The 72,089-nt window shown below is 38.2% G+C and overlaps 4 long non-coding RNA genes across 6 annotated transcripts; 1 reads left to right on the top strand and 3 right to left on the bottom strand.

Annotated features, from left to right (window-relative positions):
- Positions 1-16,630: 16,630 nt before the first annotated feature.
- On the bottom strand, positions 16,631-20,775 carry LOC120754320 (uncharacterized). Of its 3 annotated transcripts, none has more exons than XR_005701386.2 (4): positions 20,717-20,775; positions 20,206-20,326; positions 18,925-18,989; positions 16,631-18,362 (listed from the first exon to the last, which is right to left on the bottom strand). It is a non-coding gene; the product is annotated as an uncharacterized LOC120754320 (long non-coding RNA). The 3 variants fall into 3 exon arrangements; XR_005701388.2 differs by having other exon boundaries at positions 16,631-18,201; XR_005701387.2 differs by having other exon boundaries at positions 20,619-20,767.
- A 23,101-nt stretch (positions 20,776-43,876) lies between these two features.
- Positions 43,877-45,192, top strand: LOC120754451 (uncharacterized). The gene is made up of 3 exons (XR_005701443.1): positions 43,877-44,006; positions 44,477-44,517; positions 44,620-45,192. It is a non-coding gene; the product is annotated as an uncharacterized LOC120754451 (long non-coding RNA).
- Positions 45,193-50,096: 4,904 nt separating this feature from the next.
- Positions 50,097-53,250, bottom strand: LOC131378575 (uncharacterized). Its single transcript, XR_009207997.1, has 3 exons — positions 53,166-53,250; positions 52,837-52,987; positions 50,097-50,515 (listed from the first exon to the last, which is right to left on the bottom strand). It is a non-coding gene; the product is annotated as an uncharacterized LOC131378575 (long non-coding RNA).
- A 256-nt stretch (positions 53,251-53,506) lies between these two features.
- LOC120754450 (uncharacterized) lies at positions 53,507-66,671 on the bottom strand. Its single transcript, XR_005701442.2, has 3 exons — positions 66,574-66,671; positions 58,469-58,519; positions 53,507-53,617 (listed from the first exon to the last, which is right to left on the bottom strand). It is a non-coding gene; the product is annotated as an uncharacterized LOC120754450 (long non-coding RNA).
- Positions 66,672-72,089: the final 5,418 nt, after the last annotated feature.

The following is a 72,089-nucleotide window of genomic DNA, read 5'->3' as shown; positions in this document are numbered from 1 at the left end:
TTAATGTATTAAATACCGGGGAGAGGGGGAGCGATAGAGAGTATGTATAAAATTTTATTATCATCTCTGTAGCCCTTACTAAGTAATTTGGCTCAAAGCTCTAGAAAAGCCCCCTGGCCCCACCTTTTCCAGTTGAGAAGAGACAATTTCCTTTTTCCCAGCAAACTACTGACCCTCTTCACAAAAGCAACCTCTTGGATGCATGAGATTAGTAACTATATATATCCAAATACCATTAATGCTCAGTTTCAGATCAGACAACTTTGAATTTTTTTTGGTTGGATTCTAGTTGCCTACCTTGATTCTCTCAGTTCTGTCAATACTCTATTACAATCATTTGTATGCCTTTTAGAAAGCATGAATTTACAGCCAAAATATCCTAGAGGTTTACATCTCCTGGGAAATCCAAGAGTTTGTAGCTATTCATCTCTGGAAAAAAGGAAAATACCTAGGTCTTCTCGGATGAGGTGGTAAGGAGTTAATGGGCAATTTATTTCCCTAAGTGAGGATATGGAACTTCTCATATCAAAGATGGAAAGCCAAGGCCTCTTCTGTCATTTCAATGTTTTCAATATTCATGTCAGAAACTACAAATCTTTAGATGAAATCTTATTGTAGGTGTCCAAATCTCCTTGCAATAACTTGGTTTCGTATATTCAAGTGTATAAATAATGACTTTCAGGCCATTTGAAGACTGGCATTCCTTTAATAAACTCCTTCAGTTTCACAGGTTTATTAAAAACTGTTAAGTGTATATGGGACACATGAACAATATTGTTTGAAGCCTGCCTTAGTCCAGGGCTCTAGCTTCTCTTAACTATCAGATCATCTGCTCATGCAGGGTTTTCTACCATATTTTCTTCAGTTTGAAACATTGTCCATAGTGAACATTTTCTTTGCTGCCTTAGAAAAAGTTTATTCTATTATCCTAAAACAATCTAAGTGATAATGCAAAAAGTGCCCATTGTGCTTCTTATAGAGGGATGTTTAAATTTATGTGCTTTTCCCCCACTTTTTTTACATGAAAATCATTAAATTTCTGAGCTGTATTTCCACAGATATTAGGGATAGACAGGATACATACTACATGAGAGCAGTAGAAAGTACTCAAGAGCCATGTATTGTAAGAAATAAGAATACTTTCTGTCTTCAGCTGACACTGACTTCAGACTTATTGAAAGGGCAGCTTTATTGAAACTTCTGCTTCAGTTCTAGTGAAGTTTCACTTTTCCATTCCCACTTTGGGTTCTTTTGCTGTTTGGTTTTGTCTTTTTTTAAAAATTCATTTTAATCCCATTACCATTTTTTTCTTAGAAAACATTTAGGCCTAGGGTACCTTATAAAAACATGTTCTTTCAGTTTTCAGTTTCTGTGGTTGTAAGTCTGCGACACTTGTATAATCCCATGGCTGCCCCCATCCATCTCCTACCACAGCTCTCCACACTGGGGTTGTGATTCATGCTCATTTCTTTATGGTTTGTTCATTTCACTAGTAAATATGATGTTTAAGTTAAATCATCAACTATGCTAAGCTTTGAATAAGTATATATTATAGAAAATCCCTGCCTTAAAGAGCTTCAATTTAAGTAGAAAAGTTTGAAAGGATAAAGTGGAGAAAGGGGCAGAGCCTCAGAGAATTTCAGCAATTTGCAGTCACAAGCCAGAACTTGAATTTCAGGGTTCTGTAATCCTTTTATTTCAGTTTATCTCTCTACTCCTTTTATCAAGGCAAAGAATCATTCCAGCCAGAAATAGAACGAAAATAGTAGGTTTGATTCTCAGGTTCTTATTTACTTGATGCTGCCACAACTAATGTTCAACAACAGAGGGTCAAGTAAAGAAGATTTTAATGATTTAATGTTAGAGTATCCCCAAAAAGCAAGTTCATAAAATGCAGCAATTGAATTAAAAAAAAAAAAAAAATCTAAACTTTGTCTTGGAAATAAATTTAACACAAGTACAGAGTCTAGGATTCTTGTTTTTTATCCCTTCACTGTGTTCTTTGCTCCAAGTACATTTTGCTCTTTATAGTTGCCTAAATATCTGTTGTGAGGACTGTTATGCTGACATCCTAACCTGAAGAAAAAAAACTTCCCAGCAGCTAGCCTTCTCTTAGGAAAGGTGAAGTTTTTATAGATGATGAAAGCTGCTGGTTCTGAGGTTCGGCATGACAGACCATTTCAATAAATGCTGTGAGTATGTACCCAGGAACATTAGTTTTCATTTCCTCCTAACAATATTTGAATAGGCATTTGAAAGGAAATGTAGTGATTCAGAAAGTCAAATGTAACTCCCTTTACATCAGAAGAATTGTGCTGGTGAAAATAAGCATTTTAGATGGATCAGTAGATAAAGCATCAAAAAATCTGTCCCCAGTCAGTAGACAACTCATTGTGTGCATTTAAATAAGTCACTGAAAACCTCTGCCATGCTTTCCCCATACACCTATTTTTACTTAAAGAGTTTTATCAAACATAGATTTTTATGAAGCTTAAGTGATCTTTTCAAAGCTTTAAAGCTTTTTACATCTTCAGAGCAAAGATGTGTAAGTGTCAGATATTACTAGCAGCAGTAATTAGAATAATGCAGCAGAGACACAAAATAATGCCATTCACCTGTAAGGTTTCATTATCCCTTTCGTCACGTAGGCAGTAACCTATTATTTCCTCAAAGTAGACTCAAAGTACCAAGAAACTTACCAAGTTATATGTGATTTTGATTATGAAGTCTCACTGCAAGTGAAAAATGGGCCCTCATCTTTGCTATGTACAGGATTAACACTATTAATTTAATAAATAAAAAAGCCATACGGCAACAGATAGGATATAGTCTACTTCTTTTAAAAACTCCAAGAACTAAAGTATTCTTGTCCTTCTGTTACAACCAAGCCAAAAGACAACTAAGTAAGAGAAGTATTTTTGTAGTCTAAATAATATCATGTAATATTTACCCTAGAGGTATCCACAATATTATTCTACCCCACTCCTATTAATTCACAATGTTTCCTTACAGCAAAACTCAGGTTTCTACATAAAAACATTTTCAATATATGTGGATAAGGTGTATATATACACTGAGAAATCCAGATTTAATGACATATTTAGTGATAGATTTCATATTTATTACTATAACTATTCAATGGCAAACATGACAGAGTGCTGGTTTTAGGGGGCTAGCAAGATTCTAATTTCACATGAAAAAAGCTAAAGTTCTACCTCTTCCCAAGAAAATCAGGTAATTTTCCTAAAGCCCACAACAAACACACATGCCTAACTTTAAGCAAGACATATTTAGTCCGGCATAGAAATCTCAAAAGCCTGCATTTTCAAATGTGCTTGTACAGAAACAAATTCCTTATGACAGCATTAGCTGAAATGTCCCATTCTTGGGAACACATATGCAAAACACAAGTGCCTTGTGGGTGTCTTGCACTTCTGACTTTCCACTACCCTGTGCCTTCTGTGACCCACTGACACAAGTTAGGTGTATAGGTGTATAGTCATCATTTTCTAAGTGTGTGTTGTTTGCATGTATTGTGTCTGTAAAAAGAATGGATCCATGACAAATGGTCATGAGTCCATGCTTCCAAACAGGACCATTATGATCAAGTGCAGCAATAGAGACTCATAAGCCTACAGTTTCCTACAGAGGTGGAGCTACAGCTGATCTCTGCACTGGTTCAGTTGGTGCTCATACACTGTCATCACTGCTATAATCGGTGGTAGGAGTAATTTTCCATGGTATTAAAAAAAAAAAAAAAAAAAAAAAAAAAAAAAAAAAAGTTAAAGCATTTTCTAATGCTAATTTTCCTTGAGAACTAAGAAGCTTAGCAGCTAAGTCATGGCTAGTTTTATGACAAATGTAAAAGATAATGAGTTGAATAGTAGTAACACTTAGGACTTACGTAGCTATGTGTACTTTCTAAGTGCTGTACATATACTGAATAATTCATTTTAATTAAAAGAGCCTTGAAAAGATTAAAGTACCCTTGAAATAAGTGAGAAGTGTTGGTCATTACTTCAGCAAGGGAAAGATATGTCCCCAAATACCTTTATGTCTGAAAACAATTAAGAAACAGCAACATAACTTAGGAAAAAATAATGCTTTGACACATGGAATAAGCCTTCGGAAAAGTGTGAAACCACTTACACAAACAAAGCTGTAAGGTCAAGCCCTAAATTATACATCACAGCTTTTTCCTTTCTATTTCATTATTACATAGATTTCAACCTTTCAACATACCAGGCAAAAAGTCCCACTGACTTTACCCAGAGAAGTCCCTTAGCAATTTTTATGTGCTTTCTAAGTTGTTTGCCTTTCCTGAATTGTTCAGCTTCATGTCAACAGTCGTACTCATAGCTATAAAACTAAGATTTTTTTTTTTTTTTTTTTTTTTTTGTGAAATACCACACCTTGCATTTCTAAGAACAGGGCTGTTCTCAGCACTCCTGCCCTCAAGAAAAATGCTGCACTTCCCATCAGAGACCTTAATTTTGTTCCTTGTAAGAAGGAGGTGGCCAGTAAAAGGGCATTATGCTTCACCAACTGAATTTCACAGCCTCATTTTACTTGTTTGTTTACACTTTGCTAGGAGCTGCTCCTCTAGGGTGACAGTTTCATACCTGTTGCCATTCTCCCCATCATGCTAGCCAAATTGTCTGAGTTGCATGCAGCAAGCATGCAAGAGTAAACTTCAGTTTCTCACAGCTAAAGGCCATAGCATCTTGCGTAAAAATTTTTCATCCCTTTTCCCATACAACTACTCACCCTTCCCTCTTCCAACACACTTTCTGCTTAAATAACAAATACATGTAGGCTTGGGATGCATCTCTTAACTTTGCTTTTTATTTTCAAACATACTAAATTTTAATCCATAAATACTAAAGTTAAATCCATTAAACTCACAAAGGTAATTTCTCTAGTGCAAAATCCTTTTTGGATCTAACTGATCCATGCAGTGCTACAATAATCCCAGCCAGTCATTTCTGCCTCTACTAGAAGCAGGAAAAGATCCTTCTGGCTAGTGAATTCCATCAATTTTCTAACCATTTTTAGCAATCTCTTCCAAAGATATTTTGAGTAAATTAATATAAAACATTCTTTCTGTTTCTCAGAGATAGAACAGTTTCTTCTTATTCTGCTCTCAGAGGTCACTGTTAATACATGGACATCTGAATGTGTTTAGTAGACATTCTGAAAGTGCTCAGAAGCAGCAAAAACTTGAATTCTAGTCAGCAGATTTTATGAAAATGAACATGGAATTACTGCTTACATCTAAGACCCTATAAACTTGCCTATGGCAAAGGTAGGAAAGCGCACCACTAAGACATGTTATGTTTGGAAAAGTTGGTACTGAAGAATCATAGAAGAATCAGGGTTTCGTTTGGAATGGTCCTTAAAGATCATCTAGTTCCAACTCCCTGCCATGGGCAGGGACACCTTCCAGCAGACCAGGTTGCTCAGAGCCCCATCCAAGCTGTCCTGCAACACTTCCAGAGGTGGGACACCCACAACCTCTCTGAGCAGCCTCATGATGGTTCCAGTGCCTCACCACTCTCACAGTTAAAACTGCTTTCTAATATCTAATTTAAATATACCCTCTATCAGTTTGAAACCATTCTCCCTTGTCCTGTCACTACATGCCCTTGTAAAGTTTTCCTGCCCATCTTTCTGGTGGACTCCCTTCAGGTAATGAAGGCTGAAATTAGGTCACCCCAAAGCCTTCTTATTCAGGCTGAACCATCCAAATTCTCTCAGCTTCTCCTTGTAGGAGAGGTGTTCCATCCTTCTAACCATGTTGGTGTCCCTCCTCTGGACTCACTTCAACAGGTCCATGTCCTTCCTGTGCTGGGGACCCCAGAGCTGGATTCAGCACTCCCAGTAGGATTTCACCAGAGGGGAGAGAGGGGCAGCATCCCATCTCTTGCGCTGCTGGCCAAGCTGGTTTTGATCCTAGGATACAACTGGATTTCTGGGCTCTGAGCACACATTGTCAAGTCATGTCCAACCTCTCACCCACCAGCACTTATCAGTGCTGGTCCTTATCAGCAGGGCTGCTCTCAATCTTTTCATCCCCAGCCTTTTGCATCCCCAGCAATTGTTACTGGGGGTTGCCCCAACTCAGGCGCCTGTTCCTGTTAAACCTCATGAGGTTCCCAAGCCCACATTCTGAGCTTGTACAGGTTTCTCCAGATGATATCCATTATTCAGATATGTCAACCACTCCCCTCAGCTTGTTGTCATCTGCACATTTGCTGAGGGTACACTTGATCTCTTTGCCTATATTAAATAACACTGGTCCCAACAGAGATCCTTGAGGGACATCATACATCAGGACTCTGAGCTGTTGACCACAATCCTCTGAATGTGACCATCCGACCAATTCCTTGTCCACCCAATCAAATCCACCTAGCTCCAAATTAGAGAGAAGCATGTGTTGGGGCACCATATCCAAGGCTCTACAGAAGGCCAGACAAATGACAGCTGTAGCCCTTCCTTTGTACCCTGATGTAGTCACTCCATCAGAGAAGGCCCTGGGTTGGTCAGACGGGACTTGCCCTGGGTGAAAGCTGTACTGGCTGTCCTAAATCACTTCTCGGTCCTCCTTATGCCTAAGCACAGCTTCTAGGAGGATTTGTTCCATGATCTTCCCTAGCAGAGAGGTGATGCTAATAGGTCAGTTGTTCGCAGGGTCCTCCTTTCTACCCTTTTTAAGACTGGTACAATGATTTCCTTTTTCTGGTCAGCTGGGGTTTCACCTGACTGACATGACTTTTCAAGTATCATATCAAGAAGACAGCAGAGTATAAATTAGAGGTGGCAGACATGTCAACTATAAGAATAGATACTAAAAAACAGTAATTCTGGATTATTTTTGTAAACCAAGATATGCTGTTTGTGATGTTGGGCAAAATTGGGTGAAAGTGTTTGGTGGAGTGGCTTGTCTATATAGTTGGGAATAATTTTCATATGACCACAGCCTGAAGAAACTATTCAAGTTTTAAGTTCTGCTTCTTCCAGCACATGCAAAATGCCAAGGCTCCGGGTTTAAGCTTAACGCAGTCATTTTAGAGGACTAAAGCTTAACCACTAGAATACAACCCTTGAAGAAGATAAAAATTCTTAAACAGATATTGTGAATGAGAAGGGGAGGAAATGGGAGATATTCTAGTACTTTATGCTCCCAAATTGGAAACACAACCCCCTTTTGTCCAGTCCATGATCTCAAATGAACTTCCTGAGAGATTCTCAGACGCCTGTATGTCTCACTGCCCCCATCTTACAACATGGGCAATGACTGGTTCAAATCAGAGCTAAAGTAAGACACAAGTATTACAATTACTTTTTTTATCATGAAGGGGAGAAAAAAAATATATAACAGTTTTGAGACAAGACAAAATATGTTAAATGTTTTTAAATAAATTTTAGCTGATCTGCATATTCTCCCTCTTTCACAATCTCTAATGAAGGCTAGGTAAGTTGACGTTTAGCACCTCTCCTCCAGGCACCTTATGGTTAAAACCACTATACAGGGCTATAGATCCCCTCTGTCATGGATAACCTGTATGACCCTGAGTGAGTCAGAGCAGATCTCAAAGAAGTAATTCCTTGTACAAAGGATCAACTTACAGCCATCAGACTCAAGTCCACTTCTACTTTGTCTTTTTTGATTTTGTCCTTTGGGCTCTAGTAATACTTAATACATTGATAGTTCTGAGACACTTTTGTATTATAGCATTTCCAGCCGTAAAGGCAGACAGTTCTGTGGAGTCACAAGCAAATTCGAGCTGTCTCTTCAAGATGTATAAAGTTCAGCCATAGTTCACAGTCACAGCGACTGTATTTTCCAAAGCATCCTGTGCAATGCAATAACATGAGCTTCATCAGCCAGCAAAAAAGAACAACAAGATGTCACTGTAGATGTTATTTCTGAGAGACAATGATAATTCACTGCTATTTGTGCAGATTACTGAGAACAGATGTGCAGCAAAGTTGACTCCATTCATTTGAATTAATAAGTATATTAGGGTATTGTGTCTTATCACCTTAATTTATTAGAGTGGATTGAGTTAAGGAGTTGACCAGCAACTAATAAAAATTAATGAGGGACCATGCAGTAAAAGATAATCCTTTATGCTGTATTAGGTAAGCAGTAAAAGAGGTAGCAGGTAAGAAATATCTGAGTGAACTCCCACACGTTGAGAAGGCATTGTTAATCAGCCTTTTAAAAATATTTAAGGCATATTTAAAGGCACAATATCAAAATCAACAAAACCTCCAATTTCACGTCCTGCAGATGGGCAAAAGATGCAAAGAATTAATAAGCATTCCAGGAATCAGGAAAGACACAGCTAAACTAGCAAACCTGGCTTCACACATTTTGCTTTTTTATATCCCACTTGTTTACCCAGATAAATCCTTCACACAATCTAGCATATAAGAGAGTTAGCTCAAACTGGTTTGGGTAACAACAATACAAAACTAGTCACCTCCTCTTGATGATTTTTTTTTTTTTTTTCCCCTAGCACATTAAAACTTGCTTTGAGCCATTGTCATGTACAAGTACATCTACATAACCAGAATAAAATACTGTTTTAGTAATATGTGTCCCTTTGTGTTGAAATATTTGAATCACAGAAATTTACCTGCACAGGCAGAGACCTGTGCAGTCCACCCCATGCCAAAATAGGCTTGTTCTCTACAACCATTCTGGAAGGATTTTCTCAACTGGTAGAAGTTTCAAGGCATGTGACTTCTGCCCCTTCTCTTGCAGAAGATTTAACCAACCTACAATTTCTAGAGTTCAAAAGGCTTTTGACCTCTATATTTTCTTCTCAAAAGATCACTTCAGGACACCTCAGTTTTGCTGAGGAATACATATTATGGCAGCAAGTTTTCCCCACTGTTTATACAGTTCAGTTACCTACAGATAGCTACACAGATTGGTGGAGATTAAAAGGAACCCTCAAAGATCATAAAGTCCAATCTCCTTGCTCAAAGCAGGGCCAGCTAAAGCAGGTTGCTCTGAGCCTTCCCCAGTCAGGTGTTGAATCTCCATGACAGAGATCCCACAACCTCTTTTGGCAACCTGTTCTACTGTTTGACCACCTTCACAACAAAAAGGTTTTTTCTCTGTTAAGTGGACTTTCCTGTGTTTCTGTTTGTGTCTATTTCCTCTTTTCACTGAGCAACTCAGAGAAGAGTACCTTCATACTCTTTACCTCTCCCCCCGCCCATGTCAGGAACTGAACACATGAATATAGGTGACAATATCACCCACACATGCACCCTTGAGTTGTCTTCTCTGGGCTGGACAGTTCCAGCTCACTCAGATTCTCCTAGGATAAGAAATCCTCTGTTCCCTTAAAGAGCTTCATGGTCCTTGCTGGATTTGCTCCAGCATGTCCATGCCCTCTTGTACTGGGAAGCCCAGTGCTGGCCACAGCAATGCTGAGCAGAGAGGAAAATCCCCTCCTATGGGCTGCTTGCAGCACTGTCTCTCACGCAGACCAGGAGTCTTCTGTGCCGCAAAAACACCTTCTTGGCTTATATTCAGCTTGGAGTCTACCAGGTGTGTTTCTGTCTCTGCTTCCGAGACACCCAGAATTACCGGTGCATGGGGCTAGGTCCTCCAGGTGTAAAACACTGTACTTCCCATTGTCAAACTTCATGCAGACCCATTTCTTGAGGCTGATGATGTCCATCTGAATGGCATTACTAACTGATGTCATATCAGTTATTCCTACTGAATATCCCAACTGAATTTTTCTTTGGGCAAGGAGTATGCATTGGACCATGCAAGTCTATAACACAAATTCAGCTGAATTTTATCTGAGATCACACTTACCCTGGCCCAATTTTTGTTGCTCTACTGGCAGAGAAAGATGATTGCAAGGTTTTGTTGAATTATGCTTGACCTTGCAAAAGCCTGTGGTGGGGAGAAGGGCCCTGCTGACGTCAATGCATCTTACACTTACAATGGCATAAATCCCCTTCTGTTAACTTTTTCATTCAGAGCAACAAACCTCTCCTAAAATTGCACAGAAAGGGGAAAAAGCAAATTGTTTTTCAAAAGTTCAGGAAACTAGGAGAATAATGTATCCTAACCATTGTCTCACTGTGTCTGTGAGGAGGCCTTTCACCTTCACCTCTCCCATTTGATACAAATATGAAAGCTGATGAGAAGCAGCAATCTTACTAGAAAATTTACATTTAAGATCTCATTCCCTGAGCATCCCACATCCTCCACTTCTACAAGTGGTAAAGTAATTTTCCCAATAGTGAATGCCTTTTATTTTTTTTTTTAGCAGCAACATTTTCTTCAGCACGTTTGATTCATATTAAAGAAGCCTTTACTACTCAGCTCACTTAAGCAGCAAGTTAATTATACACATAATAGTCTTTTGCACCCACTGCACCCTGAAGGAAGTATAATGTGTTTGCACATTGACAGCAAGTGCAGTAGTGGTGGGCTAAGGGATTTATTACCAAATAAATCCTACATGACAAATATCCAAGAGACACTCAGGTAGGGCCACTACAGATTCATTTTGGTGCTACTAAAGGGCAACAGTAAAGCAGCACCATACAATTCATATGAGACAGAGAGGCTTCCCACACAAAGAAAAAAAAATTTCAAACCAACTATAAAACCGAAACACCCAAGGTTCATATTGAAGAGATTGATTCAACTTTTTTACCTCTTCAGCTTTTTTACCTCTTCTGTACACAAGATTTATTATTTCTAAAGTACTTCAAATTGAAGAATCATAATTTTGTTATGAATCACTAATGCTATTTCCTGTGTAACACTGATGTTTTCTTGGACGTCATTCATCCACTTACCACCCAGACTCAACTTTGTTTAGTTTTTAAGACCGAACAACATACTTACTAGGATGTCATAATGGAAAAATACATTGTAATGATAGAATGAAATGGCTCAGACAATATATACCAGATCCTGGTCAGGATGAATTTCATGGTGAATAAAAGAAATAGTTTCAACGGAAAGAACAAGTAATAAAAGGCGACAAAGAACCTTATATTCTGAGGTTCTCTTATACAATGAGTATTATGCAAACATACTCTTTGGTTTTAGAGTTTATGACCACATTATGCGACAGAGCACTTGTGGAACCTTCTGTGTTCCAGCCATAATCATATGACCCAGACAGATACAAAAAATCCTCAGTTTCAAATTACACTATAAATCCCATATGCATCTATGGTAAGCAACATCAGAATCACGATAGAAGAAACTATCAGGCTTTGCTTTCAGACCAAAGCTATCAAAAGAGGCGACTGAAAAGCTAGAGACTGCCTGAGCAAGTAGCTATATCCCTAGAGCTGATCTAAATATGATGTACATCCAGAGTTCACCGGGAATACCAGGTGGGGAGCCTACTGGCAGCCCCAGTGTCTTTCTTGCGGGAACATAACACTGAAGGGCAGTTACTTCAATCTCATTCTGCCATAGATACCTCTCAGTACAGTTTTGGTACCTTTTTACTTGGGTGGGTTGCAGTTAAAATATCCTGTTGCAAGATCTCATAAGGTCCTTGCATGTGTCGCTCTCCAGTGTTCAGCCTGCTGTCATAATTTAGCCAGCAATAACAACAATGGACAGCCACCACTTCATTTCCTAGAATAGCAGCTTCCAAGTTTGTTTGTTGGTGGTGTTTTTTTTTTGTTTGTTTTTTGTTTTTTTTCCCCCTGGAAATGTCTCTTTGGGCTTATTATATGCTTGTAGTTCTGAATTTCACTTTTGCAATGGAATTTCCAGTTGGCTCCTGACTTCTTGCATCATTGCTATGATCATAGTGTTTGGAACTGGCAAGTTCAGGAGTTCATCTTGAAATATTCAGGGTCACAAAGAGATATCTGATAAAGACTTGGCAGAAGACTGAAATTATACTGGAAAAATGAAGAAAGTAAAGATCCTGGGGTATGTTGATGAAAAGATAAAGCCATAATTGCTCAAGAAGATTCCAAATATCATCTGGAAATCCAAATTTCTAATACAATTGTACCCTCTTGTCATCATCTTGCAATCTCAGGATGGGTTAATTAATAAAAGCCAGCCTATATATTTGCTTTGTTTGTGGAGAGGTAAAGGATATTTGGAGTTCACAACTCTGATCCGGCCCCTAAAAAGAATTAATAATCTGGCTGTGTTGGAAAACAACATTCTTGAACCAACCAGGTGTCTTCTTGGCACAGAAGCCCTTTGATGATAAAAATCAAGCTGGAATATTTGGGTGGGTTGGTTTTTTTTTTTCCGTTTTGTTTTAATGAGTCAATGTGAGTGTAAGCCAAGATGAAACAGTGAGGAGACAAAATATTTTACCCAGCTTCACAGTGCCTTCAGGCTATACCAGCTACAATACCTTTCAACACCATTCTCTGTCCCATTATGAGGAATAAAAAACTAAAAAGCCTTTTTGGCAGAAGTGGCTGAGTCATTAAGGATAAATTAAATAGTTTTTAGAGAAAAAAATAAAGGAGAGCCATGGTGAAACTACCTGCAGCTGACACCATCTGCTCTAAAAGGGCAGGGTCATTGAACTCCATAAAAAATATTTGAGGCAATTATCGACCAAAGGCAATCTCTGTTTTACCGTATTGTGCAGAAACACTGGCTTGTCTTTGAGTACTCAGGATTCTTCTGCAAAAGGTAGGCAAGCCAGACATTGTTCATACAGACTAAGGGATTTCCTGCTATTTCTGAAATGTGGAAAAGCGTAGTGATCATGGTTACTGGAGGCATTTAATTTTATCTGGGAATTAAGAAAAGCAAACTTTTAGGGAAATAAAACCCTATAGACTAAGTAAATTGTTTGTCCTGACTTAAAATTATTTATGATGATGTTTTATGTCCGCAAAATTAATCAGAGAATGGATGACTAAAACACACAATGAATAATTTCATGCAGTATGATTTCCTTACTGCAAGGAATTTTAAGTCAAGTTAAAAGGTCTAATTCTAGCCTTGACAGGCATTAGTTCATGTGTCTTACTAGTTCCTTTTTGTGGCCTCTATCCATTTATCTAAGTTTTCCCAGTGTAAAAATGGAAAATTAGTTTTCATTAACTACTGGATTTTTTTAATTGGTTTTAAATCACTGTTAAGTCTTTTGCTTTAACTCTGCCTCCTATTCTTCAGCTGCCTCTGGAAGTACAGAAGTCATTTCACCGCTAACATGCAGATTCTTCTGCCTTTGTTTTAGCGATCTTATAGCCCTGTTTCTCCTCACAGCTGTGATTTCTCCTCACAATGTTTGTGCAGCACCTAATACAAAAGGAGCTTCGCCTACAGCCATCACTACCATCACAACCACAGCCACCACAACAGCAAGAACAATGTCAATCACCATGTCACTTACCAATCACTTGTAAAACATCTTCATAATATTCGCTGAATTTCTTCCTCCAGAGTCAATATAAATAAAATGCTTAAGTAACTGTTTTATTGACAGGATAATTAAAGGATAATTAAAACTGAGATTAAAGGGAGTTTTGATTTTTTGTTTTTAATCATCAGAACACCAAGTTCTGCTATCTATGTGGTTCTCATCTATGTGTCCCGTCTTACTGCTAAAATCTTTTTGATGAGGACAACAATGATTGTTTAAATGGATATCATTAATTTCTTGTGTTCAGCATAATTGCAGTTATTTTAATTAAGTCACTTACATATGCATTGGTTAATGGCATCTTTTTTTAGATTTTTTTTTTTTTGCAGTCATAGAAAGAAGAACAGTAAAACAGGAGAGGGGGTGGAGAAGAAAACACCCCAACACGCATGGGAAACAAGCTCCAGGGCACTGTCTTTTCCCTGCCTAGGCACTTCATCATGATTTCTTGAGATTGTGCAGAGATACCATCCCTCAGCCTGACAACTTTATTTTTCTTTCCATGTGTCCAAATCATGACACAGGTGTGAGGGAGAGAGACTCAGCATATGTCTGTGTACACAAAACCAGTATTAATATGATTATTCATAGTTGCATCATAGCAGTAGTGGAGTTACAGAAAAATTCAGCCATATTCACTAGGCCAAAAGTCCTAAATCCGTAACCCACTGAAAGCAGGGAGTAGAAAGTATTGGCTGAAGAAGGCTTGTGGCAAGACCAGGAACTAAGCCTGATTTTCATGAGGCTCATTCAGATGCTTTAAAGGTAACACTGTTTAAAAGAGAGAATAAAGTCAAATAGGAAAGAAGGGTTAAGTATGATGCTGTGTGAACTCAAAGAGCTTAAATGAAGGTCACAAAGCTCAATACTTGAAGAAATTTAGGAGTCCAAGGATTCAGCCTTTAGAATTAATTTTTTTCCTAGGACCTGGTTAGTCATGTATTTGTTGCTCATACATTAAAATTTAACCAGTGCTTCTAGGCTAAAGCAGAATTCTAATTCTGGATTGGAAAAAGTACCATTTCTCCCTTTCCAATGGAAGGGATCATGCCAGAACTGAGCTTGAATCCAGCACGTGCGTATTTAATGTTCATCTTCTAAAAGAGAGATTATGTCATGCTGGAAAGTTGCACGCTTTCTGCACTTAAAATGGGAATGATAGTATTTCTCTGTGTCACTAAGGTATTGGAAATGTATACATTTTTGAGACACAAAATTGCTTATATAACTGGGACAAGTTCTCCAGTGACAGTATTTTTACAAATTTGAAGTTCTATACACATAATATAAAAGAGTAGTTCAGACACTAGAGCACAAAAAATAAACAAACATGGGAATATAATGAAAAACAGCCAACACATGCATGTACCTTTCTTGTCTTCCTCACACTTCTCAAGGTCTCTGTAAGATACCATGCAAACACACTCCTCAATTGTCAGCCATTCACACAGAGAAAGCCTCCCGGAGTATTTAAATTTAGAAGAATACTATGTGGTTTCATAACATTTCAAAGTTCACAAGAACTCATTCAAAACTCATTTCTGTACCAGTATGTGAAAGAATGAACCTCTTAAAAAGTCAGTAAGATGTGATCCTGTATATCCAATATCATTTAAACATGTTATTGAACTTAACTGAATTCCTCAGGTTATTAGGAATATCTGGTATTGCAGATTACTGCCTACTGAGGGAGTCCACTGCTGAAACTTCTGAAATAAGATGAGATACAACACATTTCCTGAACATACTTGTTCCTTGTATACCTATAACTATACTCTGATGTCTTATCTCAGGGGAAGGAAACAAAATGTAAAGGTTTGAAAGGCAATGCTGCTTTTCATTTAATTAAGATATCAATTTAAATAAAATAAAACTGCTGTTACCTTCTGACAAAAGGCTTAAATAGCAAACTTGGTGGAAGAAGCTAATGAAAATGTATGTCATTATCTTTACTTCTTACTTCTGAATGTCACAGGTCAAACAGAACAAAGTTTATCTGTTGCTTAAATGCAGATCATGTCTGTGAAAGCTGGTTGTGGTCTTCACTGCCACTGACCAGAACTTGGTTTTGTTCTAGAATTTGTAACATCTGTCTAGTTTTTGTACCAGTCTCTTCCATTAATTCCCTACAAAGCATTTTCCAAAAAATCATTTGCACACCTATTTCCCTTTCAGCAAACAGCCAGACCAAAATAGAAAATTATTACACCCATTGAAACAGAATCAAAATGTCATGACTCAGCCAAAGTTGAGAAAATTTTATTGTTCTTCATTTGCAGTTAGAAACTAGCTCCACAATTAAAGGCAAATTAATTACTTTCTATAATACTGCTGTGAAGCAGTGAAGATTGAAACAGAGGAATTGAAATTCAAAGCCTTGATGTCAAGGCAGTTAAGACATTCCTAGCTACCCCTCACTTTTACCTCCTGGCCTTAAATTAGTGTCTGAAACAAGAGATGTTCTGTTTTCATCATCCACAGCAATTCTGGTTTATTTTTGCTTTTAAGAGGACTGTATCCATAATTTTTAGAGGCAAGAGACGAAGCTACGTGAATTCATGGTCCTGCCTCCTTAATTTTTTTTTGTAATTTACATTTAGTATCTAAAGAATCCACACACAAAGCCCAGACAGCTAATTACACAACAGTCAAAGGCTAAGCAATGCACTTGCCAATGTACACTTATATTATGTTCACAAATCCTCATGTATAAAGATACCTTTTACTGTATACATTAAATAAAGCCTTGTACACAGCGAAATACATGAGTCCTTTAAACAACAACAAAAAACCTAAACAAAACCACTAAGTAAGATTGTCAATACTAAATCTGGAGGAGCTGTTGATTCCCTAGAAAGTAGAGAGGCTCTGCAGAGAGACATGAATAAATTAGAGGGCTGGGCAATTACCAACTGTATGAAGTTTAACAAGGACCAATGCCAGATTCTGCATTTGGGATGGGGCAACCCTGGTTGTCTGCGTGGACTTGGGAATGAGAGGCCAAGAGAAGCCCTGCGGAAAGGGACCTGCAGGTCCAGATCAATGGCAAATCGAACATGAGCCAGCAGTGCCCTGGCAGCCAGGAAGGCCAGCCCTGTCCTGGGGTGCATCAGGCACAGCATGGCCAGCCGGGCAAGGGAGGGGATTGTCCCACTCTGCTCTGCACTGGGGTGGCCTCACCTCGAGGGCTGGGGGCAGTTTGGGGTAACACTATGTAAAAAAAAGACATAAAGGCATTTGAGAGCATCCTAGGGAGGGCAATGAAGATGGTGAAGGGCCTTGAGAGGAAGCTGTGTGAGGAGAGGAGACCGAGGGGAGACCTCACTGCATTTACAACTTCCTCTAGAGGGGAAGGGGAGGGGCAGACACAGATACATTCTCTCTGGTGAGCCGTGACAGAACTCAAGAGAATGGCATGAAACTGAGTCAGGGAAGGTTTAGTTTGGATACTAGGAAGAAGTTTTTCACCCAGGAGGTTCTTGGGCACTGGAACAGGCTCCCCAAGGAAGTGGTCACAGCACCAAGCCTGACAGGGCTCAAGAAGCATTTGAACAGTGCTCTTGGGCCATGGTGTGAGTCTTAAGGCTGCTCTGTGCAGGGCCAGGAGTTGGACTCGATGATCCTCGTGGGTTCCTTCCAACTCAGGACATTCTATAAATTTATGATTCTAAGAGTCATTATTGTAGTACTTCGGCTCATTCAGAAAGGACATCCTGCGTTTTAGCATAGAAGCAGGTGAAAAAATGGTGAAAGAAATGCTCAGACAAGAGAGGTAGAGGCAACACCACAACAATAAAATAAGGTGCAAAGAGTAGAAAATTTGCATAGATGGTCTTTGAGCTCAGTGGCTCTCTTCCTGAATAACAACTACAGCTGTCCTCTTCAGCAGATGAGTTAAAATAAGAAATGCCCTGAGGGAGAAGACAAGAATCTTGATTTCTAAGAAGCTTTAATAAAAGAAGAAAATAAGTGGTGACATGATCCAAAACCAACCAGAACTACACAAATAGCAACATTCTGACCCTTGTGCAAAGGTAGACTTGTGAGAACAGTGACAGAGAGAAGAAAGCTGGCTAGTTAATATGATCTACCTGAATGACTAGTTTTAATGCTGTAGCCAAAACCTTAAAAAACTTCTGACACAAAAATAAATAAGGATGTGCTGCACTCCAGGTACTCAAAAATTACTTTCACCATAAAGATGTCAATGTTTGGCCAAAGAAGTTATTCATTGTAATGACTGCTACCTTGGCTCAAGTAAAATGACCTCAGCAGTGTCACAGCAGCTATACACCCAGCAGAGAAGAATGATTTGCAGTGAAATACAAGCAGGATAAACTGGCAGCCCTCAAGGGGCTGATTATAATCCAGAGTGTGTAGTTCTGCAGTGTAAGCAGTACAGGACAGACCCTTTCAGTCTGTTCTTGCTGTCGTGTGCTCTCAAATCTCTTGGGGTTCCCTGGCAACACTGTCTATATTTGTTCTCAATATAGGTGGCCCTCGTACATGTAGCTCCACGGAATATTCCCAGCAGTAATGACTACTTTCCCAAGAAGGGCGTGTGGAATCTCATGTGAGCTTGACTTCAGCTGAATTATTCGTGCATCGAAAGTTAAACACATGCGGAATCGTGTTTCCAAGTACTGAGTCCAGCCGAGTATCACAGTGTAGAGAAAAAGGCTCTGTTTGCAGCTCTCCTTCTTCTGTAGAGGACAGGATACATGCTTCACAACAAGTACCAGTGTCCCCTTTTTAATTTGGTCAAAACCAAAGCTTTCTATCCGCTCTATTATGAAAGGAGGCATAGCTGTTTTAGCTGTTTTGTGGAAGCTTGTTTTTTTTTTTTTTTTTTTAATCTTATACATGCAGGAAGCAGGAAACTGAAAACATTTGAGGGGTTTTTTTTTTTCCTCAAAGATGTGATTTTCACAGAAGGTATTACTGTCTCTTTTCAAAAAAAAAAAAAAAAAAAAAAAAAAAAAGGTCAATCTAGATTTTCTTGTCTCCACAACTCTCAACATCACCCCAAAATTACTTTTTAAACACATGCTCTTTCAGGCCCATGTTTAGCAGAAAATAAATAAGTGTTTAAATATTTGCTTTAAAATCAAAATTACCAACTGATAAACGACTTTTGATTATAAAAAAAGAAGAATGTTAGAATAGTGAATGCAAGAAACAAAGCAAAAATCCCTGCATTTTCAAGTATTAAAAACCACCAGACTTGCACATACATGGGAAAAAAACTAATTACACAGCCACAGTTAATCTCACCAGAGTGCCCATCCTCTAATTAACTTGTGAGGGAATTATATTACCTGGAAACCCAGAAGTTATTTACATACTTGTGCATTGCTCTGCTTTCTTTAGAGTGCAAAGAAGGAGCAACCTTAAAGCTCAAAAGTGAAACAAGCACATAAGGAAATATTTCTGCTTTACTGTACGAGCCCTTTGAGCTTATCACCACAGGTGGATGTGGAAAAGATGGCAGAAGCAATGAATGGATAACCTTTTCTAGGAAGGATGTAACATTGCCAGATCCAAGGACAGCTCAAACTCAGGTCTATTCCTAGCCTGCAAAACAAGTCCCAGTCTCAGAGCTTGTCCTCCTGTGCCTTGTATGTTCATTTATCACACAGGAGTAATATATTCAAACTATTGCCATTCCCTATTTTTCTGTTCGCTTCCTGTCATCTCCCTGTTTTTCACACTCAGATTGACTTCCAAAGTACACTCCAATTCTGCCTAAACCATGACCTGCTTTGGCTGTAACCTTCACTCACCCAAAGAGCTGCAGTTCACCATCCTTCATCTAAGGGGATGCAATTTTGTGGACATACCTGGGAGTTTTCTCTCTCTTGCTGATTTAGTCACAGCCCTCTTCAGAATACAAAAAAATATCTGCCAAAGTTCAACTGTTTCCTATTCTTGCACTTGCTAATTCATTATTCTTTGTGCCAAAAACAACATTATGGATAGACATAAATTTTGCTTGTAATTCTGTTGGCTCTCTCCAAGTTCATAGTCACTTCTCCAGAGTTAATAATTTCCTTCAAAAAGTCATTGGATAATACTGGATTTAATTCTCACCACAGTGAAATCCTATTAAAAACCTGATTATTCTATTTTCAGTGCTGACATAACCAGAAATAGGAGTGTTTGTGTTTAAAACAGATGACTGAGGAAAAAAAAAAGAAAACGTTTTTGATTAATTTTGCTGTTCTTGGCAAAACACACAACCGTGACTTCCCAAATTCATGGCTTTAAGTTCATTTTCTTTTAAAATACTTGAAAATTCATCTTTTTCCCTTCATAATTATTTTAAACCATAACACATTTAAGTATCGCCAGTTTCTATAGAAAACACAAATCGTCAAAGGAACCTCTGATGCTTGGTCATGAGGGAATTGGGGTGAAAAGACAGTTTATAGGATGTAGGAGGTTTAACTTTAGGATTTTCATTGTAGTTAGGCAGATGGCCCTGCACACCAGGCTATACCTGTTCTGCAGCTGCATTTAATCTTCACTAGAAATTCTATTCTGAATCAACATCTTCCTAACAAAATTGTTGCAGAATGTAACTTAAGTCTGGAAAAGGTTTTGACTGCAAGAAATTAATTTGTAATTTCTTCATCAGGGAGAAAACATCTCTATTTATTACCTGTTCAAAAATAGATGTGAACTCTACATAATACATCAGAGTGAAATACATTGAAACTACCATTAATATTTCTGCTTAACTATTCCACATACAAAAGATTACAACACACAGGAGATAATCATAACTCACATCTTCATCTTTTTGCTGTGCCAATGGACTGTGCTGACAGACTTGACTTCAATCCAACTCATGTAAATCTGCTGTGCCTGTTAATTCTTATCTTATCATGAGACAAAGTTCACCATTCAGCCTTTTTTGTGAAAGTACAAGATACTTTGAGAACCAGAGGAAATTGGTGAGGTGGCAGGAAAGGTACATGGTATACAAGTACTTTAGAAAACACTCAGAAGGGGAAGAGAATTCCCTTCTGGTTTATAAGACCCAGGGTAAACACAAACCAACTAACTACTGAAGTGCTCCAGGCACTTCTGAAGCTCCACATAGCTGCAAGGTAGATAATTTACTCTGGGTTAATTTCTGCAAGCATTCCCTAGTACATAGGAAAAACTCAGCCAGCATAATGTGGAGCTTTGCATACCTACCTCAGCAGCTATGATTTGGTGGAGGCACAAAACCAACTAAATATCAGAAAGATCTATGATACCTCCTACACTATCAGTCAATATAAGACACTGCTCACCAAGTTTCTCTGATTATCTGGAAGACAAGTACAGGTTTATGCCAAAAAGACAGTTGCTGAACTGACCCTAGAGCTCTCCTCCCACCCTGACTTTGTAGGTATGCAGGTGAGCCAGGATTAAGTGGTCATGAGACCCATCACATCTTCTCAGGAATTGTTACCACCTGTTCTCATTGAATAACAATGCTTCATTTGGCAAATATAATTTCAGTAATGAAAAAAATTCTAGTCCTTCTGCTATTATTTCATAACCTTTTACTTCACTGTTTACGGAAAATCCACAATGATGACTTCTTTTTCTTCCAATCCTCCCCTCAACCCCCTTTCCTTCAATCCTTCCCTCAAGGTGATCATGGGGGTTTCTCTAACGTTCTTAAAGGCTATCCCACCTGAGGGTTGTCAACATTTTCTGGCATCCCCAAATGACTCCATACTGTGTTTTCCTAGAAGGTCTTGGAAATTTTCCATTTTCTATCCAACAGGCAAACACAAGTTCCTATCAGAATTGTCATATTATGCCTCTTTTTGTAGGACATGCTGCTATCCCTGATCTCCAGCTTGAGGTTTTTGCCTACTTTTAGCTATTAAGTTAAAGTGTGTTGTTTTGGATTTTGGACAAACTCACAGCTGATATTTAGCAAGATAGAAATAACAGTCTGCATTTTTATTGTATAATTATGGGAAGAATGCACACAAAAGGTCACAGTCTATTGCCCTGCATCTTAGCAAAAGTCTTCAACTGCCATAAGTTTGTAGAAGCCAGAATCAGCCTCACCCAAGGACAGTCTTTCTTATGAGGTCCAGTGGTTCACACTGAGTTCCAGACAGGACTCCATTCTGGAGCAGAGAAGTGCCTTTCTCTGAGCATTTCAGCACTTCCTCTTCTGTCTGGAACTTGTAAAACATCATAAAGAAGGAATGTAGCAGTGGCTGTGAAAGCCTGACTGAAGCTTTTTACCTAAAAATTACTTGCTGTGTCAATGCTAGCTGTATTTGCTGCTTTTCTCACAGCTTGGAGTATTTGAAAATGTGGCTACACGACACCTCAAGACTGGAAACAAATTTTTATTTTAAATCTTTTGGGGGAAAAAAGGGTCAAAAAAATGCCCAAACCTAAGGCTCAAAAGACAATGAAAATTTCCCTTGCTATGCTTTTATTACTGTTTTGTATAATGAAATAACATGGTCTTAAGTCATGCCAGGAGAGATTCAGATTAAATATTAGATAAAACAGGTTGCTCAGGGAAGTGATGGAGTCACCATCTCTTGAAGTTTTCAGGAGGTGCCTGGATGTGACACCTGGGGATGTGGTTTAGGGGTGATTACAGTTCAAAATTGATGGTTGGACTAGATGATCATGGGTGGCCCTTCCAGCCTTAAAGTTTCTGTGATTCTGTGTGATTCTGTGTTTTTTCAAGCGTCCATAGTGTTTGAAGACTGCAGTAGCAAGGCTGGTTACACTTGTATACCATATAAAGTGCCCCTTGCTGTGTACACATATCCCAGCAAGGGTATACTTACTAGACAATCAGTGAAAATTTTAAACACACTGATGTACAGTAGGCCTCCATATCGCCATGGCCCACATAAACCAAGGGTGCACTTTGGCATTAGAATGGAAATTATCCACATGTGTATTAAGACACTCACAACAACCAACTATGTGTGTGTGCATACATGCTTATCTGGACGTACTTATTTTCTGTAAGATGGGTGCTCACAACTAGGTAATGGGCACATAATTTATATATCTAATGGAGAAATATTATTGTTGCATTAGGAAATCCCAGAATGTCAGGAAAGCATGACGTAGAAATATCTGTACATTGGCCCTATTATTATTCTTTTTGCATCCAAATTTGGCCACTGCTAGAGGCAGGACACTAAGCTAGTTGGACCTTTGATTTTAAAAAATATTTTCATTATTTCATTGCAAAAATTATGTCATATGATGAGCACTGAAACACATCCAACCCTTATAGGAGATGCTCTTGGAATGATGAGAACAACAGTATCACTGCTTGTACATGGATACACCAGTAGAGAAAAATACCAGAAGGACTTGGATCTACTTATACCAATTTTTTTTTTCTTTTAATTGAAGAATGCTGTCTTTGAATAACTATACACTGTAATATGTACAAAAGAGAATTATTTCCTCTTTACTTCTCCAGTTGGGCAGTATAGCACAGAGTCTTTGGCCCAGATTTTGAGAATGGTTACAATGTGTTAGATTGTGATTTTCTGAGAATGTTAAAAGGAAAATAAATGAGGTTTTACATGAAGAGGACTATCAGTTATTTCCAGTTTCTCAGGGCATTCACAATTTATTTCAGAGGGCAGAGAAATAGCTTTTTGCTTAGTACCTTTGAAAATTATTATTTTGCCTATGGATTCAGCTGGACCTAATCAGAGTGAGTAGTTAATGTGGTAATTTCTGTTTGTATAGTGGGAATGATCAGACCATCTCACATGTTGGATTCTAGTGTGCAGCACTTCATAGTATATTTCAAAAACAGTATTAAGCTTAGCTCTATAGCTCCCTGACCTTTCTTTGAAGAATATTTGCAGGGATGAACAAATAACACAAAAAAAGGCTTGTGATAATGGACCTTGTGGCAAATAGTACAGGGATAAAACTGCAGGAAATACTCGTTTCACACCCCATTGCATATTCTTCTAACTGAAGCTCAAGAGATGTACAGATGCAATCTGCTGACCAGCTGACATTCCCATATCGAGTTTCTTGTAAAAGGTATCATGCAGACCCATGCCAGCTGCTGCTGTCATGACCTTTTTTATAGGAGTTCTCCTTCCAAAGCGAGATTGGATTCAAATCAAAAATCCTCGATTTTGATTAAAGCATAGATTTGTTTGACAAATATATTCATAAATTTCAAGGCAGGATTGCAGAACCTTAAACACCTAGCAATAACTAAGAACCTTTAAATACCATTACCTACACTGCTGATCCATTCTTGCTAAATTACTGGGAGACTGTTAAGGTGTCTAATATCTGTTACAGGATTATGTGAAGATTTATTTAATGCATAAATGTAAACAAATATGTTCATCTATACTGCCTCTTCATTTTAAAAAATTCATTTAAATATAACCTGTCTCTTGCAAGTATAGTTTTTCTACTTCACATATAACTTTTGTATTTTTCATTCAGAGAATTACACTAGTAGTATAAAACTGAAAATTCTTTCCACTGTACAAGGAATTTACATGCTCATCATCTCATCACTGCTTCTTTAATGTCCAGGTGACTATAAAAATACATATTTCTTTCTGTAGGCATTTAGATTTCAGGGCATTTCCCAGTGTAATTTTATGGTAGTCTGACAGTCAAGCATACATATTTTGAGGTATGTTTTTAATGACTAACAATCTCAAAGAGGAACTTTGTACTTGTTGGCTCTCATGAGGATGACCAGTCTACTTCCATAAATCACTAAATGTGACTAATCCAATATTTCTAATGAGTCTATCACTTTGATGATATACAACTGTCCTTGGAAAGCACAGAGATAAAGCAATTATTCTCATACTTATAGAGATTTAAAAATTATCTCCATGACTATTTTAATGAGTCAGCTGCCAAATAGTTCGCTGTGATGTAATAACGTTCTATTCTAGTTTAGCATTTACTTTTGTATACATTTCTATCAGGAAAGTGATTCATCAGTAACAGATTAAGTAGTGAGACAATATTTGTAAATTGTATCATACAGTAGGGACAAGATAAAAGAGAGAAAAATGCACTAAAGATGCAGAATTTAGACCTGATTAATATAAAACTTCAGACTGGAACTTAAGTTCAAATGTGTGCTGGGAGTTAAGCTCTGTCTGAACAGAAAGACAATGTCTTACTTAAGTCTATCAAAAATATCACAGGCTGTCTTAAGAAAGTTTCAGCTCACAATTACAAAACCTCACAAAATCCCAGTATTTCTACTTTCTTGATCTATCACACCTCTAATTTATATAAACCAGTATCACATTGCAGAATTAAGAATCACATCAATGTACACTACTATGGAAAACTGAATCCTTTCAAGTTTTTTACTCAATCAGAAAAAAACATGAAAGGATAGACCTGAAGTGGTTAAACAGAAATGAAATGCCATTCTGCTCTGTTTTCCTGCCTTGAAAATGCCCTCTTCCAAATGCTGCTTGAGCACCCTGCCCTTAACAATGTCCCTGAAATACAGAATGGAGGTTATAAGAATATCCTCATTTACATCCCAGAACAGGCCTTAGAAGCTGCCATCAGTCTTCCACTTTCAACTGAAAACACTGGCTTTTCCTTGTCTCTCCCTCTGGAACATTTTAATTCTACAGTTATGTTATTTAACTTGGTAAAGCATTTGTTTGGGGAAGTACGTGGAATGAAAGACTTTATAGAAGTTAACACTGTATCCTATTGCCACATGCTTCTCTGAATAGATATTATCACTGACACAAATGGCTTGACAAAAAAAAAAAAAAGTCATGAGAACTGAAGATGTGTGGGCACTGAAATATTTCAAGAATTGAATAATGCTTTCCTTTCTCTGTTTAGTCTGACAGACAACAATGTGTCTTGAGCACTTTCAGACTGAATGATGGAGAAGATGAAAAAGACATTTGAGAAATGCGTTTCTTATTTCAAATGCTTCACTTTGTCTTTTAAGAGTGTGTCCAAATTTGGCATAATGTTTCGTTTACTAAGGGCAATGTATAAGCCTCATATAGAGTCCTAGTTAAAATCTAGTTCCATCTTTCCTGCCCTGCAAATAATGACTGCAAGTTTAAACTGGTCTCTGGTTCTGCAGGAAACGTTGTTTTATTGTAACTTCTAATTGTGAATTACAATTATATTTGTAATTGGAGAAGCCTGTGGTTTTTCTTAGCATGAGGAAATCTCTAGCACTTCTAGTAGCCAAAAACCTTCAGGCTTCTAGGAAATGTCCAGATTTCTTTAACAATGCAAGCTAGGGCCAGAATATGAAACTTCTCCTCGAATGAAGACAGCAAGATCCTGCTCACAACAGAGAAGAGTTTGGCAGTGCAATTTTCTCAAAGCTGAACTCTTAATTTCATAGAAGCTCATGAAATAGGAAGATAAAAATTTTATTTATATTTGTTTGTTGCAGGCCTGGTCTTTTCCAGCACAGACCATGTTCTTACTGCAGGCAGAGGGAGAACATGGTCCCCTCAGTGCCTGGGAGCTCAGCAAGTGCCTGCAGCACCTCATGCACCAGCTTTCCTTCACAGACCACCTGCAAAGTGAGCCAAGAGCAGAAGGTGTGGGTCTTTTTCTCTCTCATTGAAGATACACAGAAAAGCAGCCAAAATGACACACAAAAATGACACTTTACCAGTTGAAAACAACAATGGCTGGAGATCAATCACTGTTGGATGTATTAGATTAGGATCTCTACCACGTGTAACCAAGCAGCAACCTACTTTATAATTTTTAGCATTACATTATGTATCTTTTAGCATGTTCTATCTAAAGATAACACACTACCGTATAACAATGATTTGTGTAATGATGTATGCAAACTCAAAAAGATTGAAGGACTTTGAATTAGTTAAAATCTCATTTTCAAATATAATATTTACCCGAGTCACACTGAAACTGATATCTTCAGTTTCTCTAAAGCTCAAGAGTACAAACAAATGTTTTTGGAATACATGTTTTCTGTGCTGCCTCTAAAAGCATCTTCCCTGAGCTTGCAGATTCTGAATTAAATTGATACTTGCAGTGCAGACAGACCCAGATGGATGTTCTGAAATCTCATAGTCCAAGGAAACCTGCAGGGATGTCCCATGAGAAGGAATCTGGAAGTCATGCGAAACATGCTAGAGACAGTAGTCTTAAGGTCCTCTGGCTATCTTAACTCAAGGACTTTCAGACATATTATAGTCAGTTTTAAGGAAAATTCCCTGTAGAAGTGGAAAATTTTTAGAAATGGGAAATGCCTGAAAAAAAGTATGTGAATTTACATCTCAGAACAAATATATTTTGTCCTTGATAGATCACTTATTATGCTGCAAAGGACGACTTGATGGTACTGGTGAATGAGAAACTGGACACAAGCAAACAGTGTTCACTTGCAGCCCAGAAAGCCAACCATATCCTGGGCTGCAACAAAAGAATCCTGAACAACAGGGCAAGGGAAGTGATTCTGTCTCTCTATTCCACTCTCATGAGACCCCACCTGGACTGCTACACCCAGCTCTGGATCCTCACGAGGCACAGGAAAGACATGGATCATGGAGCAAGCCCAGAGGAGGGACACAAAAATGAAGCACCTCTCTTGTCAGGATGGACTGGAAGAGTTTGGGGTTTGGGAAGACCTTACTTCAGTCTTTCAGTAGTTAAAGGGCATTTACAAGAAGGAAAAGGACAACTTTCTGGCAAGGCCTGTTGCACTGGAGTTTTAAACTGAAAGATAGTAAATTCAGACTAGATACAAAGAAGAATTTTTTATGAGAGTGGTGAAACCCTGGAGCAGGTTGCCCAGAGAAACTGTGGGTGCCCTGTTCCTGGAATCAAGGTCAGGCTGGATGGGGTTCGTTTCAAAGGCAGTTGGACTAGGTGACCTTTAAACATCCCCTCCAATCCCAGTTATTCTATGATTCTATACTCTTTGCAGATCTTCCACATCAGAAATGCTACAGAGGCCAAAAACACTACAAGTTATTTTAAGAGTCCACCTTCAATCTGGCTAAGACTAATTTCCTAACACCCTCAATATATCTCAAAGATGTAAGTATTTCACAATACCTTTTTTGTAAAAGTGGTAGCACTGTATTTGCAAGAGTTATGTGGAAATACACATCACCTTGCTTGAGAGATGTCTGAAAAAACAGCTGTTTTTCCTTTGCAGTGCAGCATGAAACAGGGACTGAGTCAAGTTATAGAAATTTTCCTTTCTAATAAAATTGAGGTTAGACATGGAAAATTAGCCCATGAACAAATGAGAGCTTGAAGCTTAATAGAAACATTTCAAAGAACTCAGGGAATTTGGCTATCCTATTCCTGAAGAAAAGGGACTAAAAATAAAATAATACAATGGTATTTTCTTATGACCCAATTTGTAGCTGTTTTAAATTATTTAAAAATCCAAAGGTAAATCCTATTTTTAAACAAAGATATTTTTAAAAAAAGGATAGTTACAATATTTTAGACACTATTGCTACTTGCTACATGTGATCAGTTTTAAGTAAACTATACTATGTTTTGATATGCCCATGTACATTTCTGACACCTTAAAAGCAATGATTACAATCATTGTCTTTCTCATTTCAGCAGCATTAACAGATTTTATAAGAAAAACAATGTTTTTATTTAAGAAACATTTTGTCTCCCAGAAGGAAATGGTTTGCTTTAAGGCAGGGACTTATAAAACAAGAAATCTAACACTTTTTTTTTTTTTTTTTTTGCTGTCTGGTCCCCTAACTCCACAGCAAGCCATGAAAGGATTGTGCCCTGGAACAGGGGAGACCCTACATACAGCCTTGTGCTTTAGTGGTGGCATAGGCCTGCCCAGTAGATCCAAGAAGCATTCTCCAGTCTTCCAGTGCTGGATGTCATGGCTTCACAGTAAGAGCCTGAGACCCTTTCCAGCTGGGTGGTGAAGCTGAGTCAGGCTGCAGACCTGGAGTGTGCAGCCCTACCCTGGAAATGCTCCTGCAGCTGCCTAACCCAGAGCTGCAGATGTTGCCTGGCAGTGTTAAATCTGGCCAGGTTCAGAATCCAGGTCAGGCTCAAAATCTCTCTAAGTTTGTTAAAAATGAGACATTTTGGATAACACATTCAAGACTCAACAAAAAGGCATTTTTAAAGTAGATTCTTTTACTGTGCAATTCAAAGCAAATACCAACTGTGAGTTAGCTCATTAAATAAACAGCAAGGGATTGAATTTTGGCCACCTTCAGTAACTCAGTCTATTGCTCTTTCTAAGGAGAATTTCTGTCTCTAGTGAGATGTTAATTAAGCTACTTGTTTCTCTTGATACCTATGTGAATATTACCGTATTGTCAGATTTTTTTTTTAAAGTCACCAATAGATATTCATTCTCACAAAAGCTTCTAACACGGGAAAATAATTATCCCCATTTTGAGGCCAAAGCATAAAACACTGGCTGTAATGTACATGGTTGGTAAAGGGTATTTGTGGATGCACTAGAGTATTAACCTGATCTTTGAGTTTCTACTCCAATCTGCTTTGCGGTCCTTAGAAGTTCTGTTTTCATCCTTTTTTTCCTTTACTGTAACAGTACAGTCTCAATGCCACATTTTTGTCTTTCAGCTGCATCTATTTAATTATGAGTCAGTATCCCAAAAGAAGAACAAAGTGATTATACTGCAATGTGAATTTTCAGAATGTTTATCTGGTTATAGATATATGAATGAAAATAATGTTTGAGCATATAAATAGAAAATTAGAGCTTTCTTGTGGCTTCTTTGAAAGCCTGGAATGCATCTCAGAAGACACAAACGGAAACCAAAAAAAAAGTCTTTATTCCAGCTGATAAATGTTTGTTCTCTCGGTTCTTAAATCCATGGCAGAGAACACTAATGAAACAAGCCCACCAGCAGTGGCTAAATGTATTAACTTAACTTTTATTTTGAACATAAAATATCTAAAAAAAAAAAAAAAAAAAAAGTCCAAAACAGGGGTTTTAATGTGTTTAATTAATCAGCATATAGATGAAAATAAGCAAGAATTATGTGTGTTAAATGCTGAATTATTCTGAGAATGCATATTCTATTTCTCCTTTTTTTATTTTTTTTCCAGAAACATTACATGTTTTTCTTTTGCTAGCTGAGTGTGGATTTTGAAATAGACTCAATTCCTACAGAGCTGCTTTTGAGGGTCAGAAAAATATAAACTATGGCCTCAGACCATCTTCTTGCATTACACAGTGATTCCCCAACAAGTGAAGAGCCACCTCAAGGGACTTTCCAGACCCTTTTCCTGTGTTTGTGGGTTTGATTAACCCATACACCACTAGCAGTATCTCCAAAACCTAGGAAAGTTTATACTCATTCTTAGTTTGAGACTAGAGATACATAGAGGACATCCAGAAAAGATAATGAGCCAAAGTGCTGACACGACTTCACAGGTATTTACACTTTAGTAACTTCAGTACTAGTTTAACTCCCAATTCTATTCACTCAAAGCCTTTTGGGGATACAAGAACATCGTTGCCACGTGTAGAGTGGGAGTGGTTACAGAGCTCCAACCCCATCCCTCCCCAGTGACTCTCGGTGCTCCACCTGCCTGTAATGCAGATAGGACATTTAGAAGCAGAAACATTTGCTCTAGGAGAGGAAGGGCTACAGTAAGTCCTAATCCTTTGTTTTTGGCATCACAAGAGTATCCACAGCAACTAAATGTGATGTGATACGGAAAGGAATGTGACTTCAAGTGCCAGCAGCTGGTGAATGCCTGAGGTGCAAAAATCCTCTTGTGATGTGGATACCCCCAGCAATGCTATATATATGAAGCAAATGAAATACACACATCTGAAATACTGAAAAAGGTTGGGTTTTGGCAAGTGTTATTTCTGCATCAGATTTCAGTCTTTAGTCACCAAAACAAAATACTTTGAGGGAGCCAAAGATGGCAACTAAGTCCTCGAGGCACCTCTGTCAGTCACTGGATGTCTATTTATTTAAGTGTTCAGTAGGAAATATAAGTAGCTACATCAAATGTCTGCATTTCCCATTGTGTTTTCAGAGTTCATTTATTATCTGTGTTGAATAAACAATGCAGGTGAGAAAACCAAGGACAAACCCAAAGTGTGGAGAGCAATAAACTGCTTACAAGTTGGCCCTAGAACTTAGGATTTGGAAAAGTTCTTTTCCCAGACTCACCTCCGATTTGCTTTAAGAGTATGACAAAGACCTTTTTGTTTTTGTCTTTAGAATACCTAGCACAATGGGGCCCTGATCCATGACTGCAGACTCTGGGTATTGCCACAGTACAAACAAATAACAATAGCTTGCAGCCTAAAGACATTGCTGAGAATTGCTTAGTAGGCAAGCAAGCTTCTTATAGAAGTGTGTGCTCTGAGAACTTGCTCAGTTCACAGAGCCTCGGTTTTCAGAGCACTCTTTGTTGAAAAAAGCAACTGTTGGAAATATCCTCTTGACCCTGAATCAGGGCCAAGAAGCTAGAAGATACTAGAGCCACTTTTCTGTACATATTACATCACTGAAAGAGTCTTCCAGGATGTGAGTTTGGTGTGTGTTTGACCAAGGCCTGCTCCAATGTCACAGCACTTACGTAAAACACCTATGGAGCAAACACATAGTAGGAAATAATTACACTACATGTCTACTTATTTATGTAGTGCCTAAATAGACACAGCTGGGGGGAAAAAAAAATCTGCCGTTTCAAGCATTGGGCTGGTACACTGAAAACATGTACCTGTTTCCTGTCTCTGGCACAAATATTTGCATGCCCCTTGGCAATTCACATCTTTCTTTTCCCCCTTAGAAGAAAAGGAAAACAAGAATACTTCTCCTGCCTCACAGGCATCATAAAGATTTCCAAGCACTCTTAAACATTCAGATGCTGTGTGATGAAGGCAGAGAGATATGTAGAAATTTAAACAAGTCCATCACTGAATTTGGGATGAGAACTCAAGTTGAAGTTACAGAGAAAATAATTCTTGGGTTGCATTGCTTCCACTGCATTTTTCCACCTAAATATGGGTGGGTCTGGCTTCAAAAGTATTACAGCCTTTCAGTAATTCCCCAGCTCCACTGAATTTTGCATTTCTTCAATAGTTAGAAAACAGTGCCTGTTTTAATGTGTACAGATTATGTGAAAACTGAGCAACAATCTTGACTTTTGAAAAATATGGCTGCCTTTCTGTGCCTAGGTCTGTTACGACAGATATCCAACATATGTTTATGTTTTCCAGATCAGTAGACATATTACACACCAAGTCTAACCCAAGTTTTTTTAGGTGTGGGTTTTTGTGTGGTTTGTTTTTTTTTTTTTTTTTTTTTTTTTTTTTTTTTTTTTTAGTTAAATGGTATCTGTAAAGCCCTTTTCTGGAGTGCCTTCACTACTGGGTGTGAGCCAACACAGACAGGGTAGGGCTGCACTCTGGTTCTTGCGCTTCAGTTTTTCATGTGAACAAAACTCTGTCTTGATATTAGATTTTAGACCATGACTCTTGTTTATGTCTATCCAGAACAAAGTCTATAGACAAAGGCAATATATTTTATCATATTAACTAGCAGCCACAGGCTTTCAGGCACACAGGTCATTCTTCATGCCTCTTATTCCATTCTGTGCCATTGTAGCCCTCACCTGACTTAGTCATTTCTTACAGACAAAAAAAAAGACTTCTCAGGAAAGTCATTCCCTTTGCTGCATCTGCCATCCACTGAATGAAAAACATGGCAAACATCATTTCCCTATGAAAGAACCACAGAAATGCTGAGACACAAGTAGCCCAGCCCATCCAATGGTACACACAGGCTTAGCTGTATAATGTAGTAGCTGCAACCTTGTTCTAAGCACAGTTTTTCACTTTCTTGCACAAGAAATTTCTCACATGAAAATCTATGAGCTTTGTTTATTCTGTTCCCTCCTACATCAAGAATTTCTTTAAAGCATATGCATATATACAAAAATTTTTTTCCTCTCTTACCAAAAAGACACCAAAGCTGTAGTCTTATTCCCAGCAGTTAGCTGTTTTCCCACCCATCCAGCAGTTCTTCCTGTCTCCCAATTATTTCTTTCACAATGGAGATATCTTGATTGATTTTTGGGGGGGTATCTTGCCTTCCTCTGCACTTTTCCCTGTCATTTCTGTTCTGCAGAGAACAATTCAGGTGTTTTCAGCATGTTCAGGCAGCATATGCGGACCCTGCTTATCAGCAGACTTACATCCAACCACAATGGCGATGGGTAGTAGTAGGGACCTGCCCCACTGGGCATCCGAAACTTCTGGCAGCATTTGTGCCTCTCATACTAGAGGTAGAAGATAAAAAAGTACAGGAATAAAGTAAGGATCCAACCTGTCTCTTGAATATCGAATTGAAGGGAACTATGTCTTCCATAGAGTCACAGGGGTAACAACTGGCACAAAATGCAGACATTCAGGGGGAGAATTAGAGTATAAGAGCAGCTTTAGCAGTTTAAAAGACACAGCACCATTAATGGTCTTTTTTCAGTCAGACCCAATTACAACTGTTTACAGAGTCCTTTCTCTTTCCCTCAGAGGCTTTGGCTGAATTCCCATTATCTCTGGGACCAAACCCAATTATGCCACTGACCACAGCATTCTGACTGCTTATTGCAATTCCATGGCAAGGACAGGGAACTCCCAGAAACAAGAAAGAGATTGATTTGCTCCACACTGTACCTGGAAACAGCTTCCAAAGCAACAAATAACTATGCCTCAGAGCAGCCAATTAATTTGTGCAATTCCAGATTACAACTAAACTATTCCTTATCTTTTCTTTTTGAAAAGCATTTTTTCCAGGTAAAAAATATTGGCAGAGTTTCCCCTTGGGTGAAATTTCAGAGCTCTGTATCTGCACATGAACACAGTGCTAGGAGGCAATTAAAGGGTGGTGAGTTGGGGGAAAAGGGTGTTAGGGGTGAAGTCGGATATGACAGGTTAAACTTACAAAGCACTTGTACATACCAGGGAAACCAGCAGTTCTTAGAAAAACTCATGTTACCCCAGGTCTGACCCATCCCAGCAAATGTGCTTACTCACACTGGCAGAAAATGTGTGTGAAATGCACTGCAAGATGATTTATTGACATATTTCATACCATCATTTCAGTTTATATCAGCATTCAGACAGGCTGATCTCTCCTACTGAAGATTGTTATCAGCTTTTCTGTCATTGTAGAGTACCATACGATATTAGCAACCAAGGAAAAATACACAGGACAGAATAGAAACTCTGCCTTGAAAAAAACAGTTGAGAGTCCTGTGTGAGTATAAGGCAGTTCAATAAGTACAGAGCAAGCACAGCAGCATGTGACAGCTGCAGAAAGAATGCCCTGTGGAACAGATTGCATTTCAGGAGAGCTTAGTCACAACAAAGTGAGGTGAGAGTTGTAAGAACTAGCATTTCTAAGTGAGCCCTTTGGCAAACTCTGAAAAGAAGACACTTTGAGGGACTAGGTTACAAAAAATGCAACTACTGGCTAAAATGAACCCAAGTATGTGCAAGCCAGCAGGAAAGTAATTTTAGTTTTTATGCAATGTATAAGAAATGCATAGAGGTCTTCCAGCACATAGGGCAAGCATGGGAACATTTAATAGTATTCAAGTCTTCTAATCAGATTAAAGAAAATGTCATCACATTGAACATGGGTGCTTTACAGATGGGCAAAAAAATGGGCATTTGCCAATTAACCATATCAGGGACTTTTCCTCCAAATTTTATTCAGCTGAAGTTAACTTTGTGATTTACCTTACAAGGCACAGCCCTTTTGGAAAAATACTACCATCACAAACACGGTCAAGGCATCACGGCCAACTCAAAATTTAGTGTCACCACACAATTTTAATTTTTCTCATCCTGAAAGCTGGTCTCACTAAGTTAAATGTGAAGACAGAAGCAGACAGTATCTTCTCTTCCATGACTATGTCTCGAAAAAAGTTTTAAACTGTAACTGGATGCTCTTCCACTGGGTTGTTTGGGGGTTTTTTGGGAGATGGGGTGGGGGCGTTGTTTTGTTTTTGGTTGTTTGTGGTTTTGTTTGGGGATTTTTTTGGATTTTTTTTTGTAGTTCCTAAATCTCATTTTACTCACTCAGCACTCATCTCCTACTATTTTTGTCTGCACTCAGAAGCCAGTACCCTGCACAGTTCTAGGCCTGGCCATCATAAAATGATTCAGTCAGCCCAGGCCAAGATTCAGAGCTGAATTTCTTGGAAGTCTAGACCTTGAAGGCCTAATGCTTCAACAATTAATCATTTTTTTTCCAGAGATTAGGAAATCCTCTGAAGAACCCTAATCCAACTAAACACTTAAGTAGGTGCCCTACTTTCAACATGAGTCTCCTTTGTTGAGTGGAACAAAGAAATACATAGGAGAGTATACTTGAAGGCCAGAAAGGAAACCTGAAAGATGAGGCTGGAATAAGGCACAAGATTCTGATTCCTACTTGCACATGAAAAGTATTCATTCACTACAGGTTTCTCAAATTATTTTGTTAATAAGCAGCACTGAAAAGAAAATATATAAATACAAAATAGCCTTCTACTGGCTTTTGGATTTAGCTGGACTAGATCTCACAGAAATCTGAAAAGAACAAAGCTGGTCATGCTTTGATAAATTCTCACCTTTTTCCAAAGAGAAGCCACAGTTTGTATAAATAATAGGGATTTATTTTCTCTGGCTTGATTTTGAGGATTTCTAGGAGGCACAGGAATAGTCATCACTGTAACCAACAGCGATAGTATCACATCAGTTCACTGGTAATATTGCTGAGGTAGTGAGCTGCTTAGCCTAAAGACCAGTACCGCTCACTCAGATGGGCTTGTGCATTCCACCATTACATAATACGTGGCCAAGTATTTTGTCACATGGAAACTGCTTGAGACGGAAAAATATAATTGTCCCTTCTCAAAGCTGCAGAGAACTGGATATTACTCCGCTCTACACCTGTTCCCAAGCAAAAATCAAGCTCTTCATGCTGTAACATGCTCCCAAGTAACTATATAGAAGTCTTAGCTGCTTTCTCCACATCTGCATTCCTATAATTTTCTTTTCTCTCTCTGTGACCTGCCTTCCCTTGTCTTTCTGGCTTTCTTTTTCATCCCTCCTTTTTGTTTCAGTTAAAAGCAAAGAAATATACATGTTTCCCTTCTTCAGGCTGAGTTTTTACACATTTTGTGACCAGAGACTCTATGGCTAAAGCCACATTCATGTGCCTCCATAGCTGCAAGGCCAAATACTTCAAAAGAATTAGAAAATGAATGACTGTTGTGGTTTAGGAATAGCATTTTCCAATTTAGAGTTGCCAGTGGAAGACTGCAAACCATGTGCTGCTCATTCACTCTCCACCTCCCCTTCCACCTCCCACTGTGGTTGGCTGGAGAGGAGAATTGGAAGTAGAAGGAGAAAGGTGAAGACCACAGGTTGAGTTAAGAGTAATTGACTGGAAACGTCAATGAGATACAAAACTGAACAGTCACAGCAACAGTATTAATAACACAGTGTACAAGAGAGGCAAACAATTAATGCGCGAGTGCTCACCAGATGGAAATGGCAATACCCAACTGCTCCACCACGCTTTCTGAGAGGAAGGAACCCCATCCCAACCACCCCTGCAGATGGTGTGAGGTTGTTTAGAACAACCTCAGAGTCCTAGCCACGCCCCTCCTGTGTTCTAGTGCTGCTTTACTGGTCTCCTAGAAGGAACACCTCCTAATACCACACTACTGCTTTCCTGTCTGCCCTCCTTCTTCCTGTAACATCTTTAACCTGTTTACTTTATACAGTTAAAACCAAGCACAAGCATTTCTGTGTTTTGGATGGTTATATTCCATCCTGTTTGCATTTCTGATTTTCAGAAGCTTTATGAATCCTGTTAGGGGCCAATTTTTGGGGCCGATACAAGGCAGGTTCTAGACTGATCATGGCATTTCAGGTCAGGAATATAACTATTCATTTAAACGACCAGTTCTTACATTAATTCACCTTCATTATAAAGCCCTGAGGCAATGAAACACCACAAAACCAAATACTAATTCTACATGAGACAATGGGTCACTTCAGGTTTAGTGACTACTAAAATACTATATTTATTCTTCAAACCCCCATACATACGATGGAACTTGTTTTTCATGTACGCTGTAGAATTTGTATTGTATGTGTTGAAAGACTTTTTTTTTCTTCCTGGTAGTAGGGAATCTGTGTTATTTGCACATTGCAAAACTTGTTCCGCAGGTATGTTGTGAAATTTTATTGGGTATTTCACAGTTTGTGATTGATGTCATGTAAAAGTTTTCCAGCTCAGCTTTGTGTTCTACTGATTTATGAGTACTGCATAAATGTGATTTGTTGTTTTCCTGAGATGCGAGGCTAATACTACTGTTTAAAAAGTCAACACTAACTTATACATTCCTTTATGACCCTGCAAGAACTGCTAAAGGACAAACTGTATATCTCTCTGTATTCTTTAGCATGGAATAGAGTAATATTCAACCCTGGTTGTCTTAAATAGGTGTTTATGAAATTGAATTTACTGGAAATTGAATTCCCACTTGCTTTTATAGAAATAGGTGGGGGGGGTTTTTTGATACTATCAGTGGGGTAACCCCAGTAATTGTCTGATTACCACATGTGTTGAACAGGCAGAGACCAGTGAGTTAGTGAGTTTCACACAGCAAACTGACATTTATTGTATCTAAGTGTATCCCCCAAGAATATATATGGACTAGGATTCTGGAAATGTTTCTAAAGATCCTCAGTGAAAGGGAAAGCATCTATTCCTCTTCATGAACATTTATATGTTCATCTAAATTTATTTTCCAAACACAATAAATCATGCCAACCATCTCTAAGCTTCCCCTGCTCCCTTCCTCTTTGTATGGGACAAAAATGCTCATGTTTTCTACTTATGAAAACTTAGACCATTCTGTAGTTGAAGGTGAAATATGTCTAAGAACAGTAGGATCGTTTAAAGTGTTAAGAGGAAGTCACTATATGACTTAAAGGAACCTGTCTAAATTATTTGTCTTTGGCTCTATTTTTGTGTGTAGAATACAATGAAAAAGGATAAGACGTGATGTACCCACCCATCCCTTTATTTCTGCACTTCCAATTGCCTAAGTTCTAGGCAATTAAAATATCTTAGCTTTATTTTAAAATTAGCACAAATTCTTTTTTTTTTCTTTTTTTGATGCTAAATCATTTTAGTGATTGAATTAACAACCTTTTCAGTTTCATAGCCTGCTACACCTCTAGTCAAAGCATACCTGACCTCATATAATTAATGTCTTCATTTCACCACTTCGTTTAAAGACTGTGCTTGTAACAGAGCCATTTTACCATGCTCACACTCCAGCTGCAGTCCATTATTGTTAGTATCTGGATCACTTTACAAATGCAAACTATTACAATTATTCATGTCTGAAATGGCTTCTACATTTCTCAGTGTCAGCTGGAGCCAAACAGGAGTACCAAAATACTACAGGAAATGTTTTCTTTGGAGTATATTTGGGCATACACCAAAAACTTAATTTTAGGAGCATTAGGCTGTTTATAAAGCAGGCAAGATATTGTATTTTATTTTCACCAAAAAAGAGATTGAGTTTCCTTGAGTTTTGTCTACTTCTGTGCTACTGACAAAAAGTTAATTTACATGGGGAACAAAATGAAGGTCTGTCTAAACTGGCTCCCCTTCTAGAAATTAGTAAGTATTTTATCTTACACAAATCAAATTTCTAATAATAGATCTTCCTGAATAATGTTGAGAGAAGGTTCAAAAGAGGCAGGGAAAACCAGGCATCACTTCTGTGGCATCCTGGTATCTCCACTGCACTGGCACCACAGTAGGTAAGGCTGGTGTTTGCCCAGCACTAAGAAAAGCATTGAGATTTGGACCTCAGCTTAGGAAAGTGCTCCCCACTCATCTGTGGAAGGGAGGGAAAGATGGCCACTACCTGCAAGCACTAATTTGAAATCATGAACCTACCTTGTTTCGTGATTTCAAAAAGCTAACTCTGAATGGCAAAAATACTTTCCTTTTATCACCAGCCTTCAAGTTTCCACTCCTAGGGAAGCAGTGGCGGCCAGCCACGCATCGAGAAACCTCGCGCTGTCCTAGGCTATGCCAGGTCACAGCAGGCAGGAAACCATGCTGGGCTGTCTGAACCATGACTGCTTCAGGTCAGTGGGTATTTGACTTGCACATACCTCAAGTAATGTGTGCAGCATTATAATCACCCTTCTCAAACGAGTTATGGTTTTTTCCTCCACATGCATGCATTCCCAGAGGGACAAAACCTTTTTCTCAGTATGCACATACGATCTGCTGCCAATACATGAAACACGATGAGCGAGAAGATATTATTGCTTGGTTTCAACAGAAGAAACTATTGTTTAGTCAGCAAATGGATAATTATCTTCTAATTAATCAAAGTGATGTTGAATCTGAAGAGGATTTACTTTAGAACAGAGAAGTGTTGGGAAATAAAGTCAACTTCCTCCCCACCCAAACTTTTCTGGTTTTCTCAGACTGAACCAGAAATAATTCATTTTTAAAGTTCAGAAATAGTTGATGAACTCTTCCTTCTTCCAGCTCTTCTGTGTTGTGTCTGCACTTCTGGGTTCCAGAGAAATCTGCAAGCAAATGTGAAGTAATGGTCTCATGGCATTTTGGCAGAAACCTCTGGAAGCCTCACAAAACAGCTTTTTCCAGACTCAAAGCTGATTTTAAGAGTATAACTTCAGCTATTTAAGAAATACATTCTTTCTGACAGAAAACTTACTTTTTTTATGTGCCAGTAGGCATGATTAAAAACCATCTAATTAAAAAAGCCATGTAAAAAATATACAAGAATCAAGTTAAAAAAAAAAAAAAAATTATGGAGACAGCTCTAAGGTGACAATGTTATATCTGAGCCTAGCCCAATATTGAGGACATTTAGATACAGAAATAGAACCTATGCTAGGGTCTTATTTCCAGTGTGAATTTCAACTAAACAATCTTTACAATTGTCCCTATCCCGCCAGTTAACGCATTTATCTAGCCGTGTATAACATACATATTGTTACATATATAAACTTAAGATGCTGTCACACCAGAATCTACTTCGATATGCAAACCCTGCTTGAAAAAACAAGTATGTATAAGGAGGTTGTCTCTTTGGGTAAAAGAGAGCACTTTTAGGTGGAATAAAGGGGCCACAGCTTTCGTAGTGAAAGAGACAGTTATGTAGCAATAAAAGTCTTGTAGAATGGCAAAGTAGGAGGGCTTCACATCATGCTATCTGCCTACAGACCACAGTGCCTGTTCATCATTCCCTTGGACAGGGAACAAAGACAGATTGGTGGTAGCTCATTTTACTCATTAATCTTCTAAGTGATATAGGCATTTATGTTCTCTGTGCCTCATATTACCATGTGTAAATTCAAAATAATATAAATGTACTTATTTCTAAAAATCTAAAAACCTCCACATTTATATATATGCTGGGACGACTACATATATTTTTACATTGAAAAGCCATAAGCATGTAGGTTTTTACTGATCTCCACTATTAATTTTGCTAAGTGTAAATCAAATTCTGCAAAGCGTATTTTGATATGTATACTGCCTTGACTTTCCGCTAATTTCAGTATTCATTGTCTGTTGTTACTGCTCCAGAACTAAAACAGCTCTTAAAATCATGGCTTTGTTAAAGACCAGGAGAGCTTGGTCTGGCTCAGTTCTTAATAAACATTATTTTCTGGTAAGATCTGATTTTTTCCCAAAATTTTTCCATTGCTTTATTTCTGAGTATTTAAACACGTGTGGATTGATTTGACCCTGCTTCTTACAGAGTCCCTGAATGTTATGCAACAGTAACAAAAATCAATATCAAAGCTGTGTTCAGAGCCACTGAACATTCCTTCTTTCACTATATTTGCACAAAATTCTGCCACAGAAAGTCTAAGCAAGAGGAAAGCATTTTCTGATCCCTGGCAAAGGGTCCTACACGGCACTGCTTTGGAGCAACACCACCACTCATTTTACATGGTCACCTCAAACAAATCCTTTCCAAATGAAAATCACTGCAGTGCTGCAGGACCTAACACATTGATCTCTAACCACAGGTGATGCTGAGGAACAGAATTAATTTTGTCTTCTCACAAGGGTGTGCTCCAAAGTAAGAGCCCTCCTGACCTATACATCAGAAAGACAGAAAACTTAAATCAGAATCACACTTCACTGGCAAATAAGTAGATTCAAATTTTTAAGCCATGCAAAGCAAAATTGTAAGGCATGCTTACAGGAGTTTGGAGGCCAGCTTAGATTTCCAAGTTTCATATTCAGACGTTTGATCCAATTTTCAAAAAATAGTATTAGAGAACAATGTTCACATGATGAAACGTTCAAAAGAATAAACTGTTCTGAAGGTGAAACAACACAAAGTCACCCGTACCTTCAGAGCCCTTGTCAGGGCTATACATATATGAGGAAATGCAGATGAATGACTTAAAAGCATTTTTGTTTCCATATATAACGCACAAACGGTATATTTGCAGAAGGCTGACATTAAGGATCATGAAGGACATATCCCAAAATGCACCAGGGAGAGACTGCAGAAAGATCTTAAGGACCCTTATAATAAATAAGCCATTAAGCAGATTCAGTGTCTACAGCTTGCTGATGAATGGTACTGAAATTATTATTCATGCTGAAAGTTCACCTAACAATAATCTACTATGTGCAGTGTTTGCAGAGAAGGCAGAGGTGCCTGGATAAAAATAGGTGCCCAAAAATTCTCTACAGGTGTGTAAGTCTTTAATCTCCTCAGCAAAATGTCAGCTATGCTATACAGTCACAAAAATGCATGCATACATAGATGTAAGCACACAAACAAACTCCAACTCCAAGAACCAGGTAAGCTAAATCACCCTCCTACTGGGGAAAAAAGCATACTCATGCTTTAATCTTTTCCTGTGGGGAGGTGTCCTGGTTCCAGCCAGGACAGAGTTAATTTTTTGTAGTAGTCAGAAGGGGGTATGGCCAGGACATGGAGGTTATCCTATACCACCTCACATCATTGCTGGGGTGGGGAAAAGGAGGAGAAGGAGTTCTTCCAGTGGAGTCAGCATGGCAGAGGGAGATGTGGGGTAATGCTGATTCCAAACCAGAGGGAGAAGTCGGGTAACGCTGTTCCTGAGCTGGAGGGAGCAGTGGGGCTGGCGTGGCAGAGGGAGCAGATGTATTGTCTATTGTTGGGAGTTTCCGGGATGAGCAATAATGCTTCTTTTCTTGTACCCTCTATTTTGTTTCTGTTATTGTTAATTTTCTTATCTCACTGCTGTTTCTAGTAAATTGTTCTTATCTCAACCCATGATCTTTATCTTTTGTGTCCCGAGTTCTCTCCAATTCTCTTCATTCTGCCACAGAGGAGGGTGAGGGGAAGGGCGGAAGGAGAAAACTGTGTGGCTTGGATTTCAGGGGAAATACTACATTGGAATATACCATTCCTAAACCATGATAGGAAAAAAGAGAACTGTTCATCATGAGTGCCCAGCTGGAAGGGGCAGCTTTTGTCCTAGACAGCCATAGAAGAAGGCTTTATTCTCTTCTACCTGAACCACACTGGCGAAGGGTCACTGTACCCCCCAGGCCATCACAGTCTTCTATTCCTAGCGAGGTGTAGTGACAAAGATCTGTTTCCCAATCTTCAACCCGCCCCAAAATGACAAAGGGGATATTCCTATCATTTCCCTCATCTTAAAATTACTTACTGTAATTTCCTCTTTTTTACTAATCAGTCTCTTCCTATAGATGAACCCTTAAGTGATGTAAAAAGGTTATTACATAAAGCTACAGTTACTTTTGGTAAATACTTCTATTTTGTCTTAAGCACATAAAAATATCCTAAAAGCGACAAGTCCCTAAAAAAAAAAAGAAAAGTAAGCACCTTGGATGCAGTTGCTGCAAAGCTGCTGGCTGAATTTTTTTCAGTCAATAGCCCATGCAAAGCCAATGCTCTAAAACTGGAGAGCGAAAGGACAATTCACTGCAAGTGATTTCTGCAGGCAGTGTGATTGCCAGGGCTAAGCAGGGGCAACTGCACGTGCCTGCCTGACTTACAGCGTACAAAACATGATTGGGAAGAACATTTTGTCAGGAATAAAATTTTGGCTACTTCTTGTGTCCACAGAACAGAATTTGAGGACTTTGGTCCTGACCTCTGGGTCAATAACCATAGGTGGCCTGAGCTGAAGTACCTCAGCTGTGTTATGAGATTTCTTTTTTCTTTCCTGGATGCTTGTGGGAGTGTGTTGGAGGCGGGGATAGGAGGAGGGGGTAATATGTGCTTGCAAAGCACTGTAAGGAACTTTTTGAAATGAAGAGCATTGTTGCATTGACTTAGATACCAAATTTGGAATTGGTTTTCTATTAAGATACAGTACATAATTCTCAGGCATGTTTGTGTTTTCAAAAACTACTTTCCTCAACTACACAGTAGTTGTGTTTTGAAACTCTTTTTTTCACCCAAAAACAAAAGACAGAAGCTTAAACTCTGACAAGAGAACATGACTCCAGCCATTGAGGCCCTTGGCCCTGGTGTTTGTCATTTAATCCACCTCTGTGTAGTGATTTTTATAGGAACTATCTTTATGGCTAGCACTCCATCCTTAATAAAATGGACAGAACATTTACGCATTAGAGCACATTCCTTCAGAGAAACAGTGGGAGGAAAGAGATTAACAGAAGATTATGTAACCAGAACCAATTAAAGGCAATATCCTAAATTATTTAAATCATAGGGCTCTTTGCCATTAGCATGATTGGGGCTGTGATGCCAATACAACTTTCCATTGCATTTTTCCTCTTCAATCCTCTTAAAACAAGCATCCACATCAGAATATCCCCCTAGAGGTCTACTGGACCTTTTAATATTGAAAGGGATCCAGAGAGCTATGCAGACTGAGTGAGCTGAGGGCATGATACAGCTCTGAGGCTGTTCACATCCACATTGGTTTTTTTCTTTATATCTCAACAAAGTGTATCTCCCTGCAGCTAACAAATTCAAATCACAACAGCCCTCACTTTACTAACAATGAAGCTTAAACTTTGCAGATGTTTAGTTGCACGAAGCATAAGCTATAAGGCTTTCTGATCCATGAGCATGTTGCACGGAACTAAAAGAGCACTGAGCCTTTTCAGGTCAGCAGAATGTGCTGACCCCCACTGTGCCAACACTCACACAGGTGCCATGGAAACATTGGTAACCACAAGGAAGCGAGGCTCTAGTTTTGTTTTTCAGTCCAAGCTCACCAGAAATCTCAGAGCTTCTTACATCTCAGATCTTCCTACAAAGAAATTTCATTGCTGCGGGTGGTAAAAGTAGAAATTGTGGTGTTTGCCCCACCTACCTATTGTTTATAAGGTTATAAAAAATTGACAGGTAGAAAAATGCCAGCAGGTGTGTCTGCCATTCAGCCCTCATCATCCGACTGTTTTGGTCCATTTGAGCTGATCCTCCTAGGCTGGGAGTAGTTTTGAGGTTAGGAGCACTCCTAAATGACTCCTTTTGTGTTCTACACTGGAACTGTGCTGGTCTCAGGTAATTTGTACTCTCCTGTCCAGTCATTAAAATTGTGCCATTCTTGAATTATAAACTCTGTGAATAGTTTTGATATTTTCCTCATAAAAATATTTTCTTATCATTTACATGCTTTAGCAAAGAATTACTGTTTTTCCCTTCAGGCTCTGTAATGGCATATATCATTTGCACAGCAACTTCTTACCTGCTCTGCTACTCAGTGACACTCCAGAATTTGCATTAGGTCTCTTACACTATAATTCTTTTCTGTATCATTTCATGTAATCATGTAATTTATTTTTTTTACATAAACAGATTTTTTGTAACAACAGAAATTAAACTCACAAAATCATGTTTGGAAAAATTGTTCCCTACTGAGTAGCAGAGGAGTATTTATAATTGGCATATATATCTATACATATACACGTACCAATTTTATATATATTTATAATCAGAAGAATCTGATTTTTTTCTATTGCCTGTCCTATCAGCGTGAGTTACCCAGCCTTCGGAGATGAACTGACCTGCAAACGTGAGTGTCAGTATTCGGGTGCTTTTTAAAAGGCATATTTACATTGGCTTAAGTTATAAGGGGATGGCAATTCAACTTTTCCCAAATAATGCATTCTTTCAGGAGATCTCAAGATAGAAATGCCACAGATACAATAAATAGTGATATCATTGTGGAAGCTGGTGCTTCCTTCAACATCTGAACACATGGAAGAGATCAAGGAAGTTCTGGCAAGGAAAGCTGAATCTATTTCTACTTCTACCATGCTGTAGCTTTTTAGCTGTAGAGAATTTCTGTTCAGGAGAAGTCAAACTGGGATGATGACTACCATGAAATTCACTGTGAGAAGGACTAATAGAAAAGAACACTTTTCAAGAAAACAAGATTTACCCTGGTGCCTATTAAATTATCTTCACAGTCCTGTTGTTGCTTCCCCTTATATCAGTAAAACCGCATTTCCTCCAAGTTACCTAAGAAACCCAATATATGGGGCAAAAAATACTTCAGCTACTAATATGTAACTACTCTTTCTGACATTGCAATGGAATATTTTGTATTTGATTAAACTATTAATAGTAGAACATTGCTTATAAATCAGGATGGTTTTCAGCACCAAAGCAGTAAAGGAGACCCAAAACAACATTTCTTCTCCTTTTAGGTAAGCCAAAAGCATCTATGATCTGCCTTTTAATTAAAACAAACAAACAAAAAAAAAAAAAAAACCAAAAAACCAACAAACAAACAAACACAAACTTGACTGTTACATTTTGACTATGTTTGTATTTTAGTACAAACATAAGAGACAACAGCAAAACAGAAATGAACCCTCCAACTTTCCATCTGCAATCTCAAAATGAATACAAGGAACTCAAGATACTATGTCATCTTGGCTACCATAAGATAGTAAATAATGGGTTGGTCTTGCTCCCAAACAGGGTAATGATGGCATTTCGTTCTACTCCAGTGGGAAAAGAATGAGGATAATATACTCCAGCTATTCTGAGAAATTAATTGGTACAAGTCCTCTCATTTCAGGAGCTCATTAACTGTTCTTAGCCTAAATGAGTTGGACATTTCAGAAACATCCTTTCCTTTCACCTTTGTTAAAACTGGTAGCAGTGTTGATAATATTTATTTCAGAGCTGATGAATCCCATTTTAAATGGCTTACTAAAACATGTGCCACCTTTCCTCAAAGCTTATTGCTTGCCCTAGTTGAAAAATTTGCTTTCCATCAAAGACATTTCTTAAAATTTCTGTGTGTCATTAAAACTTGTCCTTGCCCTGATGCATTTCATTAGGGAAATGTTTGACTGGCTCCAGATGCATGTGATAAAGATCTATGTAGATATAAGCATTTTTATTTAAATTCTGTGACTTTTAAAAGGTTGACTGCAGGAGAATATATCCAATGAAAGTAGCTACCTTAAATGCGCACTGCTTAAATTGTCATTCACAGGCTACAGGTGATATTGGACCCTATCACTTCACCAGGAGGATGGATTTTTTCATTTTTAAATGTTTTAGGAGAAGAATGGTCTAATGGATGCAATCACTACATCTAGGGGCCCAGTGAAGTCTTATGTCAGGTCAGCCATATGTTCTATGTACTGTATTTGCTGCCCTTTTTACATTTCTCTGTATTCCAATAGTATAAGTGTAAGGAGAGTGTTGGTGTTGCTAAAGTAAATGAAAAGACACAGGAGCTGCACAAAACAGGCACCGAACCAAGCATGTGCTCCTGTTTTTACATTCAGCAGTCTGAGACTGGAAAACAAGTCCAAGAGGGAAGGCAGAGCTCATGCTTTCCTTCTGTTTCTCTCTCTCTCTCTGTGGGTCTGACACTGTGCCAGGGAGCTTGGGTCCCCTCCAGGGGTGGGTTCCTCACCCTATTCTCTACTTGGAGGTTACTCAGAAGTTGTCCAGATTAGATGAGCAGAGCACTGCTGAGCAGAGAGTACCAAATTAATTAAAAATTTAACCTAACAGAACATGGTGACCAGAGTTGATTTCACCATGGCCACACAGAGGATGACAGCACAGAGCCGAAGTTCTTGGTCAGTGGGAGCCCCCAGTGCCCGGGCTGGACTGTGGAGCTCCTCGTCAAATGGGGCCCGGTTGTATGGCTGAGGAAGAGTGATGCAGACAAACACATTCCAGTGGCCTTCACTTTTAAACCTATTTGGGTTTGCAAGTGGATTATAAGAGGCTCAGGGTTGCTCTGTGACAATTTTCAGCTTCATTTCAGCTAGTTGCAGCTGAGAACCTTGAAGCTGGCCAAATTTCCAGTGAAAGTATTTGTTAGCTTTCAGTTTATCACACAGATGATATACATGGTTATCATGTTTCTCGTGGGTTTTTGTTTTCCTCCACAATCCATAAAAGTACTTTATATTTATTCCAAAAGATGCCTGAATGTTTGCAAGTTGAGAAGAGTAATCTTCAAAATATGACATAACAACTTATGCTTCTATTTATTTAACTAATTTAAAAAATATATATCCTGGCTTTTGCTCAAACCATAAATGTTTCTCTCAAGGAAGGATTTATAGGACTCAAACCCAACACATTTTGCAGCTGCTGACACCTACAGAAACCTACACACAGCTCTTGTAAAGTACATTATTTAGCGGTTATTGTGTTTTATGATTTCTGACTTGGCACACTGTCTTTTGTATATTTTACTGTCTAAATAAATGAAAGTGTAGGGACTATGGGAAACAGCAGTAGGGATGTGAATAGGATCCAGAACATTCAAGAACAAGGAGACAAAGATATCAGTGTCTCAGACTGGGTGGGCAGAGTGCGACAGATGAGGTTCCATCTGCCCAGAGACTGTAAGAGGTGACACAGAACTTGGGCAGAATGGCAGGAAGCAGAATGCCCGGCTGTGGTCCTGGGAGATGGAGAAATAAAATGTAAAGAAAAGGCTACACTGGAGAATGGGTTATAACAGAGACTTTGGATACTGCCCTCAATATAAACAGTCAGTTCAAGAGAGTCAAACAGAACTGGTTCAAGCAAAGATTACAGAGCACAAAGTCACAAAGGAACAGTGCTTGGTGCTCTGCAAACAGATACAACCATCCTTCCTTGGGCGCTGACAGAGAATTTAAGACAGAAAATATAGTTCCAGCCTATCCAGTAGTTGTTGATACTCTCAACTGTAAATAAATGAAGTAGAACTGTTAGAGAAAATGTTTCAGAAAGGAAGTGAAAAGAAATTTTACTGCACTTGTGTACAGTATTTATACGTATGAGATTTCTGTTCTGGGTTACCTCATTCGTAACCCATGCCAAGAGAGCATATGCCTTATATGATGGTTTGCTTTCATATTCCTAGCAAATTCCAAACTCCTCTTCAGATCAAGGACAACAGCTTGGGCATGGGTGGAACACAGGACTGGATCTTTGCTTGCAAACTGTGCAGGGCTATGTTGCTGACAAGTGCATGAATTCACAAAATGGAGGGAGAATAAATAATACAGAACACGGAGTTGAACAATTTTTCTTTGTTCCCTACAAAATCAAGTTGGTTCTAATTTGGATAATGTCCTTCAATGTGCAGTAATAAAGGAGACCTCTGAGCCATTTCACACCACTATATTTCTCCTTCTCAGCTAAATCAGCTGTGAACATTTGTCTGTAGGATAGGTAATGATGCAGAAAGAGTCAAAAATAATATCAAAGGAAGGGGAAAAACTGTCAGCTGTAGCATGGCTGATAAAGTTACTTTTCAGGTGCTTAGAAGAGCCAAGGATGTGCTCTGATGCATTTTAATACATAGCAGAGACATATTTTATAGCCTAATCAAATTTGATGGAGTTATTCATCAGCTTAGTTTGGGCCAGACACAATAGCATATCTTATGGAAAGCAGCATCTGGCTCAATATGATAGAACTTCCACCATAACAAATAATTTAATGAATGCTCACCACTCCCAGAGGTGCTTAAATTACATAAGCAGATTAAAACATATTTAAGCCTGTTAGTGTGCCAGTCCTGAAACATTATTACAAACTAGCTGAAAATTCTGAAAAAGTACAGCTTCTCAGATGCCAGGGTTCTGATTGTGCCATTTTTTTCTGATTTCAGCATCCCATTTGCTGCCTAGAGCACTGCGTGCTTCTAGCAGGGAGAGCTTGTGGTGAGGCAGAGATCTTGTGCGTTACTTTTCCACCCATTTATGAAATGGTCTTCATGAAGAGTGACCCAGACCGTCAGCTGATGCACAGATTAGGACAGATCCACTGACACAAGCTGGAGCTTTTCCAGGCTTTCCTTTCTCCATGGGAGAACAGGGTGGTCCATTTCTTCAGATACTTTGAAAATATTTTCTCCTTTACCACAGTTCAACAAATCTCTACTGAAATTATAGTGCTTTTTTTTTTTTTTTTTTTTTTTTGCCTCACTGCTGTTAGTTTCAAAGCATTTTTAAAGTGAGAAGGCCATAAGCTACCACCTCCTTCATGGAGAAGTAGCCTGGGGAAGAGGTAGATCAAGTAGTTTGATCTAAAAATCAACCTCACATCTGAGGACAGACCTCATGGTAAAATTGTAATGACACTGTAACTATACTTCTTTTATACTAGGTTTTTGTCTCTGACTAGATCTAAGGTGGATTTTGAGTGCACCCCTTGCAGAGGCTATAAGCTATATACATCCAAGCTTTCTTTGCCACAACCAGCAGATGTTGCATACTTCATTCTTACCCTACATGGTCTCCTGGACTGCCAGTTTAGATGTGTCCAACTTCCCAATCATTCTTTCTGCCTTGCTGACCTCTACCTGCTTGTTTGCATTGCATAAATACCATACTCCTTCCCAGCCCAAAATTTAGCTCTAAAAGTGCTTTACAACCCATGAAGGCTAATTTCATATCACATCTGGCTAGACACATAAAGCAGAAGCCTAGAGAGAATGTGTGATATGAACAACTTCCCTAAATGTAATTAATAAAAGAACTGAAAGAGAGAAACAAAACAAGTTTTCCTATAAAAGAAAAAATGTGATTTTATGGGATAGGACGATGTGAAGAAAGGAGCAAAAGTGTCCAAGGAAAAGATGAAGAAGATGGAGCAGTTGCATAAAACATGCTAATGCTGCTGCTTCTACACAAAACAGGTGTCACAGCTCTTTTATTACGACTCTCTCACCAGCTTTCTTTTCTCCCACAGTGCTTTCCTGTGAGCAATAGAAAATCAGGAGAGTCACAGAAAGTACTAAAAATGCTGATTCAGTTTCAGCTGCCCATGCATATTTCTAAAAGTGTATTAGCACCATTTATCTGAAATTCACCTCTTGCTGAGTCATATAGCCACATAAGAAGCCAAAAGGAAAACAGTATCATCTCCAGTCACTCATTTTATGTTGTGGCTGGATTTGGCAAACTGGCCGAGAGAGGAAATATCTGACACACAGAAATTTCCAGGAAATCTTTCCAACATGTAACTTTAGTACCATTAAGATCACCAAGGATAAGGGTAAAGGATATTGATTCTTAATCTTGCACTGCTTTAAATTTTTTAAAAATTGCATTAAGGGAACAGAATTCAAGAAATTTAACACCGTGAAGAGATACTTCCCTTCTATCCTCTTGTTCGGCATGGAGAAGACGAGACTGAGGGGAGACCTCACTGCAGTTACAGCTTCCTCCTGAGAGGAAGAGGAGGGGCAGACACTGATCTCCTCTCTGGTGACCAGGGGCAGGACCTCAGGGAGTGGCCTGAAGCTGTGTAAGGGCAGGTTTAGGCTGGATATCAGAAAAAGGTTCTTCACCCATGGGGTCGTTGGGCACTGGAACAGGCTCCCAAGGGAAACGATCACAGCACCAAACCTGACAGAGTTCAAGAAGCATTTGAACAGTGCTCTCAGGCACACAATGTGACTCTTGGAGTGTTCTGTGCAGGGCCAGATGTTGGACTCAACGATCCTTGTGGGTCCTTGCCACATCAGGATATTCTGTGGTTCTGATTTGTCAGCTTGTTCAGAAGCTAGCAATTCCATGTCTCACCGAGAGCTGCAAAGAATTTAGTGATGAGTTGTCTCAAATTAAATAGTATCTATGGGGTTTAGGGCTATAACATAGCATGAGATTTTTAGGATTTAGAACCAGATGAAGTGCACCTACGAATAATGAAGGCATTCTGATTTACATAGATTAGAAACAAAAATATTAAAGAAAGAATATAAAACTGGAATAGACTTCATGTGAAAGAGGGTCTACTAGACCTCCATAGGCAGTCTGAACGGGTCACAAAGTTGGTGCTCAGATTAGGTGCCTGATGAAGTAAGTTCTCAAAGCAAGTGTTCAGATAGAGAATTGAGGGTTATTTTGTCATGTCCCGTCTCCTGCCCACTCTTCAGCCCAGTCACTGGAACTATCAGTGTGTACAAGACCTTGTTATGGTCCATCTTTGCCTTTTCCTACCCAAAATCTGAGGCATGTGGACATGAATTGGACAGTTGTATTGTATGAGGAATATGAGTTTCCTGAGGTGTCTATTAAGAAATGCAAACAAAAATTACTCTCACCTTGCTGCATCTCTTATTCCTTTCTCTCTGTAAAACTGTTAATTTATAGATATCCTTATTGAAAAGCATGTGCGAAATACTGAGGAAATGCAAAGGAGAAACTTTTCCCAACAGATAGCACATCCAATTTTTCAATATGCGTTTTCAAACATGTATTGGAAAATATCTGAGACGGATTGCTGTGAAGTCTGGGAAGAAAACACTCATGCATTCAGCTTCTATAATTTTACCCATTACTAGAGGGTTAACAACATTTATGCATTATTATTTCAGCAGATTACCAAAGACCAGGGATGTAATCCAGTTCTGCATTCCAAAGCCACAACACTAGACTGTGGACTAAAGGCACAGAGATGTGACATGGCTGCTGCCTTTCTGTGAAGCCCCAGGCATTCAGAATGAACTTGATGGATCATTGTTTGAAATTTCACAATTGCTGTTATTGAGTAAGATGCAAAACTGTACTGAGTGGGGTGGGTGAAGAGAGAGAGCATTACTTCTTTATTCATGTGTTTGTCACAGACAAGTGGACACACGAAGATGGAAAGATGATACTGAGCTACTGAGAGAGGTAAACCGTATAAATCTCTGAACCTCTGGCGATTCTGAGGGGAGAGGATTAAGTCAGAACAGTCCATTTTTCTAAATCTGCAGTAAGAAGCTATTTAATAGCTACCAAATACAGTCATCAGCAGAAGTTTGGCGCCTTGAACTTTAGGTATTTCATCACCTTAACAACTCGTCATGAGCTCTGATATAATCTTGTAATAGACTGAAAACTGAAGATGTTTACTTCCTAATCCTTCCAGAGATTCAATTGGAATGAGGCTCTCAGGCAAGGCTTAATTTAAAGAGTTGAAAACTAATTTCAGTTTTTTTTCCAGGTCTTCCTTAGATGTGAATTTTCTCTTCATTTTGACGTACCTTTGTTTGCTTGCTAGATGGAAATCCTTTTATATATTCCCAACACCAGACCAGTTAAGCCTAACTTTTTATAGCCTTTCAGCAGACTAAGGATGGGACCTTTTGTGAATTCTTTCAAGTGTGAAATCTGCAGCATGATTGAAATCTCCTGCTGCTGTTTAAAAAAAATAAAACCACCCACATGGACTGGCTTAGATCCCCCAAAAAGCATCTGCAGCAGTTTTTAATGCAGTGTAATCTCTGCCAACAGGAGGTGCACATACATTAATAAAAGCACAGCTAAGATTGCTAGCACTGCTACTTCTACATTAAGCATTTTCATTTTACAGCTTTTTAAATAGCAAAACTCAGCATTTCTGCCTTTGTGAGAGTAAAGCTGTGTCACACAGAGGCTGCTACCTCTTTGCTCCTCACACTAGGAGTAAGAGCATCTCCTGAACAAACAGCAAAATAGCATAAGAAACATTAACACCATCGCTCATCAGAAGAGATGCAATCCTGGAAATGGGTATGAAAAAGGTCAAAATGTATTCCCTTATATAGATTTTCAATGACTGTATGTCTTAAAACTAGCGTGTGTCCTATTAAAGCTTTGTGCTCAGTTCTTCTCCACACATATTAGCATATTCCTGAGGGATAAGAAAGATGTAAAAAGGATGAAAACAATCTGTGAGATAGTTCTCTTCTGTCTACAAAGTATTGCAGAAAGAGGGGCCCCAGCCCTTCCACCCATTTGTGCTGTTAAGTGCATAGCCTTGTAAGTGACCAAATATTCTCACAGGAGAAACAGCTTTCACACCCCTACCTTTCTAAAATTAGTATAACAAATTCTTACAGCACCAGGAAGAGTCAATCTAAAGGCAACCTAGTCAATGAGCTCACCTTGCATTTTAAGGGTACTTGTTATGGCAGTTCTTCAGAGCGGTTTAGGTTTTTCCAGCTGGTACGTGCACTGAGATCTCATTTTCCTGTAAATCTCATCATGATGCATAGTACTCCCTGTGTTCTTGGCCATCAGACATTTTGAAGGACCCTAGCAAACACAAACTTCTTAACCCAAGAAATAGTGAAACCAGGTTTTTTGCTATTACCTTATCTATAATTAAAATCTCTCCATATACCTCAAAGTTTCACAGGATTCTTTTCAATCCTTAGAAAATAATTTTTCTATACACTAAACTTCAGTTCCACGTGGCTTGTTTGTGACTCACCACTCTTTCAGTCTGGTGAAATATTCCTGCCTGGACATCATGGTTCAGGGTTGAATTCAGCTTAAATCAGCAGCATCTATAAACCTGAAACTGAAGAGACCTTTTCCATTTGTTTGTCTCACTACCAAGGCTGCATCATGCTCTATGACAGATTTACTATTTACCACTCATAACCAGTGCCAAAAAGTCTCTCTTGGAACTAGGGCTTTACTGGACTGTGCACTATGCAAGCAGATGGACGGCCCTTGTCCTGGAAGGGTAATGAAGGAAGTGTGCTCTCCTGGTCTTTCTTGTGGCAATACTAGTGAAAAGCATTGTTGATTCAAGAAATCCCCCACCTTCCCAGAACTAGATTCAGAAATTTGTCATGACTAGAGGGCAGATTCTGTAACAGTTTTTGCAAAGGGAGAGGATGTGTAGACCTTCACATGATGAGCAAAAAAGGACCTGATCTGCAAGAAAAAGTATCAAAATTACAATTACTAAAAAAATCAATTGCACAGAAAGCAGTTTTGTCAGTAAAGAGGAGCCAATGTGCAGCAAAGATCCTTACATTCTTACGATCCCTTTAAGAGTGATCACAAAGGCTACCACAAAGGGTTAATTACAATTATAAGTATCAGTTTCAGTATTTCCCATAAGTTGTATCTTTTAAGACTTGTTTTCAAAAATTATATATGCTGTGCTTGTGTTCTACATATTATGTTTAACTTTGAGAATTTTATATCCTAGTCCACTATCAGAAATAATAGCTGAAATCAGAGCTCTTTACGCAAATAGAGCTTTTGCAAGCACAATGTTTTCCAAGTGAAACAGCTACTGGAAATAAGAATTATCTAAAAATCTAGATTAAGAGAGAGAATGCAGGAAAAAGATCACATTTCGGACTTGAATTTGGCATGCTACTTCATACTGAAAGTTTATTCCTTCTTAATGGACAGTTAATGTTTTCCTAGCCAACATTCTAACCAACTGCAACTAAAAAATCCTTCCCTGACCCATTCCTAGGTGGAACATATGTAAAGTTATGCTTTCTATGCCAGTTTTGAAGTTAGTTTTATTTGGAGTCGATTATAACAGTTGCAGTTTGCAAAGTTATCGCAGAGGTAATTCATTAAACTGCAAAAGATTATGAAACTGGTCCAAAACCAAAAGTGTCTTCATTTCTTTCTTGTGCCTATAGCTTTCTTCTTACTGTCACACTTCTGGCCAGTGAGAGGACAGATGAGGTATAGTTAAAAAAAAAAAAAACAACACTGAGCAAAAATGGGAGAGAGAAAGAAGAAAATTTCTTAACATGGAACACACATACAGGAAAAGCACACAGTAGAAACAGATGTTGATATATAACATCATCTCATCATGATGCAACTGACCAACCTCACTGGAGGTCATGCAGCGTAGGAAGAGTTTTCATTTTCATTTGGAGAAAGATAAAGGTCACCATTCAAACGAACTAGCTGTGAGGAGCTTTCTTGTCTGTGTTTCTTTTGCCAAATAATCTTTAAAATGAGGTCTGGCTCTTAATCTTGTTTAAGGGTGGGACCTGCTCAAACTCTTGTCTTCTGCTCTTGTGGAGACTAAAGAAAAGCAAATAGCTCTTTGGGATGTTTTGTTGTCAAGCTAAACCTTTCCCAGTGTTTTCTCCCTGAAGGTACACAGGAAACCAGGGCAGATTAAGTGCCCTAACAAGTGAGAATTTCCCCAGCTTTAACTTACTTTGAAGATTTTCACTGATTGTTTTAGGCAAACCGTCCTGACACAAAAGTATCACTGCTGCAAAATTATCCACCTCCTTAGGTGGACCCCAAAAAGATAACAGAAACTCTGTTTGCTATAGGATGCTTTCCAGCACTGATGCTCACGAGTACCATATTGCTTTTCTTTTGAAGAGGAGGATAAACAGCAGAACTATATTTGATGTTAAAAGGTTTCAGAATCAATTTATTTTAATTAAGAAAAAGTGAAATTATGCAACAATTCTGCAGTGTGACTTTGACAAATAGTGAATTTAAAAGTATCAGACTGCATTAAACAGCCACTGAGTCTGAACTCCAACACTTACGTTAGTTTGAAAAAAACCTAAGTATAAAGAACTATAAAACTACCATCTCTATTTTCACTTTTTGGTCTTCTGTAAGCACTTTAGGCCAAGTTTAACTTTCTCTGTTACACTGAAAGACATACTAGGCACAAACACAATGAGCCAGGTTGAGAGAATAAATCATGAAAGAGATATCATATTTCACCATTAAAATAATTTTCTCTTTAGTGGTACAGTTATAGAGTGGTAGATAATTGACATTATAGACCCACTCTCTAAACATTTTTAAATTATAACAACCCAGCTTTTTACTTGAGTACTTTCTTGCAAATCTAATGCAATTGCTTTCATTGTGGTTACCTAGAGTCTGTGCTGAAAATCGGAAATTGTCTTCTCATATTTAGTGCCGCAGTTCAGTTCCAGAAGCATTTCCAGTGGATTCTAGGCAGACATAAATTGAGGTATGCGTTTCTCTTTATTCCCCTCAGTATATCTGAGTGGAGCTGGAGTTCAGCAAGACAGGAACACAGCATGTGCATGCTCAGGAACATCAACAGACTGACCTACCTACTCCTGTGAACTTGTATCCATACACTGAGCACAATCCACTTGCTGGTCTGCAACTGAGGGTGCTTATACACCACTAAGAGAATCCAAAGAAGAGACCAGAAGTCTTTAGATGGTATTTCCTAAAGATTCTCCCTTCCTTGTTCAGCTTCATATATCCTCCCAGCACACTTACAGACAAAGCATTTAGATTTTGTAATGAACTATGTCTTCCATTATGAAGTACTGCAGGGAGATCAAACTAGACACAGGTGTCCCTTGCCTACCTCGAGTTGCATCACATCATTAAATGCCTTTTGCTTCAAGCAGAGGCAACCAGAATTGGAAAATGAAAGCAAAGGAGAGGAGAAAATGCTGTGCCATGGCCCTGCCGTTACCACCTGCATAATTAGGACCAGATGCAACTATTCCATCTTTCCAACTGATAGAGAAAGTGTTTATCTTCAGAGGAAGGTTGAAGCCATAAAAACATACTTAGACCATGTTATTTCCCAGGTCATTGATATCTCAGAGGCAGACTTTGCCCTCCTGTACTAGCTACCTCTGTGTTGTAAATATCCCTGCTCAGTGGGGAGTGGTCAATACAAAATAAAAACAAAAAACAAAACAAAACAAATAACAAAAACAAAAATCCCCCAACCAAACAAACCAAACAAACAAAACAACAAACAAACAAAAAAACCACCACCAAAATCCCATACCTAACAAGCAAAAAAAAAAAAAAAAAAAAAAAAAAAAAAAAAAAAAAAAAAAAAATTGGAAGACTGGTCTCAAGGAAACGCTCTTGTGTAGAAGATATGCTGTGTATTTGCTGAGGATGTGGGGAAAGAAAATTACACAAAATGGACTAAGCAAAAAGTATCAAACAGAAAAGAAAATGCTGTTTTCTTCTAAGCTGTCAAACCTTACATTCATTCTCAGTGTAAAAAAAAAAAAACAATTAAAGACTAGGTCAATGACAAAAAGAAAAGTAAATAGTTCTGTGAAAAAATACAGTGCATTTCAATTCTGCAGCCATTAGGAGAAAAATGGGAAGCAAAATGTACTTGGAATTTCCATGTATATTCTATAAAAAACTCAAGTAACACCATTCCATAAGACAATGTGAAAGACGGGGATGACAAAATGTTTACTCTAATTCTCTCTCCGACAGAGGGTCCTTGTTCAAAATTAAAATTCAGATTCTGTCCTGATAGAACAAGTGCCAACTCTATTGGTCTAAGTGACTTTTCTTCACAACTGATGGCAACAACTGAGGAAAGCAGGGAATCCTAAGGATGACTTTGATAGAGGCATTTCTTTTTTCAGTAGGTCTATCAGTCAGAAGATTTTCTGTGAAAAGGAAGAAATTACCTTACCGGAATTGAAGAAGTGTGCTACTTCCCTACATTAATTAGTTTTCTTCTTTCAAGTTTAAAATTAATAGATGACTGCACAGAAGAGAAATTCTAATGAGAATACTCGGACTGTAGTAGCTTTTTGTTGGTCAGGTATTGGCAATTAAAGCATTAATGTTAACTATAAAAACAAGGAAGAACCACATAATAGAACTAAATATTAACTGTTAATGAGCTCTAAATAGGGGCACAAGTCAGATTTCTTACTGAGCTTTCTAAAAGAAAATGTATCCAGGGCTATGTAACTATAGAAATTTGGTTTTTACTTAGCTCTGAAGTTAATTTTTACATTGCATGTAGCAATTTCAAAAAAACATTTCACAATATTATTGGCATACATGAGTTAATATCTAATAGTTCTAGTGACAAATTTCATCATTATACCAAGTATTTTTTTTCTGAATTAAATTGATGAGAATCAGAAATAAAAGCAGCAGAGGGTAACTACAGCTGAATTATAACAATAGAATACTGAAGAGAGTGTGTCCAAGAACAAAGACCAACCCCAAAAAATTGTAGAGGAAGAAGCCAGATTAAAAATCCATATAATAGTAATTGTCCATAGCATAATGAGCCAAATTAATCTCTGGAGTTTATGAGAGTTGAATTTGGCTTTAAGCAAGATTCTTGTTTATGGGAAATTCTGATGATAGGAAAGAACTATAACATAATACCATTTTCAATGAAAACTAACATTCAAAAATCAAAGTGGAATTTCAGAATGTTATCTGAATCATGCAAGATATCCTCATCTGAATGTTCATTTTTCTCAGATTAAGGCAGTGAAAAAAACCATATCTATTCATTAAGGAAGCCCATCCACAACTATTGGGGCTACTTGCATATGTAAAAGTACCAAAGGAGCAACAAGTCACCTAAAGGAGATTTCTATAGTTCAAGTATTCATGTGCTTCCTAGATATAATACTGAATGTAGAAGACATGTTTTATAGAATATTTTATGTTCTTAAATTCTCACACATTCAATACACATCCAAAGTATTTGTCAAGGTACATGGATATTCATCCCTATATGCTCACATGTGTGCACTTGTGCTTTTCTGTCTCTTACTCCTCCACCCCTCACAAAAGAAACAGGGTGATGCCTCAATTTTAATACTTTTTGATCTGAGACAGAACAAAAGCAAAGCTACAATTAATACAAAAATAATTGTAGGACTTACAAATATGTAAGCACTCAGGGTTTCTCTTTTGTCTAACAAGAAGTTCTGTCACTACTAGGCGATACTGCAACATAAATATACATGGACATACATGTCAAACACATTAATTTACCTCAAAATCTACAAGGAAAGTCTACAGCCTCAGCATATTTAACATTTTCACCTGTAGGGAAAAAAAACAGGCATTGCTGCATAATCACTGTTGATTATAGAGGACATACAGTGGATGAAGGTGAAGACCATAGGCTTATGCTTTTAATGTTGTTTTATTAAGCTTCAAGCCAGCTTTTAAGTTACTCTAGGCTTCTGTACAAAGAAAAAGATTGCAGCATGCTGGAAGAGGAAGGACACAGCACTCGCACTGCAGGGAATTTTCAGTGGGAATTCCCAGCATCAAATCCATTTCAGAAAGGATTAAATATAATTTTAATAGTTTTATAATTTAATGTAAATAGGTCCCCATTTGGCTCACTTAATCAAAGAATTGGAAGACCAGCAATGGGAAAACATAATAGGGAAAAACAAAACCCTCTCCTCTTAGAGGAGATCCCCTGTTTGGATGTGCGGAAGACAACTGTAGACAGCCCCTTTCAGCAGCAGCTTGTGTGTCCTGACCCAAGCTCCCAATAAGTTGGCTCCTCGTCTCTTGCCTGTAAGCATTCCCAGCCTAGAGACAGATATCCTTGGATCCCATAGTCCCTTTAATTCCCACTAGTAAATACATTTTGCTCTTGGTGGAGTCAGTTTTTCCTCAGAATTTCCACGCACATAAGAGGGTACTCTCAGCCACCACAATACTCACACTCTGGCCAGCTGCAGTAAATCCTCCCCAGTTCAGTCAGCTTATTACTGGAATGAACATCAGCTTCATTCTATCACCTCTTTGTTCCTCAAGTGTATAATTAAAAGTCAACTGAGGGTCACACGTTACCATAACACCAAAGAACAGAAAGCCTGATAAGAGCCAGAAGAACATCTCACACTGATTTTAAAGGGTTTTGCCTCAAACCTTTAACGACTCTCACCCTGGAGAAGTAGACACAGTCCACAAGGTTAAATCACAGGAGGAGAAAACAGGAGAGTGGCTGCAACTTGGACATCGTTTAGGAAGCAGTGCTTAGTGTTTCAATCTCCGTAAGAACCGTGAAGAAGACATAGTGGATACTTCAGTGTGTTTGTGTTGCTCAAAGTATTAAGAACAGCGAGAGCAGACCCCCTTCCTGAGGGTCCTTCCCTTACAGCTTTTGTTTCAGGTGTGACATCAACTTCTAAAACATCAATGCAGTCACACTTAGTCTTTATTAAAGCCCTCAGTACATATTTTTGGAGACCAGCTACTTAAAAAACCCCTGTAACATGGTCATAGACAACAGTGGAATTGTCAGGGAGAGGCTACCCTCTCTATCATGTAATTGAAAACATTAGAAAGGGACTCCTCAGCCATTCAAAAGTACTCAGAAAACTAGTATGTCAGCAAAAGAATGCATTACAGCACATATGATATATTTGTGGCTATCTGTAGATACAGGATTCATTTTTACTATGTGTATGAGAATTTTAAACCACAGTGGTGATTGAATTTTCCCAGCAACACCTTTTAGATTAGATAACAGCAAACTGCTTAGAGGTATATTAGGGTCTAAAAGTTACTTGTGTCACTGAAGTTCATGCTCAGTGCTAGTGTTTTTGCACGTGTTTGCAAATGAACAGCCTTTTATGTTGTACTCCCTAGTCACTCCTGAAGCCAGTATTTCATTTGCACATTGTAATCTTGGTATCCAGTACCAGGAAAGTTCTCACCATCAGTTCTCCACATTACCTCACCTTCCAAACATTAAAAAAATAATAATTTTAAAGCAGGAAGTTGAAGGGGTAATCTTTTCACTGGCCTGACCTCAAATTAAAATGAGAAAGCATTGGAAAACCATGCTTTATACCAAGCCATGGAAAACAGATGAAGGTCAAATCATATCTGGAAATTCTTTCAGACATCCTGTAAAGGCCATAAGTGACAATGTTGTTTCTGGCTGTTTTTTTCTCTCTGGAAAGAGATGTGACCAGACCGGGGTATACATGAACAGGAAAATGTAATGCAGCTCTGCACTGGCATTCAGCCATCTGTGATGCACTCATACACCCTTACTTGAAATTACACTAGTTATTTAAGCTGTACCATTGGGATATGGATGCTGAAAGAAGTAATACCACATTTTACTCCCTATTATCACATGCATGGTGCTACCCAGTCTCTTGTCTCTGGAGTGTTTCTGATGCTTTGTAGAGATGTTGTGTTCTGTTGACTTCAAAAATAAGCACATGTGTTCACTGTGCCACCTTTAGGCTTGTGGTCCTTCTCATGAAGCCTCACCCCCTTTGTGTCCTTCCTCTTTTCAATTACATCCATCACGTGACTTTCTTTAAGGCTTTCTGCTCCATCGCCCTATACTGCTCATTATTGACAGGTTACATAAAACCCCTGTGTGCCAGTTTGACAGAGGGAAAAATGTAACATAATGAAAGGCCTTGGGGCAAAACTGAGTCAATCCCATGGGTTGTTACACTGAACTTCTCTACACATACCCATATCTCTGCCGTCCTCTTTTTCCTATCTTATTTACTAAGGGCATTTTATTAGACTAGAATAGCCTTCATGACTGCAAAAGATGGAGAAATATTTGGTAATATTCATATTTAGTAAATATTCAGAACACTGTATTAATTCTTTTGTGCATCTTCTGTGGACATAAGTTTTTTGTTTTTTTTTTTTTTTTTTTTTTTCACATCTAGGAGTGGGAGAATGCAATTCTATATTATACATGCTAAAGAAAATACTACATTTGTATTACCAGACCAGCCGGCAAACTCATTCTAAAGAAAGAAACTTAAGGGATGGACACCAAATTGAACTATCATAAAAAATTGTTACTAATCCAGTAAAAATACTAATATGCTAACCTGCTATGCCTGAACAAGGTGTAATAATCAAGTAACATTTGTCAGTGCCTCTTCAGTATTGCAGAACTGGCTCAGCCAGTTCAGGAAAGCTGTGGGAAACACACTGAGGTCTGAGCAGTTGCAGTTACTGTGGACAATAAATGGTAAACAGCTGGCAGTCTCCTAAAAACAGGTGCCATGAGCCACTAAATTAGCTCTGGTGGCCAAATTCCTATTAACTTAAGAAATATTTTAAATATATATATGTAATCATAAAAGTTAAAAATACATTAAAATATATAGAAATAACACCCATATTTAGTATATACTTTCATTCGAGATACTTGACACTTGACTGAAAGAACCACACCTAAATGTACTCAGATTCCATTAGGGTATCTCTTACAAGCAGTGCCCCTGGTATACCATCAGACAGGGAAATCAAATTCATTTCATGGTGTCCAAAACATTCCAACTGCAGGACATGGTTTGTTTGTTTATTTTCACAACTCACACAAAGGAAATCCATGAAATTCTGTATTGAAGGGAAATCTTTCCCAAGATCTAGTTACAAAAAGAAATTCTCCAAACTGTGTGTGGCCGCATTCCCAGCTGTACCATTGTTCATTAGATGTAACTAAGGAGGAGGCTGAGGATGAGATCCATGAAAAACCAGTGCATTCCTCCTGTCCTGGGGGCAGTTTTTCACCAGCCCTGCCCTTCCATAGATGAAAGCAACCCAAGGGATCTTCTAATCTACACCAGCTGCTTCAACAAAGCCCCATGTTGGTCAGGACTTGCTGCAACACACCAAGGTCAGGTTGCCTTCTCCCTCTCCCCTACTGCAATCTCCACATATAAGGTTGGTATAAAGCATGAGGAAGGAAAGCATCCAACATGGGATGTGTGCACAGAAAGCATCACTATGCCAGAGAAACCTGACTGCTTCCCCAGCTCCTCTTAACAGAGCAGCAGTGAAAAGGGAATAAGAGGGAGACCAGTCTCTGTGCCTATCAGATCTGTTTATTCTTACCCATGGCCCTAGCTCACTGTGGTCTTCAACACAAATCTGCAGAAATGACCTCCACAAGACTAACAAGAACATGAGGCATGAAAATTTATCATAAGTCATAGGCCACCACTCCACCACTGTCCCCTGGAGATTTTGCTTTCTGAATATCTCAGGATTTATGAGACTCATGAGTTCATAGTATGCATTAAAAGCAAAATAAAATTTTTAAAAAGTGTGCTAACTTAGCACAATTTAGCAAATGTAAATGGTGCAATGATTGAAATGCTGGCTTCGTTCTGCAATTATGAGGTAATCCAATTCTGCAAACCAAAGTTCACCTTAGAAATAGGGGACAGGGTGGGATGGGCAAAGTCTCTTTGGTAGCCTGATGCCAAGATTTTGTAACCCCAGTGACAGCAAAGTCATTGTTGTCTGCTTAACAAATCAGAGCCTGCAAATCCACACAGCATTAAGCATTTTTAACTCTCTGTCCCTGCAATCTACATCAACTCAGCAACATATTTATTACAAGGGGGGGAATAAAACCAAGAATAAAATTAAAATGCCACCAAAGGCACTGAACTTCTAGTGAGAAAAAAAATACTTCTGTGCAGAAAGTTTCTGAAGATGAAAGAGTGGGAGCAAAGCCCAGAGAACCCTTGCATGCCAGTAAATTATTTATCATCAAATAGTCACAACTGCTTCTTCTAAGACGTGATCAAAAGTTGTGGACATTACAAAGGCTTAGAAAAAAGCTTTTTGTTCATTGTGAGATCTTTAGAGTACTCAACCATATAAACACCACCAGAAAAGTTAGCACATGTGGTAGACAAAAGAAATTTTAAAAGGTGGGGAGGGTTAAGACTGAAGTAATTTTAAAACTGTGAAGATTTACTTTTTTTTTTTTTTTTTTATTTCTGATGCTGTATTGAATGTGCTGTTGGTCTCCAGTAAAGCCTGATATTCCTATCCTGAACTATACAATAGGGAAATGCTGTTTTTTTCAAAAAGCAGGAAAATCACAAAAGCTATATGGTAAAAGAAAACAGTTCTTGTTCTTACTTGGTTGTTTATATCTGTGGGGGAACAAAACAAAACATCCAAAGTGGTGAATTTATGCTTACAGCAAATGCAGATTAAAAGAGAAATGACAACATGAAAAAAAAAAAAAAAAATTGCCAATGAAATTAAATTCCCACAAAATGTAGTCTTTTGCATCAACATTTTCTGTGTTTTGCTCAAAAAAACCCCCAAAGATGCAAAAATACACAAACATTAAAATTTTCATAAAGCTCTCTGGTAAAAAGTTGTTGAATAACAAACCTTTAGAAGTTTGACACAAAGGGCTTTTAAAAGTCAAGCTTTACATTTCTGACTTATTTTGTTTAGCTGTTAAAAATCTTTCTCATGGAAAATGAATACATTCACTACTACTTGTGTATGTAGATGTTCCTTAGAGTAAAAACAGATTCTTATCAGATTCTTAGACTGATAGAAATCCTCCAGGTGCAAGAGTCTCCAGCACTGGTCATCTCACAGCCTGCCTCAAAGGTTAGGCTCTACAGTGACATTTAGTCTAAATGGTTTTGCTTAGAGGTAGAAGAGGCAAACCCAGACTTCCATACTTAAACACTGCTCATTCCATCACAAGATCTCCTGCCAGCATCCAAAAATATGTCAAAACCAATCTTTAATGGAATGAATACAAGACACATCCCTTTGTATCTTTATGAGAGGGCAAAAATGCCAGATGGCCAAACTCAAGTACCAAGTTCTCATTATTCAGGAACAGAAAGTACAATTAAGTAGGAAGATACTGGGAGTATGGTGAAATATACTGAATTTTTCTTTTCTAAGTGGCTGTATACTAACTACCAATGCAACTATAATAAGTGAAGAATAAGTAATATATTTGAAAAAGTGCCCAAGTGGATCCCATTTTATCCAAACTATGCTGAAAAGACACAAATGCAGATTGATTCTAAAACATAAGGATCACTATTTTTTTAGAAGCTTTAAAAAAGGAGAAAAATAAACTATTTCTTATTCCTCTTGTTATCTGCAATACCCTGAAGTGAATGAACACCACAGCTCCTGCCCAGGATCCCTGTTAAAACAAATTCCATTCGTACATTTAAAAATCAGTACAAGGGACAAAGCCTGAAATGTGAAACATCAAACTTTCTGCTTTAACTATTCAGATTTGGCATGCATACATATAGCTTTTAAACCTCAGCTTGTCCCTAGAGTGCATCATAGCGGCCAAAAGATTGTTCCAATTAACACCTGCTACTATTGGTCCCAAAGGGTCATTCTGAGATCTGAAGATCTCAGAGCAAAGAACAGCTTTAGCAGCTGTAAAGAAAAGGGGGCTGGACCTTATTACACAATTCTTGCTGTGAGAGGGGAGACGTCCTCTAGTGTTTGGAAGAACTGGGTTAAAGGAAGTCTGGAGACAAGGGAAAGTCATAAAATACATTTTGCAGTACTGGAAAAGTCAGATCTGTGATATATGTTTTGCTGCACATAGTGAAAATAACTGTAAAACCTTTCAGTCTCAGCTTGTTGAGGTGATCCAGTCTTTGCAAGAGAGATTCGTTTTTGGAGACAGGAGAAACTCCTAAAATTTCTAAGCAAAAAAGATGAAAATTGATCAGCTCATTTGGGAGAAGATAGTTGAATTTTGTTGTTCTCAGAGCAAAAAGTAACCTTTCCCACAGCAATCCAGGTCTCTGAAAGTTCACTAAAATGAACTTTCCATCTTCCCATGCTATACAACCACCAACCTGTGGAGCAACATATTTCCAATTAACACTCTCAGTACCGCAAGTCCTCCTCTCTCCTCCCACAACATTCATCCTGCAGACTTTTAGTCTCCTATATCCCACTGCTCAGTGCTTGGCAAGAAATAAGCGAGGGGCAAGAGAACAGCGGTACAATCATGTACCATCTGTCCATGGTATTATTTTTGTCTACTAGTGATTAATGAGTCTCAGGGAACTCCCATCTACTGACCTCCCTCAGCCTTGGTAATCCTACTTTGAGTACTGTTATGAGAAGTTTCAAGCATTTCATTTTTTTTAAGGAAAATCTAGAAAATTAAATTAAAAAAAAAAAATAAAGTGAACGCACTGTTATGTTCTTGCAGACATTTATCTAATGACTAATGTTATCCGTGTATATACAAAGTTATACAGAGGCATAAATGTTTCAAAATCTGATCCAAGTCTGGTAAACCACTTTCAAAATCAGGAAATTCCAATGGAAAGGTTAGCTACATTTGCATGTGCATTATTTTCTGTTCTTGCTTCCATTTTTGGTGAAAATTTTAATATAATCCTAGTCCCTTAGTCTAAACTATAAAATAAACAGGTTTAAGCTGTCACAGTAGTGACATCATTAAGGCAAATGATGCCACTCAAACAAGTGAGAGACCATGGAGAGGAATTTTGTTTGTTCATACTAAGCATATTTTTGAAAAGATGAAGAGAAAAAAATGCTTTATAGTACAAGGAAATCAGACCCAAGTTTTGCAGAACAGCTGTGGTAAAGACCTCAGATCTGGGAAATTTCTGTCTAAGAACCTTTCATCTTAAAAGTCTGTTTATAACATTGGACAAGTCTGCCTCTTTGAGCCCACCTCAGCAGAGATGATCTTCAGTACAATAAAAAAAATGAACAAAAAACCCAGAGAAAAATCAGACTGTAATGAACTATTCTTCAAGAATAACTCTAGTTCTCAGAGTACATCCAGAAACCTGTCAGAACTGAACACCAAACACTGGCTTACACATTCAAGCAGGATGCCTTTACAGACATAATTCATAATTTTTAGCATATTATCAGCACTGATATACATCAGAGTACTTACTGTACTTGAAATTTGGCTCAAATATTATACTACATATGAAAAGGGAAAAGAAGAAAAGGACAAAGGTGAATGAGAAGGAACAAATACTACAGAGCAGTTTGTACTTAACTACAGCTACTCTACACTTATTGTTCAGAGCCATTTTCCAGATGCACACGTGCCTGCAAGCAAGAAGAACTTTCCTGGTACACATGAGTACACTAGCTCTTTCTGCTGCTACACATGCAGCAACAGCCAAACCATAAATGAGACCTAGGCAGATTAAAAATTTACCCCATTCAGTACTCTTAAGCCATCCATTTGAGTTAGATACTGATGCTTTTTAAAGGCCTAGTAAAAATGAAAAAAAAAAAAAAAAAAAAACCAAAAAAACTTCCCGCAAGTTACTTGCATTTCATACCTTAGGTGGTACATGAATCAGCTTCATATTTCTCACAAAGATTAATTCTCCCAAGTAAGGAAAGAAAACTGTTCTTCCACTAGTGATGTACTCAGTTGCTATTGAAGCACACACAAAGCTAACTAACAGGGGTGTTAAATTAAAGACAATTTGAAAGATTAACAGCATTCAGCCGTGCTGCTGAAGGGGGGATTATCTGCTTAGTGGCACACCGTAGCTGTGCTAATTGAAGTGAAGATCAGGAGGGAAAGACCAAGCCTCAAAAGATAAGCTCAGGTTCTGTTTCATAACACTTCCCTTCATTATCTGTTCTACAGATCTTAAAAAAACCCAAATCCAAACACTAGGACCAGTCTCAAATAAATTCACTCAATGAAAGCTGTCAGCCTAAACCAGTGAGGACTTATTTATTCATAGAACATGCACAGTGCAGGAAGCTGAACTGAAAGCTTACTCCTCAGCTTCTTGCCAAAGGGCTTGCTCCCTGCCCTGGAAAAATGCTGGATATTTTCAGAAATAAGAACAAACACAATTAGAAATACGAAGCATACATAGATTTTCAGCATATATATTCACCATCACCTCTCAAAACTTAGCAAGAGTCATCAACATACAGCCTGGATTGGTGTTCACACCATCTTTTCAGAGCACTAGTATTGTTCACTCCCTCACACATCATTGCTGGGAGCAGGGGAAGAGGAGCAGGTGGAGGGCGGGGTCAGGTAACATCCATTCCAAGCAATCACGCATGAATCCTTTGTTAGTCTTGTACACTTATTAGTATTTTTGCTGTTACTCTTCATTTTCTTATCTCATTGCTGTTTCCAGTAAATTGTCCTTATCCCAACCTGTGATCTTTACCTTTTGTGTCTCCAATCCTCCTCTCCAGCCTCTTGAAGGGGAGAGGGAGAGGGGAAAGGGGAGAGTGAACAAGTGAGCGGCAGCTTGGTCTGGAGAGTCTCTGTGGAAGCACTAAAGGGGGAAGTACCAGTCCTAAACCACAACAAATGTCTTTGATGGATTATGAATATGACAACCTGATACAATCTATGAGGATCTGATCTCAAAACTGTATTATTTCTATACTTCTCTTCCTAATGATTGCCTTCATTTTGCCTTCTTCCAAATTGTACTGTGAAGTCTCTAGAGGAGGGACCACTATTTACATGTCTTTCCAGTTTGGATTTTTTAATTATTATTAACAAACATGCACAGCTTTTCTGAAGACATGATAACATGTCCTTTCCCTATCGAGATTTCCTAGGCTTTGAACTCAATGCATGAAGGATATTCATGCCTATATGCCTTCTGTGGTCTTTCAGTAGTACAGCTTTATCTAACCAGTGTCAGGTGGCCTAGATCAAAATAAATTTTCCATGCAGAATTTATGAAATTTGACATATTCCATCTCCACCACTCACTGCTAGAAAGAAATGTAATATCCCTTCACCACTGTTTGCAGTATCTCATTTTAAACTGAAAAAGGGAAATGATCCTGCTTCAAAATAACCCATAAGAAGAGTGGTTTTTTTCAGCCCTTGATCCACTTTATTACATGGTCTCAGAAAGATTTGTGCCAACAAAACTGAGTGGGAAGTGCCAATGAAAGTGACAAAGTAGGGCAGTGGGTCCTTTGGTTTTTGTCCCATAGGGCATGGCCTTCTAGAATGAACTAAGCTTTTTAGAAACTGGTTTTAACATTTGGACAGCACTCAAGTTTAAGTGACAGCAACCACTGAGCTTTTTTAAGCACCTGGAAGCAGCAGACAAATGATGCAACACATTCTCCTGTTACATAGATAAAGACAAGACTAAATATTAGGTTGGGGTTGTTTGGGCTTTTTTTTTTTTTTTTTTTTTCCTGTTGGGAGCTCATCCAAAAAGGAAGCAACAAAATACCTTTAAACTCGTGGCCTTTATGTTAGATGTTTTATTCTATATCTTAATTTGTCTCAACAATACCACTTTTATTCTATTTAAAAGTTTCTATGTTATAGTAGGTCAATTTGTGTCTAATCCAAGAGACTGGTGTCCAGAGCTTTGAAGAAAAAATAACATCCTTATGTGCTCTGTCCATCAGAAGCAGTAGGCACCCTCAGAGAGCTTCAAGGATGCATATCTGTGCTTCTCCTGCCTCCAGCTCCCATATTGTCAGTGGTCTCAATGTGCAGAATAGCACAGTCCATCAGAGGAATGTGAAAGAGATTAGAGAATTGAGAAACGAGGAGAGGAAAAGAGATCTACTCCATTTCATTCAGGACGTTATATCAATTCCTGATACTACTTTCACTGGAAATTCATGACACAGGAAAGCCTTTACAAAAGTGAAAGGATTTCACACACAGGAAGCTTATCTTATCTCTGCTGCTCTTCCAAACTTTGTACTATGTTCCAGGAAGAATTGATTTTTTATTTATTTTTACATTTCTGGAATAGATTCAAAAGAGTCTTATTCTGAACATTGAAAGAGGTGAAAGTCCTATACTTTATCTGGGAAAACCTGGAAGGTCCCAGCATTTCACAGTATTACCTTATCACTTTGATCAGGCCAGGGGCATATTTAACAAATGATTCATGTTTAAAAGTTTCAGGGTAAGAAAATTATGGAAGCTAAACTGGATGTATTATGTTGCCAGGTACTGTAAAATTATTTTCTTTGTTTCTGATGGCTTGAGGATGGGCAACTTTTAAAGAGGATGGTAACTACAAATTTGCGACACTAAAGTTGGTAGCACATAAAATGTCAAAATAAATCTACAAAACCAGGAATAAACTCATTAAAAAAAGGTGCTTCTGAAATCTAAGTTGCAAAGAAAAAGACCTAGGTCAATACAAAATAAATATTATTTCACAACTGGCTAATCATTTTCAAGTTACTGCAACAACTAAAAATGGTATTCATATTTGTAGTGCAAAAGTTCCTATATATATAATTACCTGAAGGACCATATGTTTTTCTCTTTCATCTTCCTTTCTCTTCTAAAGAGTCTTGTGCAGAGGCACAGATGTCACAAGCAGCAAGGGTTTAAAGACAATTCTGTATATCAGAGAGTTGTATCTAAACTTCCCATCCATTCCTACATAGTACTTCAGACGTGCCGAAGGCACGGTAGATCCAAAACTGAACAACAGGTATAAAAACATTTTAAATGTTTTATATTAAAACTAAATGTTTAATGTGTATAACTTCAGAACAGTTATAATAGCACACAATTCTAAAGTCCTTTATTTACTTTTAATTAAATGCTTTTAAAAGTAACCATACAACCCATAGTACTTAAGCAAAAATGAAGAGAAATGTATGTAAGAAACTGCTTTAAATACAAATTAGTAACTGGTAGTTTCCAGTTCCCAGGGAAATAAACCATGAAAGTCAAAGTGGGTAGAGATAGCTTATCTTCATATAAAGACTTACTACTGAAAGAGAGGAAACTAAAAATACACAACATATACTGAAATCTAAACCTGCTGAGGACTTATGACACCAATCATTTAAAGGTAAGATGGTGACAAGCACATACAGTAAAATATTTCATGTTTTTAATAATTTCCAACTATTTCTACAGCTGGGACATGCAAAGTAACATGCCAGAGGTTACAAACTAATCAGTGCCCAATTCAGGAGCAGTAATTCTGCACCCCACTTTTTAATCAGCAGATAGCATAACCATAGATAAGAACCATACGTAGAATCATAGGTAAGAACAAATACATCTCCCAGTAAACATTTTTCATTAGCTGACTGTTTATAATACTCCATAACTTCACACATAGAAGTAGTATTCCTAAATTCCATTAAAATAAAATTAATTCTTTAGGTGGGTGTGTTGGCATTTTGTTCCCTTCATTCTGTCTGTTTTTCTGTTATTTGCATCTAGCAAAATTAAATCCTTAGAATAAAGAAAAATATTGACATGAGCCTTTTTTCTTTGACATTATAAGCTAGCAGAATAAAGCACTTTTTCTTCGCCACATACTTCCACACATTTTTTCAGTTTTCTTTCTCAAGCAAAGCTGTACACATCCCAGTTGCATCTCTTGTATTTCCCCTATTTAATCCTCTTTTCCCACAACTGCCTCTAGAAGCATCCAGCCAAATGTTTAAGAAAAGAAGCATGTTTCTTGAAAGCCACTGGCCCTGACCTCTCTGTTTTGATTTTCCTTTCTTTATACGTCATTTGTAATATTATTCAAGCCACTGTTCTACTGAAAATGCTGACTTGCTGATAGGACTAAGATCATCCTAGCAATGGCACTTATTATAAGACCAAGAGAGATCCATCTGGTGCTTTGGCTGTGTACAGTCCTGTACCCTAAAAATCTGAGTTCAATTTTCTACTCTCCATTAAACATCCTGTATGCCTTTTAGCAAAACATCATGAGTCTATCCAAACTCCATTGGTGGAGCACAGGTAACATTTTCTGCTCTCCTGTAAAGCTACATCAAGATGCTTAGTCACTAGACATATACTCCTTTTCTCTTCACTGCTTCTTTCTTTTTACTTTGTTTTATTCTACAACCACTCCTCCTATCAGCAGCTTCCAACCACAGCATGGAATAGCCACAATTTTTTTGATTTCAGGACAAAGCTGTATTGCACATAAAGTCTCAGAAAGCACCAGAAGAAAGCAGAATAAAATCAGCTTTTAAAGTGTGAAAGCACCTCTTCATAAATTACAGTGCTGGCATGCCAAGTGAAATAATTGCACAGTAAAGCAAGTAAAAATAATAAGAAAAAAAACATAGGAAAAAACTTGCAAAAGACATAAGAAATTAATTATAAGCTGTCATCAACTTCTGTTCACCCTGAAGCTCTAAGGTAACTCAAGATGAACTAGTGAGGCACTATTTGTGGTATATTGCATCTTGTACCTAAAACTGCTTTGGTACTAGAAGATGGCCAACATGATGCTGATTCTTTTTCAGAAGTTTCCGAAAGACCCAAGGAAGACTTCACAAATGAGCCTCCCAGCCCTCTGAAATGTTAGTGGAATTTATCCTACATATTAAAATTAATGGACATGTGGATGAATATGAATAGAGAATAGTCAACACTATTTTTTTCTTGTGAGTTTTTTAATAGCAAATTTGTGCCTTGCAAATTTATTTAATTTCTCTGAAGAAGCAATTAAGAATGTGGACAAGGAGTATCCCTTTGATATGGTCTACTTGTATTTTCAAAAAGTATTCAGTAATGTTCCTCACCCAAAGATCCTTAAATAATCTAAACAACATGGGAATGTCCTTGGATGGATAAAGAACTGTTTAGGAGACCAGAAACAGCCAAAGAACAAATAGCCAGTGGAGTCCCACAGGGTTTTTTGCTGGGACCTAAGGCCCTCAGTGTATTCATAAATGAATTAAAGGGGGAAGAATACTGAGGTGACAAAGAATGGTGCTGACAGTAAACTATTCAAGGCAATAAAGAAGTGAGACAGTTTCAGAAAAGCCTCATGATAATGAGTGGCTTGGCAAAGAAGTGACAGTGGAAATTCAGCTTAGATAAAGGCATATG

This window comes from Hirundo rustica, chromosome 6 (genome assembly GCF_015227805.2).
Source record: "Hirundo rustica isolate bHirRus1 chromosome 6, bHirRus1.pri.v3, whole genome shotgun sequence".
In the NCBI taxonomy this organism is placed as follows: Eukaryota; Metazoa; Chordata; class Aves; order Passeriformes; family Hirundinidae; genus Hirundo; species Hirundo rustica.
This window is presented reverse-complemented; position numbering and strand designations above follow the sequence as displayed.